The following is a 72,089-nucleotide window of genomic DNA, read 5'->3' as shown; positions in this document are numbered from 1 at the left end:
GTGCCTCTTCTGTACCTTTTCAAAAATTTTCTTTATATTTGCAGGTACTAGATTTTACTATTGCATCTTTACACGGCTCTGTACTGCATTTACAATGTGAGGTTTGGCAGGCTCTTTGCATGGCACATAGCACGAACTCCATGTATGCCATGGAAGTGTTCACCAGTAAGTCAGCAGCAGAAATTACAGGTAGACTGTGTATCTCTGGTAGAGTTAAGGAAGGGGGTCCTGGGTGTAGTAGGGGTTCAGAATGAGTCATTCCAAGATGTGCTTCTGTGGTATGAGGATTTTTTGGATGAAAGGCAACCAAGATGCTGCAGGCTCAAGAGAAAATTCTGCTCCCTCTTACCTACCTAGAAGAGTTTGAATTAGGGGCCTTGTGCATAATAAGAGATTATTAGTGATAACCTTTTTGACCTCTGTATAAAACAGGGCAAACTACTATTACTGAACATCTGCTCTTCTTTTTGTCCTTTAGTGCCCTTCCTCCCCTCTGGAGCCCTAAGGAACCTTACCTTGTTCTCAGCTCAGCGTGCAACGTATAACTCACTAACTCTCTGTCCCTGAACCTCTCGTGGATGTGGGGTCTCTGACTCTCTCATGTGTGTGGGATTCCCCTACCTGTGCAGGTATTGTAATTCAGCTTGGTTATTTTCTCTTGTTAACCTGTCTTATGTAGATTTAATTATTAGACCATCTGAAAGAATCTAGTTTTTTTCTCCTCAATCTGGGTCTGCTTTTAATACCTCAAGGTATATGTCTGGGTTCCAATCTGGGCTGGGCCTTTTGTCGGACAGTTGAACAAATTAGTCTCCCTGTGCCTCACTTTTCTCACCATGGAATAGAGAATTATTTCTCTATTTCTCTAGAGAATTATCTGCCTTTATAGGATCATTTGAGTTAAGACATGAATAAGTTAAATATGAGAGTTGATGGATGAAAAGCAGCGTGTGGCTGGCACACAGCACAATTTTAATAGACTTCAGCAACTATTATTATTCTTGTTGTCATTATTATTCTGTTTAATATAATTTATAAAATCCTTTGTTTTATTTTTTGTTCTTTAATTATGTAGTACATTCTGAAAGCAGTCATACTTAGCATGGTATGCTATGAGCCTCACATGTATCTGACACATAGTGGGTGCTTTCCTTCTTATTGCTGAATGAATGAATTGAATGAATGTTAAGTGTGAAGAAAGTACCCTGGGAAGAAAGTGGAGGATTCTCCTGGTCTATTTACGTTGCGGATATGTATTTTGCTGGTAACGTTTGGGTGTAGGAAACAGAGCTGTGTCCAGGGTGGGTAATAAACTGAGGCTACAGACCACATTTTAGAAAGAACTTTCAGCAATAACACTAAGGGCCTTTCTTATTCCTTGTCCCTGGGCCCTTAATTTGAAGTTTAATTGACCTTCATGCTCAAAATCTTAGAAACGAATTCAACTCGTCTTTGAACAGAAGGCGATAAAAGTAATATTGTACATCGGGAAAGCAGGGAACTCAATGAAGTAATTAACCTCAGTCAGCATGTTATGTGACCCTGGCCCAAAGAATAGATAACAAAACAAGCAAAAATTCCTGAACTGAGAAAAGGGTTTATGATCAATGGGGAAAGGGGAACATACTTAAAAGCCATGCTAAAAAGGCAGCAGCAGAAAAAGCTTTATAGGGACTCGTACTGAAGGATTATCCCCAAAGAGAGGATGGGGGTTGAAATTTGTTCTAATGACAATAAGGACATTGCAAAGGCAATTTGTTAAAGAAAAAAACAGCAGGTCTAATTTTATTTTATTTTTATTTTTTCTTCTTTCTGACTTTACTTATTCCTGCCTCAACATTTTATTTAGCTTCCATTATTGAAGCTTCTTGGAGTAATTCTTTCATGTGTGATTGCCCCTCCTCTGGCCCCCTGAGGAGAGGCTCTCTGGGGTTCAGGTAATTCAGAAACCATCCAGAGTCCCAGGTAGTTCATTTACAACCCACAGGACCACGATGACTCCATCAACAGCTGTGAAGACTGTACCCCAGTCCCCGTGTGCTCCTTCTGGTCAGACCCCTGCTCTTTCTCTGTGTTCAGTACTCTCTGCCTCACCTCCATTATCTTCTTTGAAAGTATCAGCACAGTCCTGATACTTTCTGCCCTGATACTTTGTGGTCCTGTTTGAACCACATGGGCAGAATCTTTGACCTGGAAGAACTTTCCTTTCTAACCCACCTTCCGCTATTAGACAGTATTGAAACTGGCAGAGTTCAATGAGTATTCTACTCATTCCTAGAAATACACAACAGTATAGATTGAGTGTCTCTGATCCATATGATGTTCACTGTGCAAAGTGCTGAGCAGATGAATGAGTTCTCTGTCCTCACGTGGCCCATAATGTGGTCAAGGGGGAAACTCATAAAAACAAATGAAAGCAATACAGTGACTTTCTGCTGAGTTAGAAGTCTCTTCAGGACATATTGGGGGCATAAAGGAGGGAGAAATACATGGTTCCAGGAACTGGAAAGTTACGAAAAGTTTCATAGTTAAGGTGACATCCTGAAAGGTACTTGCCAGGTAGATAAGACAGCACATTTGGTCAGTAGATGTCCAGCTGTAGGGCTAGAAAACTGCAAATGGTTCAAATAGTTCAGTACCACTGTCATTGTGGGAGTGTAGGGCCACTATCAGGGACCAGGGCTGTAAGAATGGGAAGGGGCCCGACCCTCAGAGCCTTTGTTTACTGACTCAGGAGTCCGGCAGTAGAGAAATATTAAAGTGTATTCATCAGGGTAGCAACATGTTTATCCACTTATCCATTCAGTGTTTCATAGGATAAGTGTGTTTTGAACATGTTAGATTCCAGTTACTCTTCTAGGCATTAGGAACATGTGAAAAAATATATATGATCAATTATTAAGTTATATAGTAGGTTGATAGGCCAGATGTGCTATGAAAAAATACAGCTCAGGCTCAGGGGGATGGATAAGTAGTACTGGGGTGTAGAAACAGCTGCAGTTTGAAATGGTGCATTCAAAGATTTGAAGTAACTAAAGGACTAAATGACACAGGTTGTAGGGGAGAAGGGAGAAAATGTCACAGGCAGAAGGAATCTTTGGTCCAAAGACCTAAATTAAGAGGAGGCCTGGCCTGTGAATAACCTTGAAGAAGCCTGAGGGGCTAGAGTCAAGGAAATTGGGGGTGGGTGGAAATGGTGATGAAATCAGGGAAGTCATAGAAAGGGGGTCATGAGCTGTTCAGGGCCTATGGGTTTGAATTTATATTTGTAGTGAGATGAGCAGCGAGAGAGAGAGAGAGAGAGAGAGAGAGAGAATGAGCAGAGGAACATCATGATCCAACTTAAAATTGGATCCTTAAAAAGGACCAGCTAAGCACAGACTGTAGGGTTAAGAGCAGAAGCAGAAATACCAATAAAGAAGCTATTGCAATCATCTAGGCAGGCAACGATGGTGGCTTGGACCAGAATGATGGTAATGGAAGAGATGGGAAATGGTGGATTCTGGATATACCCAAATTTTCACTGTAAAATGATCAGTTTTTGCAGTATGGAGGGTATAACTTTGCATGGGGTTAACATTTATTTGCTGGTTATTACTGAACCATGCCAGATACTAGTTTAAACACTTTATATATATATACTCATTTATTTCTCACAACATTCCAGAAAGAGGAGTCATTATTATTCTTCACTTTACATGTGAGGGTACCGAAGCAGAGAAATCATACTGGAGCCAGGAAAGTCAGTTAGAAGACTATCCAGGCACAACATGATAAGGGTCTGGATTAATGCAATAGCACTGGAAATGAAGCAGGAAATCAGACTGTGAAGTGGTGGGGGAAAAGATCATATTCTTCGTCCTTCGTTATTTTATTTCCTTCTTTCTGAGCAGGGCATTGCATAAGTGACCATTAAGATGGTGCAGGTGGCTTGAATCTCTTCTCTGACAGAAGTGCTTTCAGAAACATTTTCTCTCTAAAGCCATGAGAGATCCTTATATTGTTTGCAGAACTATTCTTTTGATTCATGGGGAGAGATATTTTCAATGATAATAAAAGAGACAGTTGAGCATAGCTGTAGTGTAAATAGACCCTTAAACTGATAAATAATAGAAATATAAGAATTGAGAGGGTTGAGGGAAGGATTTTTATAATAAATGTTCTAATTTCTTTACCATGCTATCTTCTGCTAAGTAAATTTATGAAGAAGGGGCATCATTTATTTTATTTCTGAGATGAAAGGCAATGACAATTTGCAAGTCTGGGTTGACTTGAAATGGGTTTTACTAATAAAATTGTCAGCACTAAGGTGGCAGAAAAATATAACGTGTTAGATGCCATGTTGGATTCAGTAGTAAAAGACCTTGATTCTAGTTCTAATGCCAGCACTTGCATTATGAAGCTTCTTTGTGACTTATTTGTGAGACAAAGACAGTGATGCTTCCAAAGCTTTTCTAGGATGAAGAAGATGCTACATAGACGAAAGATATGTAATGAAAAAGTAAAATCTCAAATTACGAACATTTGAAGGGAGAGAGTTAAAAAAGTTACTCACTCTAGGGGATTTTTCTGCTGAATTTATTACTTTGACAGTTTGCCCAGAGAAAGGGGTATGGCAGTTCAAGTTGTTTAGATTTACAGACATCATTTGTCATCGCGGCTGGAAGCCTCGTAACAGCTTTTCAGCCTAGACCACATTTCCAGTGTCACCCTTCATCCCCTTGGAGCATATGCTGTAGTTAAAAAGATCCTTTCCTGCTGATTCCCTTCATTGTGGGAGTATTTACTCTGCTCAAAGGTGATCTTATGTTGATACTACTGTGTTAATTCTCCCTAGTGTGCCCTCAGGCACCCATTAAAAATATATCCCAGATGCTTAAAGATGGTGATTTGGGCTGTGTCAGAATTTAACCTATGTGACTCACATGTAAATGATTTGGTAACTGACATTAGCTTGTACTTTTGGATAGGCTAAGAATGCAGAAATTGTTCAATTATATCACTTATGAGACCAATAGGCTTGGTATGTAATAAATACATTTTAGTATTTTTTTTCTTTTAATGAGAGCAGGTGAGCCTATAAATGTTATGGAGCATACACCAAATGTACTAGTTTTAAATTAAATTTTAAATTAATTTGCAGTTTGAAGCTGGCCTAGAATATAGGAAATTCTTATCCATTTGTATGTTAATTGGCCTTTTAAATTATTTTTTAAATGTCTAGTTTCATGGAATATTAAGCAGAAATGGTTTCTTAGTGACCATCTGATCATTTTAAAGCCATACTCAAGGAAGAAATCTTGACATTGTTGAATTCACATTTTATGGCTGGAAAAGGCTTTGTAAGGTCATCTCGTCTTGAAGTCTCAGAATATCCAGGGTAGGAGTAACACCGAATGAACTGAATTTCCTTTACAATACTCAGCAGGGGCGTTTCCAATACCAGGGAACTCACTGTTTTCCAGGGGAATTATTCTTTCATTAGAATTTCAAACTGATCTCTTTTATGTTGAATCTGAATTTATCTGCCTCTAACCCTTAGGTCCTTTTTGCAACCACTGAGCTGAGCAGTATGAATATAATTTATTTTCCATGTGACAACTTTTCAAATATCTGAAGAAATCTATCATGCAAGCCACCTTCCCTACCCGCTTCCTTGACACTGTCCTCTCTGCTTAAGGCTAAAACCATCCAGAAATAATTGTTGTGTATGAAATAGTGGCAAGAACTCTCACCAGTCTTGTCAAGTCTCACAACTTATCATTTAGGAGATACACATTCTTCCCTTTGGGGGTCACTATAAACATATTTCTTTATCTCCAGTCTTTTGGAAATTATTTCAAGTAGATTACTGACAGCTCCTTCCCCATCCCAATATCTTGAAATATAATTCATATAAATCAAACCTCTACAAATTCATCAAAGGATTTGAGAATTCTCTTAATATCTCTAAACTCATCTTGGGTTACTTCTATTTCCCTATTCCCCCCTAGTACCTTCCACCATGCTTCATAAAGTCTGCTTTCAGGACCTGAGGTTCCCACAGAGGAATAAATCTCTAGCTCCTTTTCTAACAAATCTGCTGCTTTCTGATGTTCTGTTCTAATGATTGCTGCCATTGCACCAAACCTTAGTATAACTCTGAAGCCATCTTGAGTACCATAATAGTTTATTTGACACTATGTGTCAACCATCATGCTACATGCCTTATATGAAATCTTCCATTTAAACTTCATAAGCACCCTATGAGTGAGTTCTTCTATAACATTCAATTTAGAGATGTAAAAATTTGGATTTGGAAAAGGCAATTTACTAGCCCAAAGTCACATAGCTGATAAGAGACAGTGTAAGATTTGAACCCAGGATGTGACCTTCCTTAAGAGTCAAATTTCAAGTCTGTTGTACATTGTCCTCCTTACTTGAACGTTTTAACTTACCTTTTTTACTTAAAACATTAGCATATATAAGACAGTATTGTCTAAAAACTCTTTCAAATTAGTTTTTCTCATGGAATTTATTGTAATTCTCATGGGTCAATGTTGGTCTCTTACATTAGTCTCTGAGGGCTGTTCTATGTGCCCCTCTGCACTTCTTCTCAAAGGAGGAATGTCGACAGGACTCAAGGACATAAGGCGTCCCCAGAGATTCACAACTGGGCCACTGAGCTAAGAGATGAAGCATTTAGGTGGAAGAGCAAGTGGTTGATGGTGCTGTTTTCTTCATGGGACTGCACACTCATTCGGTTCAAGGCGTTAAGGCATTGCAAGACCAGGATAAGGGACAAGGTCAAGGAGGTAGGGAGGCTAAACCAATTTTGTCCTCTTCATAGGCAAAATGGCTCTTTCGGTCCTAGGCTTGGCTTCCTTACTTCCTCTTGAAATCTCTTGAGTAAAACTCAAAAGACAGGATCAGAATGTGACCTAGATGAAAATGCACCAAGGGGTGGGTATATCATTGTTAGTGTCACTATGCTTGGCTTATTATGAATTCTCCAGGGAAAACTACTAATAGAATAGTCAAATGATGAACGAATTACTGTGGGATTCAGTTGAGGAAGAGTTTATTGATGCTTAATATTCTCTCTTTTGTTTCTACATTTGACATTTTAAAGTGCATTTGTTTTTCTTGAAAACAAATTAGAAGCTAAAAAGGCATAACAAACTATAGATTTTTCATAATATTTTTTCCAAAATTTTGCTTCTTAATGGCAGAAGAATTAGTTATCATGATTATTCCTGATAGGTGCTCCGGATTTTAGTTACCTGGATTTAGAACATCTCAAACCCACATTCATCCAGCTGTCCAGAGCCCTTCCTTTTTCGCCCCAGTTCATAAACTTGGTCTAAGATCCTAAGGAGTCCAAATACTTTCATACCCTGGTTGCAGGGGCAGGATGTCATGTTGCCTGGGGAGGCTGGCCACCTTTAGGCTCAGAGGAAGAAGGAAAGTTCATCAAGGGCCTGGAGGATTCCAATGTCAGGAAATACAGCCCCGCTCCCCAGAATGCATGTGCGTAATGACCTGTATCCTGTCTCCTACAATTTTATTTTATCTCCATAGCTTACAAACTCCAAAAAGAAGCCTTATCTTATGTTATAAAAGTCTAGAATTCTTAACCACAGGCTCTGAGGGCAAGACTTGGTTATACCACATGCTATTTATGTATCCTTAAGTAAATCATTTTACTTACTTTAGCTTTAGTTTTTTCATCATTAAGGTAGGCGGAAGGATAACCTTCATAAGCTTATGATGAAAATTAAATAAGAAAATACAGAAATTGATTCTTTATATATTATTTCCATACAGGGGGCTTTACAAAATTAAAAACAGATATCAACACCATTATAATGTTCCTTTTAATTAGATTTACCGATATTACTATGAGGCAGAGGAGAAAAGCCTACTATCCCCAGGTCCAGCTCTATGCCAGGTCCTCCGTCCAGTACTGGGTCACCTAGGTTTGCATTTCCAATGAAATTCTACAAATCTTTCTGCCACCATGCAGGAAAGGAAGAACATTTATCCTGCAGGTCAAAATGGACCATAAACAAAGGTTGGCTTTGCTTCCTCTCCTTTGTCCTTTTGCTGGGACCCTTCCCCCTGCTCCTATTCCTTTTCCATGGTGAGCTGGCCTACTTTTGAGCCTGACATCCCAGCCACTGGTGTTTAAGGATCAGATATTACTTGTCACATCTCGCCAGGTGACTGCCTAACTTTGTTCATCTATACTAAGAAGGTAAAGGATATTGATAGCTGAATATATTAGCTTGTGAGATAACAAGTTTTTGAGTTTTATATAAGCATCTCTAGGAACTTTATTCAATAAAGAAAAAAAACTTAGTGAATGAGAATCTTAGCAAACTGTAGAAAGGTACTTGTGTGTTTATGCTGGCAGGGATTCTAAAATAACACAGGTGAGGCATGAGACCACTCTGATGAAACGCCCCTGGTCCCATACTAGAGGGTATTGAGGAGTTTATAATTTTGAGTCCAAAATACTGTATTTTTATCTAACATAAAATGCCATTGGTAAGATGCACCACTATTTTATGACAACTGAGATTTTTCTTAATTAAAAAAAACTATGACCAATGTGTTCTTTTAACTTAGAATTTTAATTTTATTCTAGTTGATAGAAATATTTTAGATTATTATTATTTTGATTATTTATAAATTCCTATTGTACATTTTTATCTATTAAACAAAAACCTTCCAAACCAAAAATTGTCCTGAAAGGAAAGGTTTGTTGAGCCATGAGCTGTCCAGAGAAAGGTGGGCCCTGGGGAGCACAGTCTGAGCCACCAGTGGCTGGGCCGCATGAAGAGGACAGACCTGTCTGCTGTCCTAGAGCTGGTGAGGCTCTTTTATGCAATAAGTTTAAAGAAGAGTGATGTAATTGGTTGTGAAAAAATTTACATTGGGAGATATAAGGGGGGCAGGAGATGGTGAAGTGGGAAGTGCTCTGGGATACATAAATAGCCCACAAAGAAGTACTTTCTCCTTCTCGATTGACTGTGGGCGCCAGTTCAGAAAACTCATGCATAAGCAGGAGGTGGTGGCGTCTGGTAGTTGGCTATTCTTTCTAGATAATGGCTGAAATAGCTACCTGGAATTTGATTCAAAGTTTCCATATATACTCAGGAAAGTAAGCAGTGTTTTATTGGTTTGAGCCCACAGCTGCTAACTGATTAACTCCTCTGGTCTCTTCCTCCCACACTATGGTCTGCTGTAATTTAATTTAGAGAATTTTTCTCTTATCATTTGTCCTTTTTCATCAAGATCTTTTATAGAAAGCATCACTGATGAACATCTGCATCATTTTAATTATACCTAAATTGCCTTTTTATGTTCAGGGAATTGTCCCACATTACCAGGAATCCTATTCCTAGAAGGTCATGTCTACAGAGGAAGGAAGCCCAAGGGTTGTGTGAAATGATGAGATATTTTAGGCCAATCATGAGCAACAAGAGGGTGAGGAAGAGAAAGAGAGTGTCATCAGCTAGCCTCCAACAAAGATCTTTAGCTTTTTTTTGAAGAGTAATTTCTTCTGGAAAGGCTTAGGTGGCTAGTTCAATCTGTTGAACAAGCACAATGTCAGTTGGAGTTTGGTTCATGGATTTACATAACTGAGAGAAGCAACAGGGACAACGCTTAGTGTTATAACATTCAAAAAAAAGCAAAGTAGAATTATTAAACCAATTTAATAATATTTTTAAAATGATTGAACCTATCCTTGCAGACACCCCAAAGTATTGCTAAATACATTAAATCCTGGTTCTTTGGTAAAGATGAGTTGGAGCCAAGGCAAGTACTTTCTTTTCTAATGCTGTCTAAATAGGTTTATACTTCATGAGAGATGTTTATGCATGCTCAGCAAGATGAATTAATGACTAGTCACCAGCCTCATTGTTCTGTTGATACATATGCTAGAGCAATTCTGTTGTCTAATACAATTCATGCAAGGAAATGTGAAGATTTCTTGTTTCTTGGTTGGCTATTTCTTTGGCAGTAGTTTTCAGCAATTTCCCCTGAGATTTTTTTGATAAGTTTCTAATTATGTATTCATTAATTGCAATGCCTGCCCAAAGAAAAAGCATTCTTCTAAATCTGACATCTTTACTGGGGTTGACGCCACCCGGCACTGAACACCCTTGACTCTGTGTACAACTAGTTACATAATTTTTGACCTATGAAGTGGGTTTAGAGATGATAATGATACCTAATGCTGAGTTTCCTTTCAAGGCAGAAAGTAAATGGAATAAAAGAAAACAATAAATACTATAGTGAGTATTTGGCCTCAAATTATTTGTGAGATAGGAAGGAACTAAAATAAAGAAAATAGTAGATTATACAGGCCTAGTTCAGAATATTGAGATAGCTGTCCATAATAGATATCATGTTTCACTTCCCAATAATTTTTTCATTTCAAATCTCCTGCTGCACATGGATTGGTCAAGAGTACCTTATATGGTTCTTCCATCTTGATGGCAAAGAGTTTTTATGAATATATGTAATCTCCTGGTTAGAAATTTAGTGTTTTTATTTCTGGGTCCCATTTAATTAATTGGATATCAAAAGCAGAGAAAGCCAAATGCACAGGTCTGCCTGGTAAGGCTGGGAACCCTGTAAGCAAAATCAGGCTGGTTTTCCCATTGAGGCATTTGTTGGTCAGTCTTTGCTCCTTAATGCTGCCTGGTCATATCTAAGACTATGTTGGTCTTTCTCTAACATGATATTCCAGTCAAAGCCTTAGTAATATAAACAATGTTTCTAATTTCCTGTTTCAAGGGGAACAGATTCTTACTGAACCTGTGTAAATACTTATATGGAGTGTTTGAATTCTTACACACGTAAGTTCATGTTCAAGGGGTATAGAAGTAGATTCCACCTCTTAATGAGGGGAACTATTAAATATCAAGGCTATTTGTTTTAGTCTACTACAACACACTCTCTAGGTACAGTTATTTCTAATCCTCCCCATGCAAAATACTGGCCTCCCCCATGACTATTTCACAGTCTCATTCAGTATATCAGTCTCAAGATCTCATATCTTGTAACTTGTATCTTGTGCAGATGAGGATGGAATCCTGGAATGGATGAAATTCTGGGGTGTGGCATCTTGGGGGTAATGCCTCTTTATCTGGAGACCTCTAAATCTATGAGAAGATATCTGCTCTTTACACGTACCATGCAATGGAGAACCAGGAAAAACCACGATAGAGACTCTTAGTCAAAAAGAGAAGAAAGAGGACAACACAGCGGTCACTTTGCCACAGCAATTCTGACACCCAGCTGTGTGATATTACCAGAAACCCATCACAGATTTCTCCCCTTTGGGGAAAAGGAGTGATCCCCGATGAGAATGTGACTCTGCCCCCGGGGAGTGGTTCCCTCGTTCAGTGCTCCTTACAGCTCTTGGTTCCACTTCTACCGTCTGAAACATCCTTTATTTTCCATATGAAACTACATGTTTGTAACAAAGGAACTTTCTCAGCCTGCTTCCTTCCTGCTTCTAAACATTTGGAGACCAGAGACTTTTTTTAAACTTTCTGTGTTCATTTTGCCTAGTACACAGAGAGTTTTGGGGAAGACTACTAGAAGAAACAACGAATAGGATGAGACAGAGAATGATGAGAATTTAGTCATGCAAAGGAGTAGGTGAGAATTAGGAAAATATTATAAGCAAAAGGAATATTTTCTGCCCCTGACCTGTAGGACCTTGGGCAAGCTCCCTGGGGGTGGATTCGGACCCTGTGTCCTTCCCTACAGGGCAGCGTCAGTATCAACCTTCACCATAGAGTTCGTAGGAGGAACAAATTAGATTTGATTTATAAAGTGCTTCATGCAGAATCTAAAACACCAGTAAATGCTTAATAAGTGTTTTCTAGTGAGGGTAACAGCCTGGAGCCTGGCTTTTGGGTCCTGGATTCGCCACTTAACCAGCTGCTTGACCTCCAGGAAGACGTTCACCTCCTGCCCTTCAGCCTCCCCTGCGGGATGACACTAACCACCTGGGCAGAGGGAGCGGGGAGGATCGCGTGAGTTCCTCTGTGGGGCGTAAACATGACTTTTTGCACATAATGCGTGCAACATGAATGCTAGCTTGTATTGAAAATAAGGAAACCCCACAACAGTCCAATTAGGCTTTCATAAATTATTCTATGGCTTTCGAGCAAAATGACAATCAAAATGTGTCAGTAGCTGATCAAGTTGACTTAACAAATTCCATGATCTGAAATTCAAGCACACAATTTCTGATTCTAACCTCACTCCATGAGGCCTCCCTAAGGTCCAGCAAAAATCATCTTCTTGGAAACTCAAGGAATGTCTCTTGGCTATTGACGTAATATTACCATTGCTAATAATGCCTCTCGGTCCTCTCCAAATCGGTGAAGATGAATTTCCCGAGGAGTTTTGAGCTCTGGGGAAATAGGCAAAATTCTTGTCACTTTGGATTACTTTTGTCAGAATACTTCAGCCATAGCACTAAGTACATTATGTTTATTAACGGGAAATAAGTCTTTGATTTGAATATGAGTAATAAGAAATTTAGAGAAAAATTCACTGCTCCTTGAATCACACTTCACCTTTTCAAGACAAACTGAGAACTTTTTAACTTACAAAATAAATTGTCAAGATACACTTACATAATAGAGTCTCCCATGTCAAAATGCTGGTGAGAAAACACCACGCAGAGCTGAACTGCTCACCCAGCCCCGACTCCAAATCCCTGGTCCCGTCCTCCTCTTCCCAGTGCACACTGCCACCAGAGGGCGTGTGCAATTGCTCTTTTTTGAGCTTCTGGAAGAGAGAAGAAGAGTGAGAGGAGGGGCTGGTGTAAAAGCACTAAAATGCACAGACGCACAGGGTTAGGCCTGTCTTTGGGACTTGCCTGGTACATTTCTGAGAGGGCACCGTGGTCCATATTGTCATGGACCAAGAGAAAGGTGGGCACACTTGCAGGGAACCCATGTCTGCACACCATCACCACCATCTGGTGGTCAGCCCCACAGATCCGGAAACTCCACCTCCCACCTCAGGTGCCTCCAGATCTCTGCTGGAGTGCTTTCTCCCCATGGAGGGGGATTGCTCCGCTAGTGAGCAGGACATCTGAAAAGTGCAGGGGATGTAATATCACCCTCAGAGGTAGCACTCAAGCAACGAGGGGCTGGTGTCTGTGTGTACAATCTCTGTTTGACATAAGCCTTGGTGGAACACTTCTGAGGGGCACTCTACATGGTTCCTCAAATGGACCCCAGTGGGAACAAGCTGAGTTGTGCAGAGTCACAGTTCTGTCACTTGCCCACCTTTGTGGAGCTCCTCCCCTTCTCTGTGTCATTTTTCCTCCCCTTGGTACTTATGTACTTGGACCTAGTTTCCAGCTAAACACTTGTTCCCAAGTACTCATGTCAAAGTCTGCTTTTAAGGGTATGGAACCTAGGCCACTAAGGTATCTCCTTCTTAACACTGAAATATTTAGGTAATAATATTAATAATTATTAGCATCAGTAATTAAAGCAAAAAGAAGTTATATTTTTGAGGTTTGCTGCTGCCCCAATTCTCATTCTGGCATCTGCAAGGGTAATAGAGTCTCCCCTCATTTCCAGATAGAGTAGTTATACTGCATGTATTAGAAACTTGTATAACTGATTGAAGAGTAGGCAGGAGCATGTGATTCTCAGGAACACACCTGGAAACCACTGTCACCTGTGCAGACACTGGCTTACAACTATTGCTAGAGAAAACAGTTTCTGTTCTCTTCCACCTCCCAAATTCTCTGCAGATTCTCATTTAGAACTGTAAGCAGAAAAGGATTCTGTAAAGTAGGGTGAAGCTCAGGCCTGTGCCCTAAAATGCATGTAGGAATGTAGAAAAGGAGGTGGTTATGCTAAGGTTAGTTGTTTCAGACAGTTCAGTACATGCCGACACCTGCTCCTGCAATGCCCTGCAGAGGCCAGAGCTGACGGCAGGCTGTGCTGGACAAACACTAACGAACTCATGCTACCCAATTTCTTCTCCCTTCGTCTCCATGAGGACCAACTCATATTATACCTTTTGACATAATATGATTAAGCAGAGAGGTTGCAGTTAACCAGATAAATCAGAGATTTTTATAACAACAAGCCTATGCTAAATTTATTTACCAGTCACATTGGCTCCTCCGATGTCTCTACCAAGGGCTCTCAGCTAAGTATTCACAAAACAACTTAACATTTACAAAACATCTTCCAAATCTTAAATCATTTGCACCACCCTGTCACACTGTGGCCACCATCACCACTCACGCCTGCGTCCTGCTCCTTCTCCCGCTCTCTGTGTAAGTTAAACTGGCATATTAAGTATGCACTTGTGCACATTCCTTAAGTCATCTAATAAGAATTGACTCTACAAGCTTTACGGCAGGGGGCCCATCTGCAATGGGTGGGAAACTGCAACTTCCAATATTGTCTGGAGGAGATCATTGCTTCTGCCCTGTTGAAGCCTCTGATTCTCCTTAGTTCCACCCTGTGGCAGATGCCACCACAGGGCACTTCTCAGTTCATTTCCTTCCTCTTTTCCTGTGGTTTTTCTTCCAATGCACTTTCTTTGTTCCCCTCCCGTGTCTGGCCTTTCTTTCTGTCCTTGGCTGGCCCCTCTTTCTTCTCATTTGCTTTCTCGGTTCAAGGCCTTACCCAAACTTTCCCACCTTTATCTCTGCACAGGTTCTTAATTCATATGACCAAAAGAGATCACCTGAGAGTCTGATAAACCTGATGACCATCAGCTAAGGAACATGCACATGATATGCAGTGGAGGGGCTATTAGTTTTAAACTTTAATTTTCCTTTCTGGCTTACTGAGTGAGTATACCACCCTGCCCTAGTCTTCCCTGGCCATGGTAGCCACCTCGGATCAGGAAGCTTAGCTTTCTTGCTGCCTGGGTTTTTGTGGTCTGGATGCTGACTTGAAAACAAGACCCCCAGCCGAGGGCCAACACAGCAGAGTGAGATAACACCATGGAGGCTGTGAGAGACCACTGGTCAGCAGCCAGAGGGAGGCTGAGGGGTCAGAAGCCAATAAGATACGAGACGTCAAGTTGTCAAGGACAAGGTGGTCACTGCTCCCTGGGGTCACGCCTGGGACAGAAGACAGGACCCTGAGGACCTGCCTCAGAATGCAGCATCCAGGGCCAGCAGAACACCGACTGTGTGGGCCAGGAGTCCTAACCCTGACAGCGGTGGCTGCCTGCCAGAGCATCCCACGGACCCCCAGGAGGCCTTAGCCCCCTTCCTCATCCCTGCTCACCACCTGCGTGAGGGGGACAGGAGGGGGTGGGGGCTCTCGGGGAGCCTGGGTTTTGTATTCCTGGGAGCCAGGAATTTCAGGAAGGGACTCTCTGCATTAGTTTAAACCAGACTGAACATTTAATTAGTTTGTTTTTACACATCCTGGAATATAAATATTCAAGAGGGAAAAATGAATTATTAGTGGACCACATTAATTTATTACATTTTTTCTGCACAAGCATTTGGAGTGAGTTGCATTTTTTCCCCTGAAACCCACACATACAAATCTGCATTGCTTTACAAGGATTTTACAGCCTCTCTGAGGGCAAAGATTACTTCTCTATAATCATATCTTTGGAAACATAATTCACTTGTGGTTCTGCTTCTTTGAAAAATCTGTATTTTAAACCTGTGTACAGTGTATATATATTTCAGTAACTAGCAAGACATCTTAACTTAGAAGTCCCGTCAGCAGCCTGAAACTCAGCGCACGTGTGCTGGAACCTGCCTCGCCTCCCTAAAGTCAGGTCCCATCTCACCCTGCTCTTGCTGTCACGACCATGGCATTTCTGTGTTCTATTCTTTTTTGCTTACGGAATCAAAGGTACCTATGTCTCTTCCCTTCTTCATTTATTTCCACCAATACCAGCTAGTTTTTCTTTGAAGTGGATCTAGGTTTTACCCCTATCTCTCCATCCCCCCGTGTATGTTAGTTTTGCACACGAAGGCACTGCAAGTCAAGAGACAGCTTCTCCTCAAGACCTCAGGCTCTGGGCCCTTTAGTCCATCGCCCGTACTCAGTGATTCTTTTTGAAGGTGTGACTTCATGGTGTCTGTATCTGCTCAAGGCTCTTCTTTTCTTGACCTGGACTTACCTTGAACTCCAGGTGTACATTCCCCATTGCTTGCTGAATCCTCTATAAAAGGAGGCTGATGCTTGATTAGGAAAAAGGAACTGGATCCCAGAAAACAGGGAGGGCCAGGGTACTTGAAGGGAGAACAGTGCGAGAGAGGAAGAAGAGGGAAAAGACTTAGGGCCTCGGAGTCTCACTAAAGGCCCGAGATGATCCTGATTGGGTCCAAATTTCTCCTTACCTTTCTTAACTTGAACGGTTTGGGAACAACCCGGGAAACCTTTCCAGACGAAATGGGTACGCGGTGGGAGCGTCTGGTAAAGATTCACTTTTGGGAAAAGTAGGAGAGGCAGCATCTGAACCAGGAAGAAATTATTCTACACTTTTTCCTGGCCACAGGCTGACCCAATGGGCTACATCTTCAAGGTGGGCTACAGAGGTTACTAAAAGAATCTCCATAGAGACAGTGATTCAGTGGGAAAAAGGGTTAGTTTGATGTCAGCTTGAACCTTGGAATGTCTTGCAAGTACTTGCCTATCACATCCCTCTGATTCTTCCAGGCCTAGATCAATGCCACCTCTTCTTTTTATTATTTATTTATTTATTTTTATGGTTTCATTTTTCTTTTTTTAAAATTTTATTTAGTTATTTTTCAAGTACAGTTTTCTCTCTATTTCTCCCATCCCAGCCCACCCCGCCCCGTGCTCCCCACCTCCCTTCCATTTCCACCCCCCTTAGTTCTTGTCCCTGTGTCCTTCATACTTGTTCCTCCAAATCCCTCCCCTTTTTCCCCCCTTAAATTCCCTCTCCTCTCCCCTCTGGTCACTGTTCCCTTGTTCTCTATTTCAGTGTCTTTGTTTTTATCCTGTTTGCTTGCTTGTTTTGTTGTTTAGCTTCCTGTTAAAGGTGAGATGATATGGTATTTGTCTTTCAACACCTGGCCTATTTCACTCAGCACAATGCCACCTCTTCTGAGAAATCCTCTCCAATCCCTCCAATCCCTACTAGCAAGGCACTATTTGTACATGTAAATGCTTGTCTTCTTTGCTAAACAACAAATTTGGGGGGACATGGATTAAGTCTAATTTAGTCTGTAATCCTCAGTTCTTGGCACTATGCTATGCACATAGTAAAGACTGAATGTGCATTGTGTGAATGAATGAACTTATGATGCTTTTTATTACAACTATTGTTACAACTATATTTTGTTTTTCTTACTTGAAACGATTCACTGTCTTCTATTTTTCTCTTTGCCTCCTTGTACTTTAAACACTGTTGTGTGTTGCTCATTGTCAGATTTTGGAAATACTTAATCAGTTGAATTTGGAATCTGAAGGTAGTTTACAAAAATGATGAGTTTGATTTCAAACATGAAGCTGAAGTCACATGAGGTGATAAATCACAAAAAAGGTGCTGCTTCTGTAGTGTAATTTTCAGTGTATTCTCCCATGATTGTAAAAAATATATTATTTTTTAGTTTTGTGAAGGTAAACATGTGCCTAGCATTCCTGAATCATGACAAACTCTAGGTTGGTAAAATTTATGTTAACAAAATTCCCTTGAATTTAAGAGACTCAAGCAATATGTAGTTAATTTTGGTTATTAGAAAAATATTTTTAAATGATATCAATTTGTATAAAACTTTACTATTTGTAAAAGCTTCAGGAACAACCAAACTGTTACCTCTTCATATTCTTTGTGGTTGGAAAATTGTTTTCGTCTCGACAAATTAAATGATGTCCAGTGAAAGCATGGTATTAAGTTAGTGTGCATGTCATATTGCTCACTCAGTATGTTTTATTTAATGTCTTATTCTCTGATTTTCGGATATTTGAACTTAAGAAAAAAGTAGCTAAGTCTGTTAAATTAGGCTGAAAGATTGAATTATAAAAACAATCAAACAAACAGAACACTAGTCAGCCGGTTCCTATAAAATCCTGTTACTTTATTCCTGTTCTTTTTTTTAAAACTTTTTTAAGTGTTTCAAAGCTTTGGCAACCATATGGTCTTAGTAATCATTTATTTAGCCAATTGGCAGAGTTCAGAACAATACATTTCCATTTCTTTCAATTTAGAAAGTGGATAATTTCAGTGCCCTTTTATTTCAACGCCTGAAATACCAAAGTTAAGAGGCACATGACAATGATTTACTAGTAAATTAAAAACCTAAGCTTCCTGAGTTTAAGGGTTTTCATCGAGTAAATGGGTGTGAATATTCTTACTGCGCAAGCACACTGTGCATAACAAATATGAGAGGTTATTCCTAGTTTCTGGATGAAGCTATTTTTAACACAATCAATGATGTTGAGGCTACAAGTAGTGAAGTCAGACTCCACTTCCCCAAATAGCTAATTTATCTCAGCATAATTTAAAACTGACTAGGCCTTTGTTCATTCTTGATAGCAATGTAATAATTCTTTCTTAATTTTCTTATTGAATACTTCAAGGGGGCAACTTGGAAGGGAGAAAGAACAAATATAGGGAGAGAAATGAGGCAGTTTTATTGGGCCTGTCACTGTGTGGGAATTCATCACCTAACCTTGGCTGTTCAGGCAAGAGCAGGAAGACGTTCTTTCCACGGAGATCATGCATCTTTGAAAACACAGTGTTTTCACTGTATTAGTGCAGTGACTTAGTTAAGAATAGAATTCCTTGTTTTCAGTTAAGACTTATTAGTCTTATTAGCACTATCACCATCATCATCACTCTTATCATTGATCATACTAATAAAAACTAACACTAATTGAAACCTTATCCAGAGAGTGCTTCAAGTATTCCAGGTGGTGTAATTACCTCATCTAATCCACCCAGCCCACTATTTATTATTAATCTCCACCTCGTTAGTGAGAACAGGAGAGGGGTTCAGTAACTCGCCCAGGGCCTCACAGTAAATGACAGACCTGGGACTGAGCCCAGATCTGTCTGAGGAAGGATCCTGTGCCCATTTAGCTTGTGCATTGTAACAGCTCAGGGGCAAGTTCCTCCAATCCCTACGCCATTTACAGAATGATCAGGAGCACCGGTTTGGTTGAGGGTTCACATACTGCTGGGCATCTAAAGTCAGGAGGCCGTGGGGTGGTGGCAAGTACCCCAGACTAGATTAACAGTAAGAATAAAGCCAGCCAGCAAACAAAACACACTGTGTAAGTAATTTTTGGGGAATTGCTAGTTCCAGTTCATTGAGTAAACAAATGCTCCTAGGTTGTTAAAAATATGCTAGAAACGGTTTTATTAAAAGTTGACACATTGTAATATTTTTAAAAAGGTTTCACAGAGCAAGTCCAATAAAAACTCTCTCACTTCTTACTAAAAGTGAGCATCTGACAAAATGTTGTCTAGTTTGGATTGCAGAGTTTCAAAACATTTTATTATTCTGCGTACATCTGCTAAGAATAACTACATGTGTTACAAAAAGCAACCTTAAGAAGTTGTGTGTTTATGAAGAATTTTGTTTGACTTCTTTTATTTATTTTTATTTTTTATCTTCATCTGAAGATATGTTTATTGATTTGAGAGAAAGAGAGCATGAGAGAGAGAGAAATATCCATGTGAGAAAAATCGATTGGTTGCCCCCCATATGTGCCCTGCCTGGGGATGGAACCCGCAGCCGAGGGATGTGCCCTGATGGGCAATCAGACTCACCTTTTGGGGGGTACAGAACAGTACTGCAGCCCACTGAGCAGCCCAGCCAGGGCTATCTGACTTCTTTTAAATAAACTGAAGAAAAACAAAGAAAATACCTCTTGAAGAGAGGTACCTCTTGAAGTATCTGTGATGCACATTTAGTGTTATTTTTTTGTAACTTAAATGTGTAAGAATAAAAATACATGGAGGAAACAAATCTTTTAAAAACATATTTTATCAATACTTATTATACTCATGCCAACAGTAAGTATAAAATACATATACCCAGATATCTGTATTTTGAAATTTTCAATAGCAGAAATATTCCTAACAATTTATCTCTTTGACATAATTGCTGAACTTGCTTTGGGGGGTTTATAGTTTATTTAGTTGTTAATATAGAATTTCAGACTGCTTCAAACACCGATGGCTGACAGGTCCTGGGAAGAGTGAGCTCATAGACATGCCAACTGGATGGCACTATGAGACACACATTCCCAGGAACATTAGCAGACAGGCAAGAATAGCCTACTGCACGTTATGTTCTGGCATTAACTAACACTCAGCTGCCAAAGCTGATCGCATGGACCAGGTTCCTTTGCAGAAAAATGCTTTGAAGCTTGAAGGATTCGCTGAAGAAGAACAGATGCCCAAATGCAATACCCATTTGCAGCAAAAAGAAAAAAATGTATAAACCAAGATTTTTACCCCAAAGAAACATAGTTAGCCTTTCTTGCTCTTGAGAGTCGTTACTAAAATACCCGCATGTGAATTCCTTGGGGTCCAGGGAAACCTGCTGCTCCCACCACGTACTGAGCTCTCCTGTGAGTGCCCTTCTGGAGTCCCACTCTCCAAGACAGCAGGACGGGTCAGGGGTCTGGTGACAAAGTCCTCTGGGTAACATAACTTCTTGGACAAGCCCGGCTTAAATTCCATGCTACGAAAGATTGTATCCACTAGAACATGAGCCGCGTGAGGTGACAGATTTTTTTTGCCTTTTTCCCTTTTTCTCTCTCTCCTTTTTATTGTTGTTCAAGTACAGTTGTCTCCACTTTCCCCCCACCCCCAGCCATCCTCATCTCTCACCCTTGATCCTACTGCCCTTTGACTTTGTCCATGAGTCCTTTATATGTGTTCTTTGATGACCCTTCCCCCATTTCCTCTGTTATCACCTCCCACTTCCCTTCTGGTTACTGTCAGGTTATTATTTATTTCAGTGTCTCTGGTTATATTTTGCTTGCTTTTTTGTTTTTTTATTAGGTTCCACTTATAGGTGAGATCATATGGTATTTGTCTTTCACTGCCTGGCTTATTTCACTTAGAATAATGCTATCCAGATCCATCCATGCTGTTGTAAAGAGTAGGAACTCCTTCCTTCTTTCTGCTGCATAGAATTCCATTGTGTAAATGTGCCGCAGTTTTTTGATCCACTCATTTACTGATGGACACTTAGGTTGTTTCCAACACTTGACTATTGTAAATTGTGTTGCTGTGAACATTGGGGTGCATTAATTCTTTTGGATTGGCATTTCAGGATTCTTAGGGTATAATCCCAACAGTGGAATTGCCGGGTCAAAAGGCAGTTCCATTTTTAGTTTTGTGAGGAAATTCTATACTGTTTTCCACAGTGGCTGCACCAGTCTGCATTCCCACCAACAGTGTACTAGGGTTTCCTTTTCTCCACAGTCTTGCCAGCACTTTTTTTTGTTGCTTTGCTTATGATGGCCATTCTGACCAGTGTGAAGTAGTATCTGTGGCTTTAATTTGCATCTCTCTGATGGCTAGTGATGAAGAACATCCTTTCATATGTGTCTGGGCCCTCTGTATGTCCTCCTTGGAAAAGTGTCTGTTCAGGCCCTTTGCCCATTTTTAATTGGGTTGTTTGTCTTCCTGGAGTGGAATCATGTGAGTTCTTTATGTATTTTGGAGATCAAACCCTTGAGGTGACAGATTTTTTAACCATTTTGTTCACTGAAGTAACTTTGGCATGTAAGGTACTTGGCACTTAGTAGGTTCTTAATAAATAAATATTTTTGAATAAATTCATATCAAAGTATAAGCAGAATATACTCTAAAAAAGTTCTCTTTAATGTAATAGCTAGGTCTTAAAGCCATGGGCACTGAACTATGTCCTGGACTTCCTTCACAGACTGTCGCACAAACTGGGGCCTTATCGAAGTTATCCGACCCAGAACATTTTACTCCACTATCTATGTGACTTGCCTATATCATGAGCAGTGACATGAAGTGGAAACTGTGAAAGGCCCAATAATCCACTTCAACAAAGAAATAAATAGATCTCCCCCATCTCAGCCCATCACTTAAGATGTAACATCATTGGAACCAGGAACTACTCATGTCGTAGTTCACATGCCCATATCCATTACCTCGTCATGCCCAGGGTATTCTAGAACAACATGTGAGACCTTGATTTCTTCTGTTCTTTTATTTCCTTGTAACAACATTGCTGGTCCCTCCACTGGTAAAATTTAAGATGAATTCTGTAGAATTTGACGAGGATCCAAGAAATATCTGCCCTTTCCGTGGACTTGGAGCAGAGACCTTTACATCTCAGAGCCGGTCCAGTTCAGATGTACTTTCCTTCAGGAGCCTTCCCTGTTTCTTCCAAGCTCTCTTGGTGTAGTCATTCTCCTCTCTGATCCCATCATATCTCCGGCCTCTTTTAGAGCACCAAGTTGGATGGAAGTGATTAGTGAGTAGCTGCTCCTCCCACTAAAGTGCAAGCTTGCTAAGGGACCATGTCTTACTCCTCAGCATTTATTACTGGGGGAAGCACATTGCCTGGAATACAACAGTGCCTGCCGAGCTCCCTGCTCTGTCTCCCTGCCCTCTGCTGCAGCAGTCATCTTTGATGGCTGTATGTGAAGGCAGAATATAAGAACTGTTCCTCTAATACAGTTGAAGGCACTGTGTTAATTAGTGGACATTCTCTTTAATAGAGGATGTTATTTCTGCTTTAAGAAACAAACTGTTGTCCACAATCTCATGATGCACTGAAATTAGGATCTTTGTTCCAGGGTACAGAAACCCAAATAGAACTAGCTTAAGCCAAATGAGGAATTTATTATAAAGATAGCATGTCTCTGAGAGACCACAGACAGAACAGAATGAGGCTAAACTTGGAGAATACATGGACTACGGACTAGACTGTTGGGAAACTTGAGTCTCATCTCTGTTCTCTCTGGTCAGCTTTCTTTGCTTTTCTGATCCATGTAAAGAAAAACCTGCCTCCCCATAGCTTCAAAATGCAGTTTTATTGTACTCCAAGAACCCAAAAGAGACTAACTTCGGTTCGAGTTCCCAATCCTCCCAGGAATGACTCTAGTTGGCCTGTGTGCATTAAGTGCTCACCTTAGCCCAGCCCAATGCAACTGGAAGTAGGGCTTAGAATATGGCCAGCTTGTGGGGCAGACCATCCCACAGGTGTGTCCACCACACTTCCAAATTCTTTAGTTTCTAAGGAAAACGTATGGTCAGAATGGACTATTTCAAATATATTAATGGTGGTCTCTATAACATATGCAGTTTTTCAAAGCACTAATATTCAAATTTATTTCTCTTAATGCATGGTACCAGTAGAAAATTCACAAGTATATGTGTGTTCATTTTGTTTTAAAAATAAATTTATTTTATTATTTGATAATATTGACAGCTTATATATCCAGGGTCATTTAATATATTCAAAACAATTATAAATACATGTTGAAAAGATATGAAAGTCCTTTGAGTTCTTCGTTGACATCAGGCCTACCAACTTTCAAGAGATAACATTAACAGTTCAAAGTCAAAACAAAATTCTCCAGTCTGAACTGACTTGAGAGATTCCACTGGTCAACCAACATGTGTTCAGGAAAGAAGAAACATGTATACCTTATCATTTTTTAATGCTCAAACAAGCATTTGTGAGCATTCTTAGTGTCAAAGAAAGGGCATGAAATCAGTCCATATGGAGACTTAGAAATAAAACATTTACAACATGAAGTAGTTGTATATAATCCCGTTGTAAGGCTTGTTATTCAGTAAGGAGAAAAAATAGATATAGTACATTATCTGTTGTTTGAGTTAGCTCTCATTGTTATTGGAGCTATGTCTGTGTTACACAGAGGCACAGCCTCAGTCTCACGTAAAACGCAATGCAGGAGAGAAGGTGATACACAACTTCACCTTTTGTCTGAATTCTCCACTTCACTTTGTACATAAAGTCTACACTTACAGGAACATTTACAGAGATTCTGGAAGGGAAGCTGCTTGGCTGACAGGTGCAACAGCCAAGGTACAATAATTTGGGAACATCTTTCATCTGTTTTTGTAAAAGATCTACCCAGGCAATATAGAAAGTTCCATATTCTAAATGTAGATTTTGCTTTTTCAGTTTTTAAAAAGTCCTTATTAAGTGTACTAGGGAGTTAAAGGAGAATTTGGAAAGATGGTCTCAAGTAATAGATGTAGAGACCTGATTTCATTGCAGCAATGTTCACCTGAGAGTAAATACAGTTACTGCTTATTAGAAGAACAAAAATGAGGATGTGGTTATAACCAGTCTCTGCCTGGGCTCTGCTATGCTCTCATTGACCTTTATCCTGGTATCAACAGCATCTTCCGGTGATGCTGTTAATACTTTAGTGAGCATGAGCACTGGAGCTTAAAGACTGTCAGGCATTTCCTTTCCATACCTCTATTCATTACCTTAGGGGGCAAAAATCTGTTTGCTTTATTAACGTAAGAATTATTCATGCCTCTGGGCATTTATAAGGGAGCAAAGAAACATAATACAAGTCAGTGATTCAGTGATACAGAAAACACGGTGGTTAACAGTAATGTATGCTCAGGACTCTGTATTCTCAGTTTCTGCAGGAAAATGATGCCAGCATCTCAGTCACAGCAAAACACAGTTCAGTGGAAAAGTGTTTGGTTTATGTTAGTGAGTTAGGTTGCAGTAAGTCTAACGAATGAAAATGATGGTTCAGAGCACAAATGTTGAATTGGGTAAACTTGGTTTCAGGTTCAGCTCTACCAATTCCTAACTCTGCAAATCTGGATTAAATTACTTGACTTCTTTGGGTCTGTTTCCATAGATGGGAAGTGAGGATCATAATAGATATCTCAAAAGTTCTTGAAAGGATTAGAGGAAATAATATATTTCAAACTCTCAGCACATGGTGTTGTACGAATGGGAGATGTATTATTAACGCAATTTCTAAGATCTAAACTCCTTCCTACTGTTCCTTTTTGTTTAGTGATCCTGATGACAAAATTTAAGTGGAAGTTGATAAATATTTCTCATATTAACTGGGTGCTTTTTCCCCAATTACTAAACAATAATAAAATTTATTATTATTATAAGAACAATAGTAAACAGCACAATCTATTACAAACGTAAATACATGACTTAAAACTCATTTTGTTAGCTTGTTTCCTGAGATACATTCTGTACATTTTCAATTGAACAAGGCATTTTGTATCTTGCCACCAGCCTGAAGGCACCTTCATAGACTCTAGGAAAAAGAATGAAAGAGCAGGCTATTTAAAAGAAATGTACTATGTATCTCCCCCACCCCCCCGCCCCCAATCTGGAGCCAGTGATTCGGTTTCCAATTCATTAGTGTAGGAGAACATTGTAATTTCCTGTGAAGCATTTACTATGCCCCATTAATCATCTGGGAGTTTCTGGGACAGAAGATTCTTTGTAAAGCTGGGAGAGCAATGGAAAGTCACTGCCTCTCTCTGGCCAAATGTGAACGAGGAAGCATGTAGCCCAGATTACTATTGGCCTAACAGGAACTAGTCACGGTTGAAGCCACCTCTTCAGACAGTGAGCAGATAGAAAGAAATCATGTTTTCCTGTGTGGAGGCCTCTGAATTAACCAAACATGAAGACTACCTTCCCTTCGGATTGCCAGTTCATGTGCACCAAACACTTCTTTCATTTTAAATCAGTTTGGTTGTGTTTGATGCTATTACAGCCAACTTGACCGTGGCTGGTTGTGCTGGCCATGTTCACTTTGCTCCCTTGCAGCCCTTCTCTGTCCTACTGTGCCCTCCTGGGGATTTACTCTACAGACTGCATTACAAGGGCTCCCTTGCATTCCTGGTTCTTGTTGGGTTTAGCCAGTGGGAGGCACCTGCTGAAGACCTGAAGGGAGGAAGAGAGAAAGTTTGGGGTATTTTCTCCATTTCTTGCCTCCCTCTTTGTTCAGGCTCCAGCAGTAGTTATTTCCTTCCACAGCAACAGCTCATGTCTGGTGAGCCCTTTAGCAGCCCACCTCTCAATGTCAAGGGAACACAACCCCAGCCCTTGTGGGCATGGGAGGGATGGAGCCTCCTGCCATGGTTGGGCTCCAGGAGCCTCTATGTTCTTGTGGGTTTCCCCAACCCCACCCCTACTATCCCTATGCCCATCCCAGTCCCTTCATCGAAATCTGTTTGTTGGATTACCCCAGAGGATCTGTGATTCCTGCTGGGACACTAAATGATACAACATTTAATGACTGCAGGACGGTGTTTGGCATATGGTAACTGCTTGATAAATGAAACTACTAATCTAACATTACTATTGTTATTTCCTTTCAATGTGAGATGACTAAACTAAAATACCTGCTCTTCATGCCCCAAAATGAGGAAGAAAAATAGAAAATAACTATACAACCATGCAAATTTAGAAAACCGATTGATCTTGTACATTAGAGAAAGTATACAGAAGTCTTCTCTTCCACATGCATGCAATTCTGTGATAACATGCCAAAGAAATACATAGGAAAATTTTTATTTGAATGCAGAGTGTATGAAAAAAATCTATTTATTTTTAGATGTTTTTAATCATAAGCTCCAATCAATGATTTACTAAATGTAATTGAACCCCATTTCCCCAGAAATGGCACCTGAATAGTTTCCCATCTACCAACTTTATCATACTCACCATTAAGCAATACTAGTCTCTTGAATATCTTCATTTACAGGATTTATATCTTTACCAAGATTTGTTATATCTTCTTTCTTTTTCCTTCGAAGAGGACTTGGAAAATGGTGTTAGAAATTAGCATGGGCCTGTTAGTTCATGTGAAGACAAAATTAATCATCAAGAGAGCAGCCTATGACTTTATTTCTAGACTGTTCAGAGTGCATAGGTTCCTTTTTTCTTAAATATTTGAGATTTCCCATTAAACCATCTCTTTCCCTAGGCTGTTGATAGCTACAGTGAGCAATAGTGGAATAGAGCACAGCTATATAAATAGAAAGACTATGGTACCAGAGTGTTGATGGAGCTTGGTTAGTACACGAACATTTTTCAGAAAAAGTCATTTTACAAAAACTGATAGGGCATTATTTAATGTGTAAACATGATATAGTCACATTGGAAATAGACATAAGAAAACCAAGAGCACTTCTGGATATATTAGTTAAACTGCCAGACTCATTAAGAAAGTTGGACTGTAGTCCCGTTTTCTCAAATCAAATTCAACATCTCCATGTTCACTGCAGCATTATTTATAATAGCCAAGATTTGGAAGCAGCTCAAGTGCTCATCAGATGAGAGAATAAAACAACTATGGGACATTCACACAATGGAATTTTACTCAGCTGTAAAAAAGAAGAAAATTTTACCCTTTGCAACAGCATGGATGGACCTGGAGAACATTATGCTCAGTGAAATAAGCCAGTCAGAGAAAGGCAAATATGATTTCACTCATATGTGCAATCTAATGAACAAACTGAACCAACTTGGAAAACAGACACAGACTCATAGATGGAGCGCAGGCTGACGGCTCCAGGCAGGAAGTGAGGAGGTAGAGGAATCGAGCAAAAAAAAAAGGAACTCATGGACATGAACAACAGTGTGGTGATTGCGGAGGAGAGGGGGTGGGCCAAGGTGGAAGAGGGAATAAATACTAGTGGGAAAAATACAATAAAAATGAACTATTAAAAAATTTAAATTAATGTAATAAAATTTTTACATTAATGTAATGCATTTTTATACATTAAAAATAGGAAAAATAGGAAAAAATACAATAAAATGAGCTATTAAAATTTTAAAAATTAATGTAATAAAGTTTCCTGCTTCTGTCCAACAGCTGCCCTGCTCTAAACCTGGCATTATCGAAACTCCCTTTTGCCATTAAGAAGGTAAAATAAAAAAATAACTTTCAATTTTATCCTGCACATGATCTGGTTTAATCTTCTCCTTTTACAGAAATAAAACTAAAAGTTTAAGATGTTAAGAAATTTCTCCAAGGTCTCAAAGATACTCAATGGCGGGAACAGGAATCAATGCCTCCCAGGACCTCTGCTTGAATTTCCCCTTCCTGAAGGTTGGGAAGAAAGGAGCCATGAGAGGCCTTTTTGTCTGTGCCGTGGACCAGAAGAAACTGTAGCTGTTCCGAGGCACTAGCTTCTCTAGACAGGAGAATAGCTCCTGAAGACTTTTTAGCTTAGTACCAGGGAGTCTGACAAACAATTCGATGGGTTTCCAAAAGTACCTTAAGTTCTGTACCAAGCCGCTCTCTCTCAAACAAAAGCAAAATGTTTCTTGAGTCCCAAAATTGTGGTATATAGTGAAAAGTAACTGGGAATAACAAGGGTATAATTATAATTTGTAAATTCAATTCATTATTTTGATGTGGCCCAGAAAAAAAATTGTGTTTGTGTGTTCCCACCTTGCAAAGTCAGTTTATCATGGTACAGCTTGAGAAAACAGTCTTATTTAGCCTACTAACAAACTCCCATAAAATATGATTAACTTTAGGACTAAATGATTGTTTTTCTTAAATTAGGAGATTTATACAAATTTCATTTTTAATTAAAATAATTGTGCTCAGTAAAATGACAAATATCATATATCATGTGTTTTATCATAGATAAATCCTTTAATATAAATAATGGCAAACCTGGGAAAGTGAGTTAATATTTAAATACAAAAAAGAAAAAAGAAACGTTAGGAATAAGAGAGGAAAGGAAAGGAAGAGTCAGCAAGATACTGTTGTTCAGGTTTACTTAAAATTAAATGGCAAACACTCACTGACAGCATGTGCAGACGCCGACCACCAGGACGATCATGGTCACCATAGCTGCTGTCAGAGAAATCACCAAAATGTGTCCTGTGTCTCCTCGCAGGTAAAAAAAGTCAACTCTCTCACATCTCTCCCCAGTGTAGCCCTCATCACAGCTATAAAAATAAAAGAAGAACATGACACAGTGAAAAATACGACTTTTAGGAATCTCTACTTCTGTTTAGAATAAACTGTTTTCATCACTTGTAATTTATAAAGAATACAATTGCTTTAAAAATGTTAAATACCTGTATGTTATTGTGTTCATGAGTAATTCCTCTTTCTTTGGTGGAAATGTCATCGCTTAACACTATTAACAATATGTCTACTATAAATAAATAGGGATGTTGACAATTTTCTATATTAGTTTGAAATTTTAGATTCTGAGTGTTCAAAATCCCCAGAATTTCCCATGTCATCATAGAGCATATAAACAGTTTCAGTGCACCCAAGTTCTCTTAATATAATTTATTTAAAAATTATACTGTTTTATATGATCAAACGTGGTAATGTGCATGCAAGTCCATAGATATCTGCCTACATATAAAAGTTCCGTAAGTATCATTCAACACAATCCCTCTCTCTCCCTCTGTGACTTGCCTCCGTCAGTTCTAGTCCCACTGCTTACAGGTGTCACAAGCAGGTCATACTCTTCTGTTACTCTTGTAGTCACCACCTCCCCAACTACATCCCCCAGAACACTGGTTTCTAGTTCCTTTATCTGATCCTCTAAGGTCGCATTTTTGGATCTGGACACCATTCCCTCTACTCTTCTAAATGGTCTCCCTGTGTCCATGACCCAATAGACTGCAGTGACTAGAAGTCAACAAGTGTCCCCAAGAAGCTTTCACTTTCCTCCTTTTCTCAAGTCTCTGCCAATACAGTCTCAGAATTCACGTCAACGCAACTGATGCCCCAGGTCTGAGGTGACAGTTAAGGGTCTTTTTGACCAGCTAAGTCTTGTGTGAGCAATACTCAAGAAGCTCAAGGCTCAGCGACATGAGGACTATCCACACTATTCTCTGAAGAAGTGTGTCATGTGCTTACAAGGAATGTAAGAAGTTTGAGGACATTTGAAGCTGAAATTATATATTATAACATCAGTTAAAAGTATTGTTCTTTTTTTTCAGACTCATTAAAAACACAAAGATATTGGTCATATTATATACTGTATTTTGCTGTGCATTAACGTGCTTTTGTGTAATATGTGCCCATGGTTTTGGCCCAGGCTTTAGGAAAAAAACTTTCCTTTTTAATTTTAAATTCAATTATTTATTCATTTATATTTAGAAACAAGACTGGTTATCATGTTCCAGGGTATTCTTTTGCATACAGATATCATTATTGCTTTCTAGAGTTAAATAATTGACTTTTAATGCTTAAGCGTAAATAAAAGAATTTAAAACACTGATAGATATGGAATTAGCACTACCCATGTATAATGTGCGTCCTTATTTTTCCCTCATTTGGGCAAAAAAGTGCACATTATATAAGGCAAAATACGGTAAATCTGAAAAGGAGGAAATTAAGTTTCTATTTTTAAAAGTTATTTTTAACTTTTATTACATTAATACAAGTTTTACATTCAGATATCCCCGACTTCTTTAAAAAATAACTTCTGTGCAATCTTTGCTTTGTTGTTTTGTTTTACTTTTTGTTTTGTGAGAAAAGATCGACTGCCAGGCTGTTCCGCCCTGTATGTTTGACAAGGGCCAGAACAGTTAGTTCCCGCAAAGCCTGGATTCACAAATAAGGAGATCTCTTAATGCCAATATTGTAGCTGATACAATGCTACGAAAATAAACAAAATGAAACAAAAAACAAGCTCAGTCACAACCATGCTTGAAAGGTGAGGTTTGATGCAGGCGCTGCAACAAAGGCACCTAATGCCACCTACTGCCGAAGGGCCCTGGGATCTGTGATAGACAGCTGCTGCCTGCCAGGGAGCTAGGTGTCATCACTGCCAGGTTAAAATAAGGGGAAAAGACTGAGAAATATTTCAAAATATTGCACCTGGGCCTGGCACTGGGGGAAAATCACTTTTAATAGCATGTGTAGGATGAAGTTTTTTAAAGAGTCTTCTTTTTAAGTCCATAACTAAAATCTTATAAATATAGTGTTTTCCGATGAGCTTAAATGTTCCTCTAACAAGTTTACTAAATGTGGCATTTTTAAACAATAATTTTGCCCATTGAATACACAGCAATTACTTGATGCTCTTTTAGAATGTTTTTCTAAGTGTAAATTCTGGGTTCTGTGGCTTAACCACACTTTAATTGGATTTCTCAGTGAGCAGTACTTCCTGCAAGTTGTAACCCATGAGCCATGCCGGAGGGTGAAGTCTTACCAGTCAGAGGGGCTCTCATGTTACTTTATTCTCATCAGATCTGTAATAACCTATGTGCTGATGGTTATTTCAATGGGAGAGAATGAGGCAAGGGTACAAGTTCCTAGTAGATGTTTACTAAATGCTGAATAAATTAGTTATTATAGTAAAAATCAATCAAATAAAATCTAAAATAAATTTTAAAGATGCTCATTTCCCTTATGGACTCTGCAAAATCAGATTTGGGATCACTGTTCTGAAATAATCAACAGACACTTTTCCAGGAGATTTATAAGTATTAATTCAATTGATTCTTAAAACAACCTTTGAGGCAGGTCTAATTATTAATCCATTTTACAGATGCAGAAACTGAGCTATAGAGAAATTGAGCGAGTGGGGCTAGGACTCAAATGCAGGAAGTTAGCACCCAAGTTCATGCCTCAACCTACATCTATTACCGCTTAAGTAAAGTGTGCAGCATAAATAAATAAAAATCCTGTCTCTGGAATCAAATCACCCACATTCCATGAAAATACAGAATAGGCTGATAGAGGATTAAAGGTACTTGAAACACACTGTGGTATTTGTCTAAAAACAAGAATCCACAAACTCCTGTGATTCCAAGCAAAAGGAGATATTTCCGGTTTCCACAATAGCACAGTCACCACAAGCAGGACAGTTTTGCCTGAATCCATGCTACTCCAAGTCACCTAGAAAGTCAGGACTACTAGGTTCAATATCTCCCCTTCATCTCACAGTATGATTTACAGAACATTTACTCTGCGCTTAGTGCCATAATAAGCAATTTTGCATAATGTGTTTATTTTGTCTAATTTTCAATACTTCAGAGAAAGATGTTATCAGCCCATTTTATAGTAGATAAAACTGAGGCTCGGGTCCAGCCAAGATGAAGGTATATGTAGATACATTTTGCCTCCTCACACAACCAAAAGGACAACAACCAATTTAAAAACAAAAACAACCAGAACTGCCAGAAAATCAAACTGTATAGATGTCTGACAACCAAGGAGTTAAAGAAGAAACATTCATCCATACTGGTGCAACGGGAGGAGGCAGGCAGCCAGGGACAGAGAGGACTGAGGCAAGCTGGTGGCTGGCTGACTAGGTGGCCCCACATTTGTGTGAGGATAAGTCAGGAAGAATAATTGGGGACTGAGATACACCATGAATCCCAGGGTTCCAGTGCTGGGAAATAAGGCCTCAAAATCTCTGGCTCTAAAAACCTGTGGAGGTTGCAGTGGTAGGAGAAACTCTCAGTCTTGCATGAGGGTCCATTTGAAGGACCCACAGGGTCCTAGACTTTACACAAGCACACTCACCAGGGAATCAGCACTAGGAAGGTGCAATTTGTGTGTGGGTAGTGGGGGAAGTGGCTGAAAGTGGGGTGAGAGCTAGGCAAGCAGCATCTTTCTCTCTCTGACCCCTCCTCTACACACAGTGCCACAATGCAGAGAAGTAGGTTGCCTCGCCCTGGGGAATACCTAAGGCTCCACCTCTTACAACATATTAGGTGCACTGAGACAAAGAAATATAGTTCAAATGAAAGAACAGATCAAAACTCCAGAAAAACAACTGAGCAACGGGGAAATAGCCAACTTATCAGATTCAGAGTTCAAAACACTGGTAATCGAGGTGCTCACAGAAATGATTGAGTACAGAGGCAAAATAAAGGAAGAAATAAAAACTATATAAAGTGAAATAAAGGAAAATACACAGGGAACCAACAGTGAAGGGAAGAAAACTGGGACTCTCAAATCAATGATTTGGAACATAAGGAAGAAATAAACATTTGACTAGAACAAAATGAAGAAACAAGAATTTTAAAAAATGAGAAGAGGCTTAGGAACTTTTGGGACAACTTTGAACTTTGAACGTTCCAACATATGAATCATAGGGGTGCCAGAAGGAAAAGAGGAAGAACAAGAAATTCAAAACTTATTTGAAAAAATAATGAAGGAAAACATCCCCAACCTGGTGAAGGAAATAGACTTCCAGGCAGTCTGGGAAGCTCAGAGAGTCCCAAAGAAGTTGGACCCAAGGAGGAACATACCAAGACACATCGTAATTAAATTACCCAAGATTAAAGATAAGGAGAGACCTTAAAAGCAGCATGAGAAAAGGAGACAGTTACTTACAAAGGAGTACCTACTACCAACTGATTTCTCAAAAGAAACCTTGCAGGCAAGAAGGGGCTGGAAAAAAGTATTCCAAGTCATGAAATCCAAAGATCTACATCCAAGATTGCTCTATCCAGCAAAGCTTTCATTTAGAATGGAAGGGCAGATCAAGTGCTTCTCAGATAAGATCAAATTCAAGGAGTTCATCATCACCAAGCCTGTATTATATGAAATGTTAAAGGGACTTATCTAGGAAAAAAAAGATCAAAGCTGTGAACAGTAAAATGACAACAAACTCACAACTATCAACAACTGAACCTAAAATCAACAACAACAAAAAATTAAGCAAACAACTATAAGAGGAACAGAATCACAGAAATGGAGATCACATGGAGGATTATCAGGGGGGAGGGGGAAAGGGAAGAATGGGAGGAAAAGTGCAGGGATTTGAAGTGTAATGGGTAGGCATAAAATAGACAGGGGGAGGTTAAGAATAGTATTCCAAGTGGAAAAGCCAAAAGATTTATGTGTATGACCCATGGACATGAACTAAAGAAGGGATGGTGGATGGAAGGGGGATACAGTGTGGAGGGGGATAAAGGAGAAAAATGGGACATATGTAATAGCATAATCAATAAAATATACTTTTTTAAAAAGCTGAGGCTCAGGAAGGGTAACTGACTCATTGTTAGCATTGCCCACTGTTGGCGGAAACAAAAGCCTAACTTAGGTGTGACTCCAAAATCTGTGTACTGACCCCTATGCTTTTCCACTTCCCATTGATTCTGTGTTATTTCACCATTATGATGGTGTTCCTGGTTAAGGCCTTGGTTTTGACACTCAGCATAGTGTTAGGTGAACCATGGTAGAGAGAGAGTCATTTATGCACCAGTCATTTCCTGAGAACCCGTAAACTCTAGGCAGGGTGCTTGGCACTGGAGCACAGAAACACGTGAGCCATGAACCCTGTCCTCTAGACGCTCACCATCACAGAAGGGACTTTTAAAGAAACCAACATCTATGCTTCAGGAGGAAAGAGTTCGCATAGAAGCCGAACTGGATGACAGAGAAAGGACATCGTGCTCACACCTGAATGTGTGTCTGAGAAGAGGGAAGTTAACGTGGGTGTCCAGGAAAAGCTGATGTCTGAGTTGCCTGTAACACATCAGTCAGAATGCACTTTGCACACCATTAGCAGAGCTTGTGCCATATGCCATGCAGTGGAATGTAGAATTCAGAGAAACATTTGACTCTGTGATGGCGATGTGGTTAGAAAGTTAAGCCAGGAGCAGAGGAGGTTTGGAAACCAAGGAAATGAGTTTTCACCTCGGACGGAAGGGACAGGTGAGTATTGATCTTAAGGGGGTAGATCACACACTGTGGTGATCATTTCAGAGGGCAGCAACATTAGAGAACAATAAATGTGCAGATACAGAAGCCAGTCAGAGAAATGGGCTTGGGTTAGGCCATTTACATTTTTAAAACTCAATATATTCTCCCAGACCTGTGAGCAATTAAATGAAATATAAAAAAAACAAGTCAACTCTATCTTTCCCAATGCACAAAGGCAGAGTTTTCTTATTTCCTTACATTAGCAATTCTTATTTCCCTCTAAGTGTTATCCTTTATATTTATTTTTAAATTACATTTAAGTATAATTAAATTTTGAAGACTCCATGACTCAAACATTCCACTAAATTAGGGATTGGAAGTACTATTCTGAGATACTTATTTTTTAAAAAATGTGTGCTGGGAAAATGCAGAGAATATAAACATTCTATGAATTTTAGGTAAAAATTATACATAAAAATCATCTTGCTCTTCTATGAAGTAAGGTCTCAGAGCACTTGCGAGGGACATTTCTTTAGAAGAAAATTAATATTGAAATTATAAAAAAGCCTTAGTTTTGCCTGAGTAAAATTAAACTTGGACTCTTTTTTAAATGATTTTATTTATTTATTTTCAGAGAGTAGAAGGGAGGGATAAAGAAAGGGAGAGAAACATTAGTGTGTGGTTGCCTCTTGCACACTCCTCACTGGGCACCTGGCCTACAACCCAGGCATGTGCCTTGACTGGGAATGGAACCGGTGACCTCCTGGTTCACAGGCTGGCACTTGATCCACTAAGCCATACCTGCCAGGGCTAAACTTGGACTCTTAATCTACTAATATTTCAAAAGAAATATTTTCTTCCAATTTCATGCAAAACTGCACTTATAAACAAGGCTGGTGTCCTTGCACTTTATTGACACCTGCAAAAGCAATTTAATTTGGCATACATTCCTTCATATTTGTGTGAATTACAAACCACATCCCAAATGGCAGAAAAATTTGTTTCCATGCAAAACACAATTCAAAAAACAATTCACAACTTATTTGAAAAGATATTGAAGGAAAGCAACCCCAACCTGGTGAAGGAATTAGACTTCCGGGAAGTCCTGGAAGCTCAGAGAGTCCCCAAGAAGTTGGACCCAAGGAGGAACATACCAAGACACATCATAATTAAATTACCCAAGATTAAAGCTATTTATCATGAGGGATAAACAGCTTTTAGATGCATCCTTAAGTGTGGCCAGTGTGATAACCACTATACCACAGAAACAAGATGGACTTATATGATGTGGAAAGAAAGCACCTGTGTAAGGGTTGTATGCATGGACTGAGAGGCACCAGCAACTGGAGAGAATCACGTGGGAGGAGGCCACCAGAACAGAGTTAAATGCAGGGTTGTATGCATGGAGGCCTGCACTCAGATCCCTGAATGTGAAGTCCAGAGTGCTAGCCATTTCACCGTGGGGCCACAGAAACAACCCGGGTGCCCACCGATAGACGAGTGGATAAAATCGCTGGGGTACATTTACACAATAGAGTCTTAGTTACTGGGTCACAAAAGAAGAATGCAATCTTATTATTTTCAACAGCATGGATGGACCTAGAGGGTGTTATGCTAAATGAAATAAGTCAGTCAGAGAAAGACAAGTACCATATGGTTTTGCTTGTGTGTAGAATCTAAAGAACAATATAAATGAACCAACAGAACAGAAATAGACTCATAGAGACAGACAAAAGACTGATGGTTGCCAGAAGGGAAGAATTGAGGGACTGGGGGAAATAGATGAGGGATTAAGAATTACAAATCGGTAGTTACAAAATAGTCATGGGAATGTAAAGTACAGCATCAGAAATGTAGTCAATACTATTGTAGTAACCATGGATGGTGCAAGATGGTGACTTGATAGTGGAGGACCACTTTGTAAAGTATATGATTGTCTAACCACTATGCTGTACACCAAAAACTAATAAAAAAATAATACTAAATGTAAATGTAACTGAATAAAAAAATAATAAAACTCTATACAGAAAGAAAAAAATAAAAGCATTCTTAACACTGGACAGAAACAGTCAAGCGTGGCTAAGGCAGCATTTGAGGGCCCAGCTCTGCCTGCAAGTAAATCTGGACACTTTGATGTGCGTCAGTTTCTTCATAACCAGCTGGCTAAGGTGCCCTGAAACAAGTCACAAGTCGCCGGGGCAGGACCAGGGGAACAGTGTCCTGACAGGTGACTTGATTGGCACCCACTTTCCAGTCCTGCGGAGCCCAGGCCAGCACCATGCTGCTCCCCTTTGCCCACAGGCTCAGGGCCTCCACTTACAGGCAGGAGGGTCTTTGCAGGGCCCCCACGAAGCGGCATCTCCCATGGAGGCAGTAATGATCGTATTTCTCGGGACATGGAGAGAAGTGGTCATTCCACTTTGATTGTGTGGTGGTAGCTGAAAAGGAATAAAAAGCTCAATAAATCAACCCATTTTAAACGCACATTTGTAAGTAGTATTACATTCTTATCTTTATTGCCTGGCTTTTTGTAGAATGTACTACAGTCTCTCATTTCTCCTTCTCTCTGCACTAAGATAAAAATCACACTTTTGTGGCCCCAAAATAGCTCTAGGGATTGGGTAGTAGAGATTATCATGGGAACATCTCATGTTTTAATTAGATTTATGTACCACCTACAGCTCAGAAATGTTGGTGTTGTTTAAAAGGTAGAGCATAGTTGTGATGAGGGAGAAGGTTTTTCTTTCCGTGAAGATAATTAGAGCCACAGAGCTGATGGCATTGAAGAGAAAAGTACAGTTTTCCCTTTCCTTTCATTCTCTTTTAAAAATTGTTTTAACTTAAGCACTTACATAGCACTTACTGAGTGCCAGGTGCTGCTCTGTAAACGTTATACATATTAACTCATTTAATGCTCAGAACAGCCTTATGACACATCACTGCCATTCTAACATCTTATTTACAGAAGAGCAAAGCAGAACCCATCGAGGCTAAGGAACCTTCCAGAACCACACAGCTAGTGTGGGGCAGGCACGGGAATTGCACCTGGGCCCTTCTGCCCCAGAGTCCATGCTCTTGGCCCCTCCACACTGGCACTCTGTCACCCAGCTGGCCAGCACATAGTTGTCACCTTCCCTCAGCCTGAGTCTGAGGCACGCTTCCTGAATGGCAGACTTTCCCTCGCATTTGGCCCTTGGAAGGTCTCTCATTCCCTGAGAGAGAAAAATTCTGAAAGCTTTATATCTAGGATTTCAATCCTGCAGTGCTCTGACTCTCTTTCTAACCTTTCAGGGTAGCGGCCACCTCATTTTTAGCTGGGGACAATAACATGTAACAATTTCCTTGACATAGAAACTGTTAATAAATAAGGATTGTCCAGAGGAACAGTGCAGAAACTCTAAGCAGCTGTTCCCTGCATTGGTTCCCAACAGACAAGGGGAGCAGCCCACGCCCAGGGGAAACAGCTAAGCAGCAGCACCAGGCCGAGGCGGACTTGCCCCATTCATGTCACCACCAGCAGCTCTCAGGACACACACACCTGTGCAGCCAGAAAGACCACAGTGTGCAGTCTTTCAAGAGGGCATTCCACACTAGGTGTGGTGTGGCACCTGGCACCCCATGACATCAAGCAATCCTTTGATTGATGGCAATACCACTAAACGCCTTCCCTCATGTTATGTAATGAGTACACATAATTGCTCGGGGCCACCAGAGGAGGAATCGCAAAGAGCTCGGCACGATCTGCACACAGCACGTGCCCGTGATGCCAGCTCGCAGCCTTCGGGGTGGCAGAATGTTGCTGAGCAACTGGCTGACCCGGTTTTGCTTGGTGACTTAATCACCAGCCGTGCTCACTGCTGGTCCGTGCCAGATATTTCTGCATGCATGCCAGTCAATGGGACTCCTGTTGAAAATGCTGCCAGAAATAACCACAAATTACCTCAAAGGCAAGATCAGTGTGTTTTGGCAAATAAATTGATGAGTCGACTTTCATTCGTCAAGACTTTCTATCTCCAGAGCCCTGTGGTGGGCATTGGAAAACATCAAAGAAATAAAAGATATCTGATCTCTCTAAATCAGCAAAATAGAATAAATTCAAGAAAATAATGACCAAGTAACCAGTAAAAACAACCATAGTAATTGCATGAACACTTGTGGTCCCCTGGAAACAGTGGAAAGAACACTGGATTAGGAGGAAAGACGTGAGTGTTTCATCTTCAGCCCTTTCATTAGCCAAATGGGTCTGGCAATGTGAATGAAGCTGCCTGAGCCTCTGGTTCCTCATCTGGAAACTGAAGATGCTAACATGGACCTAAAAGGGCTGTTACTGAGGATGCTAACGTGGATCTGAAAGGGCTGTTACTGAAGGTGCTAACATGGACCTAAAAGGGCTATTACTGAAGGTGCTAACATGGACCTAAAAGGGCTGTTGGAAGGCTCATAAAAGGGAAAAAAATGCATGTGGAAATTCCCAGTGCTGTGCCTGGACAATAAAGTTCTCCATAAATGAGTTAAGTTGATTCTAGAATCTTGAAAATCTTGGCAATTCTAAGAAAGTTCTTATATTAGTAGAAATGTGCTTATTTAGTTAGAAAACTTTCTGGAAAATAAAGTTATTTTATTTATTTATTTATTTATTTATTTATTTATTTATTTATTTATTTTTTGTGGAGGTGGGCAAGCAGTTAAGGGATGGGGAATCTCAGCTCAGTCTCAGGAAGATGCAAGGGGCAGATTTAATGGCAACGGTGGAAGAGACATGAAGGGGAGCAGCCAAGGAGGTTCTGAACGGGAGTTAGAGACCTCAATTTGTCAGTGGGCTGAAGAGTTTACACTGAAATTTAAGGCAGGAGACTGCTGAAGAAGGTTTTTATGGATTAAATTTAATGGTACATGGAAAAGCTGAACTGGGCAGCATTTTATGAATGTATTATCTAGGACAGAGCAGACTGGATCAGAGAAGGAAGATGCCGGGTCAAGGAGAAAACCAAGCCCTCCCCTCCCTCCTGCTGAGCCATGCAGACACAGGTGATGTGTGCCTGGTGGTGGGGGGCAAGGAGAAGTGTTGAAGAAGAAGCAGGACTTGATGAGAGATCCACTGTGCGCCTGAAAGGTTCTTTCTACTTTGCAAAACACATCCAGCTTTAAGTAGAAGCTGTGTGTCTCTGCATCCTGACCTTGACCAATACCTTTGGTTGCCATGTTCTCTTAAATATAGTCAGTGTTCTCATAAATGCCAAATGGACCATGATCCCCCAAACCACCTAAAAGCAGCTGCTGGCTGCAGTGATTGTTCAGTCTCGGTTGGTCCAGCAGCACACACCTGTGCCAGGAAAATGGCTGCCAGGGGCTGTTTGGATAATTCGCAGACCTCTTTGTCAAATAAGCATGATCTTAGGTAGTGGCAGCAGTATTTTGATTTTAAAACACTTGTATACCACCAAGCAGAAAAAATCCAGTGATTTTTCTATGGAACTTTAAAACCTGAAAGAAAAATAAGTCAAATATACCGCCCCCACAAAAGCCGGAGAGATCCTCTCTCCTGGAAATTAAAGGCCTGTCAGTATTGCCTTTAATACTGACAGGTGCGAAATGCATCTAAAATTCCAGTTGCTTTCATCTAAAGTTCATGAAGGTCACATTGTTTGGAAGTTGAACAGTTGTGAAATCTAACGTCTTCTGCCTTTCATGAGATTTGATGACGCCAGGGGGGGCTGGGAAGACGGCAACATTGTACTATTCTGTTCCAGGAAGGTGTCCCAAGAAGAAGGAAAACTCAATCCTGTGATAAAATAAGATTAGGTCCATGTATTGGGATATCTGTTGAGAATTGCATGGTGAAGTTTTGAAAATGTCAAAGGCCTAAACTAAAAGACTCCCCTGATTCTGGGGGTGGTGGAATTAACTGCTATTTTGTCCTCCCGCCTTCCTCTTTTCCAGCCCACGTGACCCAAACCGAAACATTCCTTTGGGAGTGAGCCTCTCCCACAAAACTGTGCTGGAAAACTACATCCGCTGGCAGGCCAGGCCGCCACAGCCTCAGAAGTGGATGGGCACCACGGGTAATGTGTCTCAACCTCCTCCTGATGCACTGTATTCCAAAGATTCTAAAGACAATTAAGTGAGAAACCACAGGGGTGGCTACAGGTCCATGTATGTCGAAATCTGATTCTAAGAGTGAGCAAGAGGGATCAGAAGTGAGAACAGCTCTGGTTGATCATAGGGGCAGATGGACAAGAAGTGGATCTTCTTTAGGTGATGTGGACGGTTAGGTGAGAGGGGATGGATCCTCCCCTTGAGCCAGTCAGTTGGGGGACTGCAGCAGACACCACATCACCTCGTCTGAGTGTGGATTTCCCTCAGCCTGATAGATGCTGTGATTAAGCAGCATTGCTCCCTGGTCTCACTGTACGTGATTCTTATTCTCAAGACAAACCAGGCTTTGTGATGTCTTGGTGGTGAGAACTCTTTAGATTTGAAACATTGGGTCTATTTTTCATAAAACCCTAACTTAATTATTCCAAAAGTGCTTAGTACAAATGTATGTAATAATTTTGTTATGATGCTAATATCAGTAGCTCTTCTGAAAGTAAGTCTAAAGGTACTGTACAATTATTATTACAATGCTTTTTTGGGGGTAAATTTCAGTACACTGTATAAACCTCATGGTACATTTGACCTCTAGTTAAATCTCTATGTGAGAGACTCAAAAGTGTGGGTTTAGTGTTGAGATAGATGCCCCACGAGTGTTAACAAGGAGAGAGAGGAAGGGAAGCAAACACCCCTAAGTTCCTCTTCCCCTGCAGACACCTCCCTGGCAAAGGATGCCCCTGGTGCACAGGGGGGTCGAAGTGGCCCCAGCAGACTTTGGAGAGAAGTTTCTCCCGTGTCTGCACAGCAGAGCCCAAGGCTTCAGTCTTCTGCCCTTGGCTTCCAGACATCTCCCCAACAGGGTTTCCTCATTTTACAGCCCTTTTAAGCCAAGAGGTGAAGAACAAAGTTGGGAATTTCTAAAGTTACTTTTCCTTCTATTCTTGCAATCTATCTCCCTGAGACAAGAGAATGTAAATTCATGGTGCCCTTGAAGAAGTGCAGATTTGACATTTATTGTAACTGAGGGCTCCCATTCATCTCACATCCGATGACATTTCCTATAGAAATGTGAAAGGGTTGGTTACTCCAGGATAAGAAAAATAGATCTCACTGAGGTCCTTGTTGCCCCTCCTGGCTTCCAGAATGTGCTCCTACAGGGGACTAATCAGACCCCATCTGCTTGTCTTTTAACCTGAGGGCTGTGCCAACCATTTCTGAACTGATTAGCGTGGCTGTCACTTAGAGCTGCCCTCTTTCATTCTGTATTTTTCAAGGAAAAGGGAATCCAGTGTTGAAATGTGAGTGTATTTGCATATATTTAAAATTATTCATAGTTGTGAGGCAAATGAAAATAAGAGTGGGCCGGAGGAAAACCTGTATTTCTTTCTGTTTTTGGAGAGTGCACACTGTGGAATTGTTCTGCCTGTGATGCCCTCTTTGCTTGTTCTCCTCTGCTGGTTCTTTCTCAGCTTCCCCAACCTCTAAATCTTGCAGTGCACTGGGGCTCAATGCTGTGTTATCTTTTCTCCTCCCTCTACTCCCTCCCTCAGAATTTCTTGGCTTGAAACACCTTTAGGGTAATAATTCCCAAATTCAGGATTTCATTACAGATCACTTTTCTTAGTGCCAACTGTCAAACCAATAAATCCACTCGATGTCTAACTGGCATTTCAACTTAACACATCCAAAATGGAACACCTCATTTCCCTCCTCAAATCATGTGTTTGTTCATCTCAGTAGGTATTTACATTTTCTTTATAATTCAGGACAAAAATGTTGGAATTATCTTGACTTTGTTCTCTTTTACTGTACATCCAGTTCATCAGAAAATTCTTCTAGTTGTATTCAAAGTATGTAGAATTGTCCCTCCATTTTCACTACCCTGGTGTAAGCCCAACAGCCCCTCTAGGCTTGGGGTAGTGTCCATGAAAATAACCTCTAAGTAGTCTCCCTGCTTTTGCCCCTTTAACCGTCTAGTCTAAATACACAGAAACCAGGTGGATGCCGTTAAAACTTACTGAGAGTCAAAGCTGAAGGCTCTAACCTCCTCACCAAGGCTCTGGGTTATACTACGCATTATTTCTCTTTCCCATATCCTCTCCAGTGTCATATTTGACCATTGTGTTCATTGCTGCATTCTTGGTCCCTGTAACAGAGCCTGCTGCAGAACAGGTGCTTGTAAGTATTGGTGGAATGTATATATTTCTCACTCAAAATAGAAAGTGACAAACCAAAAATGGAATGCTTAAACTCTGGGGCTATTTGAAGATAAAATTATAAAATTATTTAAAAACAGGAAAAATTCCTAAAGATTATCTGACTCATGTCTTCATTTTATAGGTTAAAAACTGAGTCTTTGAAAGCTTAAGTTACTTATCCAAGGTCACATTGTCAGACAATAGAGAAAATCTGATCTCGTTCCATATTAATTTCTTTCTCAAGAAGCTTTGGTCCTTATCTGGACTTTACTTTCAAGCAATTGTTTTTGAAAATTTCCCACATCATTCTGGCACTTAGCATGGTGACTAAGAACACACATTTCCAAAGCCAGTCTCTCCGAATTCATGTTTCCTGAGGGGGATTAAAGGTTTGTTTCCTCCCAAATACTCCTTTTGGGATATTGATTTTAAGCTGGTAATTACGGGAAAAAAGACTCAAAGCAAACTTTTGACCCTCCCCCTTTATTGCCTAAAAGGAATTTCAATAGAGGACATGCTCCAAGAAGAGAGATATAAATTATTACAGATAATCAGAGTTTTACGTGAACTAGTGTATGATAGAGGGAGGAACCTGACAAGGCCTGTTTGATCAAAGTTCTCTGTGTGTCTCACTGGGAAAGGTGGCCCAGCAAGCATTTGTTTACCAAATATTTGCCTTTCTACACCCATGTGAATTTCCTTCCTGCCCTTTGAAATCCCAAACCTGAACATTTTCCTTCTCCTTAGCTCCAGAACTGCCCAATTGCGGGATATGTCGCTGAGTCTTGCATTCTTACGGCACTCATGCATGTACATAAGTAGGAAGTCTGGCTATTTTCTCATGTTAATCTTTCTCATGTAAATTTGATTATTAGCCCAGACAGAAGAATTTAGAAAGGTGGGAGGGAAATTAATTTTTTGACCCCTACACAGTCTACTCTGCTTCCTGTGTGCCTTTCAGCTAAAAATCTGCACAGTAAAGAAAGAACTGACAAACTAGAAAAGGCAACTTATAGCTGCTGTGGAAAATAGTATGCAGTTTCTTCAGAAAATTAAGAACACATCAAACATATGATTCAGCAATCCCAGTTGTGGATATTAATCTGAAAGAATTAAAATCAGTATCTCAAAGTGATATCTACACTCCAGTATTTATTGCAGAATTATTTACAAAGGCCAAGATACAAAAACAACTTAAATACCCATCAATGGATGAATAGGTAAAGAAAATACCTTATATCAGTACAATGGGATATTATTCAGTACTTTAAAAAGAAGGCAATCCTTCAATACGCAACAACATGAGCAGACCCGGAGAATAGTACACTTAGTGAAATAAGCCTGTCAGAGAAGGACAAATATTACATGATTTTACTTATTTAGTCTCTAAATAACCAAATCTGTGGAAGCAGAGTAGAACCATGGTTGCCAGGGGACTGAGGGAAGGGAAAATGTGAAATTTTTGTTCAGTGGGTATAAAATTTTAGTTACACAAGATAAATAGTCTAGTTAATAATAGTGTATTGTACATTTAACAATTCGTTAAGGGGTAGGTCTCCTGTTAAGTGTTTTTATAGCAATGAAAAATTAGAAATCAAGCCCTGGCTGGCATAGCTCAGTGAATTGAGCACTGGCTGCAAACCACGGGGTCACCAATTTGATTCCCAGTCAGGGCATGTGCCTGGATTGTGGGCCAGGTGCCCGGGGGGGGGGCACGTGAGAGGCAACCACACATGGATGTTTCTCTCCCTCTCTTTCTTCCTCCCTTCCCATATCTCTAAAAATAAGTAACATCTTTCAAAAAATTAGAAAACACATTTAGGATATGATGTGGCAGATTGTTTACTACTTTCAGTGTTCAAATTATGGAATCGTCTCCCAAAGGAAATGTAAGAATGCCATCCTTTAAACCATTTGAAACCTGACTGCAGGAAAGCACAGAAATACATGAAGTTGGCCTTGTTCTTCTCCCTACATGGATGACAAGACCACACAAGCATGACCTAAGACACGGGTGGATTCCACAGCACATAGATACTCTCCAGACCGCCCACTAATAAGAGGGAAGGGGACGATCAGGCTGGAATTGATGACTCACATCAGGACGACTTGCTCAGAATGTTCCTGGCCCAGTTACAACTTTGCCAGGGTGTTAGGGAAGGCACAGCTGCCACCAAGTCACCACACTCCCAGCCTGGCAAAGTTTCCAGGGAATATAGGAGGGTCTTCTCCACTCCACCCTGTATTTGGAATTGGCCTGTGTTTTCTCTTAAATCAGAAACAACTCGTGTAGAAGACCAGACCTGACAATCTATAAAGGATAGACAGAATCTTAGACCAGAGGTCAGCAAACTATGGCCCAATGGCCAAATCTCGCCCACAGCCTGTTTCGCTAAAGAAAGCTTTATTGAAACACATCCAAGGCCACTTGTTTGCCTAGTGTCTATGGCTGCTCTGACAGTGAAACAGCAGAATTGATTAGCTGCAGCAAAACTCACGGTCCACAAAGCCTAAGATAATTATTATCTGGCTTTTTACAGGCTAAACCCTTCTTTAGACTAATAATTTTGAGAATAGTAATTCAAGCATCTTCAAGGCAAAATATGTAAAAATTATTGCCTTCTTCCCTTTTTTGAAGTTATGGAAGAGGGAAAAATTAATTTTAATAGAACACGGCCACTTTGTACTAATCTAGCCTGCACTAGCACATGCTTGAGCCTGGAGCATGCGTGTGACACTAACGTAGTGTCATGGTTAGGGATGAGAGCACTAGAATCAGAAAGAGCCGAGTGTGAATCCTGGATTTGTTCTTTCCCAGCTGTGTCATCTTTGGCATGTTACTTAATCTTTCTAGGCTGCACCTTGAAATAAAGTAAAAAATAATTGTCCAGCTCATTGAGAGGAAACAAATGAATTACCGCATGTAAAACACTTAGCACAGTAGCTGCTACATTTGTATGTGCTCCCAAAAACTACTTAGTTTTATGATTACTATATCATAAAAAAATTAAACTTAGGGAAACAGCTTTCCAAGACCGAAGAGAAAGCTGATGAAACAGAAACATGTCACGTGTTCAGCGTTACCTGCACAGTTTTCTCCAGCACCTCCACAGAGAAGGCCATCGTTTTCAGGACTTCTGGATGAATTCCCATCTGCCAGAACACCGTGGAGGATCACTAGACCTTCAAGTTCAAAACAGAACCAAAACGAACATGAAAACTTGAAAATCTCCTCAATGTGAAATACTGTATTGAAGTTCTGACCCATTTATAGAAATCTCAAGGCTATGTCTTCCATTTCCAGTTCATCCCCCCACAGTGAGGGAGGTGTGCACAGGCCAGCCTGTCTCGTTCTTTAAGTTCAGTGCTGAAGTCCGAATTTTCAAGCCATCATAACTATGCACCTTAAGTGAGGAAACTTGACCATAACTTGTGAGGGAAGCTTATCATATAAACAGAAAGTGGAGTTCTCAGCGTCTGGATGGATACATTAAAATTTCCAGGGAAAATGGGTGATGAACCCATAGAGCAACACACTTTCTCCATTCCACACAGACCCAATATTTCTCCAATATTAACTATTTAGTGTCCTTCCTCCTGTAAAGTGACCTATGTATTCAATTCATAGGAATTATTTTAAAACTTCAAGTTCCTCTGTGACTTATCTCTGTCTCTGAGAAAGACAGGCCTCACAGAAAGGTATGGGGGACAAAGAAACCCTGTACATGATTGAATCAGCTTAAAACACAATGTGTATTTTTTATATGGACCTGATCCAAACAAACTGTAAACAATCACTTATTAGTTAATCAGTGAAATTTGACATTGACTGAATATTAGATATATTAAGAAATTGTTATAGTTTAAAGTGTGACAATGATATTGTAGTTTAGGTTAAAAAAGAGTCCATATCTCTTAGACACTTATATTTAAATATTTATTAATAAAATTAGTGTGTCTGAGATTTGCTTTAAAATAATTCCCAAAGGAAAGGGGGTACAAGGCAATGAGGCAACATTATACTTAACACAAGATTGGCCACAAGTTGATAACTGTTGAAGCTGGGTGGTGGGTATATCAAGATTCACTATGCCGTTCTCTCTACTTTTATATATATGGGTAAATGTCTGTAAGAAGAAGTTGTGGGTCAACTTCTGGTCAAGATGACGTGTAGGTAAATGCAGTACTTGCATTGGCCCACGACCGCATCAAAAATACAACTGAACTAGAGGATAATCATCATTCAATAAGTACCATGTAAAATCTAGCTGAACAGATGTCCTGCAGCTAAGGATATAAAGAAGCCACATTGAGACTGGAAGGAGGGGCAGAGACACAAAACAAGCTGGTCTCACATGCATGTGTGGTGTATACAAATCGGGAGTGATATCTCAGCTATGGAGGTCTCCCTAGAGGAGTGAGGGGTCCCAACCCTACACCATATACCCCAGCCTGAGGTTCCAGTACTGGGAAGAGTAGTCTTTATAACTCTTGGCTGTAAAAACCAGTGGAGATTGAGTCTGATCCAATGCACGGTCTTACTCAGACTCACTGACTCAGAGTTCCAGTGTTGGGGCAGCAACTTAAAAGGTACCAGGGACATAGGGGGAGGAACTGACGTATTTAGCATCAGGCCAAAAATTAGAGGGATAGTTTTATCCCAGACAGGAGTGCTGCCAGAAGCCATTGCTCCTTTTGTGAGCCATTTCCTCACAGAGAGCTGTTAGGTGTTGTATCTGAGTCTCCCTTGACCTGACTATCACGGTTTTCCCTGTCCTAGTGATTCCCTGAGACCCAACCCCAACAAGCTATTTCCAGTTGCTTTTCCATACAAATGGCCTATCCTGGCTCATGCTTCAGACTTCTCTAAAACCTCTCAAACAAGCAGCATCTGGCCTCAGTATGCCCTGTACCACTTGAAAAGTGGCCCAAGGTCTGGCACTGTAGCAGCTAGATTTGGCATCTCCTGGGCAGCAGTTTGGCATCTCCTGGGCAGCTCCAAGCCCAGCAAAAATAGTAGCCATCTGCAGATCACTTGTAGCTCATGCTGGGTGAACTCAGGCAGAGCATAGGCAGTGGCTGACCTTGGCCTGTACCTCTTGGGAGACCTCAGAGCTAGCATGCTCAGTAGACAGGTTCAGACCAAGTTGGAACACCACTCAACCACCTCCACAAGCAACACACTCAAGGGGCAGACTCAGTGGGCACCAGAGTCCCACTGAAGTAAGTCCTGCTGCCTGGGATAAGCCCCTGTATAGCTGATCCTCCATGATGGTCACAGCCAGTCTTTGCAGCTGATTGGCCTGGGGGTAAATCTCTCCCATTGATGTACCAACATTAATTAAGGCCCAACTACAATAGGAGTGTGTATACAGCCCACATGGTGGGGGAGGTGGGCACACCTGGAGTGCTCAGCTTGAGTGAACAGGGAGGCTGTGCCACTGGACCCCACCTATTACATGAGGTACTCTACTAAGCCTGGGAGATGTAGCAGCTCTTTATAATACATAGAAACAGACCCACAGAGGCTGCCAAAATGAGGACACAAGAAAACATGGCTCAAAATTAAAACATAGAACAAAGCTCCAGAAAAAGAACAAGACAAAGTAGAGACAAGCAATCTACTAGATTCAGAGTTTGAAACACTGGTTATAAGGATGTCAATGAATTTAGGAGAAAAGTAGATGGACTCAAAGAGGCTCACACTAAGACATACCATAATTAAAACGCCAAAGGTTAAAGACAAAGAGAGAATCTTAAAAGCAGCAAGGGAGAAACTGTTAGTCACCTACGAAGGAGCTGTTATAGACTGTCAGTTGATTTCTCAACAGAAAATTTGCAGGCCAGAGGGATTAGCAAGAACTGTTCAAAGTGATGAAAAGCAAGAACCTACAACTAAGATTACTCTACCCAGCAAAGCTATCATTTAGAATCAAAGGACAGATAAAGAGCTTCCCAGACAAGAAAAAGCTGAAGAAGTGGATCACCACCAAACCAGTATTACATGAAATGTTAAAAAGTCTTCTTTAAGAAGAAGAAGAAGAAGAAGAAGAAGAAGAAGAAGAAGAAGAAGAAGAAGAAGAAGAAGAAGAAAAGGAAAAAAGAAGATAAAAAATATGAACAATAAAATGGCAAATATATGTCTACCTACAATTAAACCTGAAAAACAAAACAAACAAGCAGAGCACAAACAGACTCATAGATACAATACAGAGAACACTTTGTGGGGTTGGATGAAAAAAGTGAAGGGATTAAGAAGCACAAGTTATTACTAATAGAACAGTCATGAGGTTGTAAAGTAGAACATAGGGAATATAGTCAATAATGTTCTAATAAGTATGTGTGATGTCAGATGGGTATAAGATTATCAGGGCAATCACTCTGTAAGTTATATAATGTCTAATCATTGGAGTGTACACCTGAAACTAATATAGTAGTGTATGTCCACTGTAATTTTAAAAATGATTTAAATAAAAGAGGTTGGACAAGATGGGAGCCTGGGAGGGTGGAGATAAAGTGGCTTGGCAGTCGGTCCTGAGGTCATGAGCTGTTTTTGCCACGTTGCAGCCATGTGCATTGGTAGGCTTCATGACTTCTCAGTTTTGTCATTGGGAAATTGAAGATAATTATTTTCTCTACTTTAGGGCATTGTTGCGAGGATTCAACCAGGTAAGCATACCAAGCACTTAACAGTGCTTGGCATGTAATCAATTCTCACTTAAATTGCTCATTAGTATGTAACTGGCAGTCATAGAACAACTTGCTTACTTGTCAGGCTGATGTTTATACATCTAGCCAATGGTTTAACTGCATGTGTCCTCTGATTCAGTTCAGTTCAACAAGCATCCATGAGCATCCAGAAACACACGGGTCATTAGGACATGCTCTGCCATCAAACTGCTCCAAAGCTACTAAGGCAGGTAATTAGCCAACCAATTAGCCATAATACAAGTGATAGTATTGCACCAGAGAACAATAGTATCTAGTCAGTTCAAAGACCACTAGAGTTTCCAAAAGAAGTGTTTCAAAAGAGAGATTCTTTTTCATTTATCAAGTTAGAAACAGTCCTTTATTTTTTTTGAAAGGTGGTAACTAGCATTGGAAACAGTAAAGAGAAATGGAGACTGAAATCCACTGGTGGTGAGTAAATTCACACTTCCTCTTAGAAGAGAACTTAGCATTCTGTGCACTAAAAGCAAAAAAAAAAAAGCAAAAAAACATATAAGTGCTTACTCTAGTAATTTTTCCTAAGAAAATAATTAAAAATACATAAAAAGATTTAGCTACAAAAAGTCTCTACATGAAATGGGTTTTAAAAAATAGGAATTACCTAAATATCTGACCACAGAGAATTGATTATACATACAAAACTATTATTTTCATGCAGTAAAATGCTATTCAGCCATAAAAATAATTTCCAAACATTACTTGAACATTTCAGTATATTCCTAAGTAAGAGAAGCAGCTGCTAGAACAGAAATGTGCTGTGGTCTGTGTGTTTGTCTGTGTGTGTGAGTGATAAGGGTCAAAAGACCCATAGAGATAGTCCAAATTTTCCCTATTTGCACTTTCTAATTTTGCTAGTAGCATGTTTTCTGTGTTGCAACAAGAAAGAAGGGAGTGAATCTCTTTTCTTTAAAGCACAGTTTGGCCACCAAATTTCTGAATCTTTCATATTGTTTATCCCAACACCTAGCCACCTCTTTTCACACTTGGAGCAAACCAGAAACAATCATGTCAGGCTTCTCAAGCACAGGAATTATATGATACTCATCTTTGTAATTTCGGTGTCTAACATAGAACCAATGTTGAAAGAACGGATAAATTAATCTATAAATAAACAAAGCCTTCACATTGAAAAATTCCCATATTATTTCTAGTAAAAAATTTTAACCAATTTCTTTGCTATTATAAAACAGGTTTAATTCATTTAAAAAATCTCACACGTGGGCTTTCTTCATGGGCAGAATCAGGTGGCCTTAATTCTGCAGTTAATTTGTTCTGATGGTGGGATTAAAAACAAACAAACCCTAAATCTCATAAAGATTCAACACCTGCAAACTGGGGATGACAATACCTCCTCAAGGTTATTGCAAATGTTGAAATAACATAAGAAAAGGCACGTGATTTGGCACACAGTATACAATTTTTAGTTTATTCATCCTCTTTCCCACTATTGTTTATAATCCATCATTCTCCGCTTCTACATAACAGAGGGTGTTCTGATTCTATTGAAATACTTCCCTGGGCCTCTGAACCTTCTGGTAGGCTGAAACTTGTGCCCTTGCTCTGTTCTGCTAAAGTTCACCCCACGGGCGAGCATTAGCTGACAAATGTACGTCCCTGGGGAGAACCCCTGGAAGGGACCCATGGGGAAGAGATTTTCAAGGGCAAGCCAGACCCCAAGCACTATCCCTCCTATGCCCACCCAACTACACTCATGGCATAACCTGGTGGCCATGAACCAAATCCAGCCTAAAGAACCATTTTCTTGGTCTGCAGTTTTTAAAAAATTGAATAAAAGCAATTCATGTTATACACGGATTTTTCTGCTTCCATTGAAAAAACCAGAAGGTCTGGTAACATAGGTCTGAAATACCTTCATGATAAAACGGGATGGAACTAACTAGTGGGTGACACCGTTTGGGCCACAGATCCCCTCAGGCTCGCCACCCTCATTCTTTTTAACTGCCCAGACCCTAACAGGCATTTCCACTTGTAATCTGTGTGAAACGACTCAGAAATCAGAGGCGTGCTCACAAAGCCATCTAATCAACACTGAAGGCTGCTTCAGAGAGAAAGGATACTCTTGTTCCATCTATAATTCAATAAATATATTAAGCACTATGTGTTTGGCACTGGAGCAAGACACCAAAGGTTTAAGGATAACAGATGTTACCACTGACCTCAAGAAATTCACATGCTGGCACAGAAGAGAGACACACAAATCTTTAAAGTATCGAGTAACAAGCACAGCAGCGGAGGAAACACAGCAGTAACTCAAGGTGGAGAGTGAACTCTGCCTAGCAGCAAAGACTTCATGGAGAAGGTGAGGGAGTTTTTAATGGGGAATAAATAATTATTTCAAACACTGATTAATCACTTCTAGAAAATAAAAACTGTGTAAGCAAGATAACATAATCATAGTACATTAGTTTCGACAGTAGACAATCTTTACATGGTAATAACAGTGTGAATACTGACAATTCAACAAAAAACTGTCACACAATCAGGGCCAGTAACTTGCCCCCACACACCATGTGGGGAAACTAGTTGTGATTAATCAGAGTCTGTGCTGTACCAGTTCCTTACTGCTTTGATTATCACCCCTATAGTAATTGGACTTGAGTTATGAGAGGACAGAAACCTAATAGGTAAAGTTGAAACTCGACAAGTCAAGAAATAGTATTACAAGTAAATTATCTAGTAAGGCAGAGGTGAATACAGAATAGACATCTAAAAGCTGAAAACGTGGCTCCTGCTGGGGGTGTAAAGAGGCAGGAAAGTGCGGTGCAACGCTATGCTATCTGCTGTTATAAACTTTTTAGTACTGTATGATTTTTAAAAATCTATGTATGTTTATTACACTATTAAAAAAGTTAATTTTTAAGAAAGGGATCCAGTTGTAATTACCAGGACACTCCACACAAAAGGGGCGGCTTGTGGAAAGACAGGGCAGAAATAGCAGAATGTGTCCCGCTGGTCTGGGGGTGGTGGCACTGTGGTGGAAGGGGGGCTGGGAAGCAGGAGGAAACAACGGCCCAAGAGCCAAATTAAATTTTTCGGATTCTGTTATGCTGCTAAAATGGGTCATGGAAAAGTTTTAAGTGAGAAACAACATAATCATCTAACCACTTTTTTTTTTTTTTTTAGTTGGAAAAGGTTTCTTTACTACCAAACAGGTGACTCGGACACATCGAACTCAAGGTGGTGGCACTGAGTATGGAGAAGAAGAAATGAGTGTGAGAGATCAGCACAGAGTGAAGTATACAAGATGTGGTAAGATGGGTGGGAAGTGAACGAAAGGGGACACAGGTTGACTCCGGAGTCTGCGGCTTCAGTGACTGGCTGGACTGTGGAACCACTCACAGATATAAGGTATGCGAAAAGACAAACAGGTTGGGGGTTGCTATAGACTATTATTTTTGTTGAAACTTGAATCTCAGTGTGATGGTGTTAGGAGATGGGGCCTTTGGGGGTGATTAGGGCATGGGGGTGGAGCCTTCATGAATGGGATCAATGGCCTTGTAGTACAGACCCCGAGAAATCCTTTGTCTCTTCTGCCGTGTGAGCAGAGAGAAGGTATTTGTCTATAAATCAAGAAGCAGGTCCTTTCCAGACACCGAATCTGCCAGTGCCTTCATTTGGAAATTCGTAGCCTCCAGAACTGTGACAAATAAATGTTTGTTGTTTGCCCAGTCTATATAGCAGCCAAAAGTGGCTAAGACAGGAATAGAGAAGAAAATTCAGCTTTGGACACTCTGAGACTTGAAATGACTGTGACTTATCTAGGATATATTATCAAGGGTGTCCAGCCTGCAGCCCTCGGGCAACATGCAGCCCAGGATGGCTATGAATGTAGCCCAACACAAAATCATAGATTTACTTAACACCTTTTTTCATTCATCAGTTTTTGTTAGTGTTTCTGTATTTAATGTGTGGCTCAAGACAACTCTTCTTCCAGTCCAGCCCACAGACGCCAGAAGGTTGGACACCCAGAACTCTAGAGGGAAGTCAAAACTATAGGTTCTACATTTGGGAGTCACAGGAAATAAACTGGAATTTCGTGCCATGGTCTCTCAGGTGGAACCATTTGAAAAAGAGAAAGAAGATTAAGGACAGAATCTTGAAGAACACCAATACGATAGAGGGGCAGAAAGAGAAATGTCCTCAAGGGACTGAGGAGGAGTAGCCACAGAGTTTTTTTTACAAGAATTTGATCAATAGTGTAAAAAAATTGAAGGGGAATTAAAGATAAGAACTGAAACACATTCTTTGGACTTGTGACCAAAAAACACTAGTAATATGTTGCTAGAAAAGTATTAGTGGCAGGAAGAGGATGCCAATAATTGCAGGTTATGCCTCAGAGGTGTGAAATTTTAAAAAGGAATGATAGATTAGTCAATATGCATAGGAAAAAGAAAGTTGTTTTGTTTTTATTTCAAATGTGAGAGAAAATTGACAAAAAGAAGCCAAAGGTATAGAAGAGAGGCAAAGAATGAATTACCAGTAGATGCAGAAAACCTGGGGAAGTTAGCAGAGTCAGGGCCTCCTCTCCAGTTATAGTAGCCCTCACCCCCTTGTCCACGGAGAAATATTCCAAGACCCGTGGGTGCCCAAAACCTCAGATAGTACCAAAACCTTTTTTCCCATATATGAAGTTTAATTTATAAATTAGACATGGTAAGATATTAATGACAACGATGACAAAATAGAACAGTTATAATGATATACTGTGATAAAAGTTACACTGGCATTATTAAGTTAGCACTGCGATACATCTATAGTTGAGTTAATAACTGAGACAGCTACTAAGTGACTAATGGGTGGGGTGTGTCCACAGTGTGGACTGGCTGGACGAAGGGATGGCTCGCTTCCCCCAGCAGGACAAAACTGGAAGGCACAAGATGTCATCATGCTATTCCCAGTGACAAGCAATTTAAAATTTATAAATTATCTATTTCTAGAATTTTCAATTCCATATTTTTTGACTGCGGTTGACCGCAGGTAACTAAAAGCACAGAAAACCAAACTTTGGATAAGGGGGTTCACTGTAAAGTCCTCTGCAGTCAAAGTTAGCAATTCTGTCAAATATGAATTTATTTTGAGTGAATGAAAAGTCTTTAGAGAATAAGAGCTTAAATTTACTTTATATTCTGTACATCTCACCTCATCATTCAAGGAAATCCAAGTTCTGGCTGAAAATGAATGGGAAACATCCAATGGGTTTCTCAGTTTTCACACTGCTGGTATTTTGGGCTAATTCTTTGTTGCAGGAGGCTGTGCATTAGAGGGTGATTGGTAGTATCCCTGACTTGTACCCTCTAGATGCTAGTAGCATCCCTCCACCACCCCTCCCTTTACTCTTAAGTTGTTGCCACCCAGAATGTCTCCAGACATTTCCAAGTGCCCTTGGGAGAAAAATTTTTGTGATTGGGAGCCCTTGTAATTCTCTCCAAACTGCTTCAGCATTTTTAATTCGCTGTATAGCTTTCACTTTGATTCTACTGCTTTAAGTCAATTGTACATTTCCAAAGTCTCAAATTTTGACACCTTAAAAAATTTATTAGGGGAAGTATCATTATATTGTGAAAAGATCATCAGACTCATTTTTAATTCACTAAGTGATTTGAGTTAATTAATGAACTATCCTGACCTTTTCCTAAAAAAGAAAAAAGTAGAATAATAAGTTTTCTGCCAATCCCACAATCTAATGAATGAAAATCAAAATTAAAAATATAGTAAAATTATTTGTAAAGGAACATACATTATTACAATAATAATTATCTTCATCAGAGAAAGTATGGATTGTATTTTAGAGAAAATATAGTATTTAGATGTGGAAAACACAAGATTTTCATTCAGGAGAGCCACTCATTTTCTATTTCAGAATTAGTAAGGACATTAGGGGCATTAAGGTCTGTTACCCACAAAATCTCAATTCCCCTAAAATCATCTCTTGGGAGAACTAATCAATCCCATCTTTAAAATTTCAGTCCAGAGATTTCACTCTCTTCTAAGACATCTAATTTCAGTGAGACCATTCATTTATTCTTTCAATCACAGCCATTTTTGTACATTCAAGAATTTATTAAGCACCTATTTCTTAAGCTCTACAAATGCATCTTGATGTTGAGCTGGTTTTGCCTTTCTGTAATTTTACTCTGCCCATTACAATCACCTAGAATAAGTTTAATACCTTGTTTCGCATGAGAGATTCTCACATATTTGAAGCCCACTATCAACTTTTCCTGGAAGAATTTCTCTTCTTTAGGATAATGTCTTGGGCTCCTTCAACTGTATTTTACCTGACATCCTCAAGACCCTTGTAAGCCTTGTCACTGTTCCCTAAATGCAAGGTGAGAATTAGTGCCAAGGTGAGACACGGTCTGTCAGAGACAGAATAAAGTGGGGCCCTTAGTCCTCCCGTTTTGGGCACCACAACTCTGATAATGCAGCCCCAGAGAATCTGCTTTCGTTAGTTGTCTCTAAATACTGGGGGTTTATTTAGCTTATATTAAAATGAAGTTACTATTTTTTTGTATTGCTGTAAAGCAGTATATTGATAGTGTATTTGTTCTGTTTTGTTTCATTTTTATTTTTTACCTAAAAAAAAGATTTTGCACTTGGCTCTTTGAAAAGTTATTGTGTTAGACTTCACTTGTCATTCAAATTATTTCACAAGTTTTTGTTTTCTTATTCTTTCATTCAATCATACCTCTCTGCTTCATACGACCTGAAGAACTTCTCAGATGCATTAAAGAAAAAAAGCCAAAATAATGTTATATGAGCTTATTTACTAAGTGACTGAAAATTGAGTCACTATTTCTAGAACTGTTTATTTTCCTTTAATTTTTAACTTTCATAGGTAACTTTGGTGTACTTTTTCCATGACTATTTATCTCCCCATACTCTCTTCTTTTCTCATCCACCCTCCTCTGCCCTTGCCACCCACACTGTTGTCCGTGTCCACGAGTTCTTTGCTTTTTTGCTCAATCCCAGATCCGTCAGCTTGTTCATTATCTATGAGTCTGTCTTTATTTTGCTTATTAGCTTTTAAATATCAACTCTCCTCATAAAATTACAAACAGAAAGAAAAAAAAATTTCTCCTTCAGTGAGTCAAAGCTCCATTTACTTCATGTCCTTTGAGATTCTCAAGTTAAAAATGACAGAATCTATTAAAAGTGCTGTCCCCATCAGCCAGCATGGGGAATGAAGTCACTGGGAACAATACAAGCATTGAAAGAGACACAGTATGACAAGGATCATGATCCACTGTCTCAAAGTCATTGCTAATGCTGAGGTAAAGTTGTACACCAGCTGGGTCAACTATTTAAAAAGATCAAATGTGACCAACCTAAACAGTCTTGTACGTTGTGTTTGCCTCATCTCTGAGCCAAATTTTCCATTTTTTAGAGCCAAGTGTATTTTATGTAGGGTGGGACAAAAGTAGGTTTACAGTTCATAAGGAAAATAATATAATAATAAAAAATGATGATACAAGAATAAGCTGTGTTTTATGTACTCACAATTGTAAGCCTACTTTTGTCCAACCCTGTATTAAAAAAATAAATACATCATTATCATAAAGTGTCCATTAATCCATATTCTGATGATTTAGGGCATCTTTTTAGATATCCCGATGTCTACTTGTGTCTAACAGGCCCAGCGACTTCCTGTTACATCATATAAATTTTATTTTAGGCTTTGAACCTCACTCCATCCCCCATCAGAAAATCAAACTGTAAATCCAAGACGAATTTGTCTATCTTTGAATATAAGCAGAAGTTGGAAGAGTATTTTATAGTTAAATGAACTTTATCTTAGAGGGAAGATGTATAGGTTAGTGGTACAAAGATAGGTTTGGAGGCAAATGAAATGAATTTGAATCCTGGATGTGGCTTTTAGTCACTAGTTTTGTGATTATGATTAAGTTATTCAACAACAAGCAGCAGAGGTCCCACCTGTAAACCGAGGCTCACAATATATAACTTACATGGTAAAGATTTAGCTGTGTGCTTAAAGAAATGAAAAAATAAATTATGAATTATCAACCTTGGTGATGTTCGGCACAAGGTAGTCACTCAACAAAATAGCAGCTATAAGAGACCTGAAGTAAAAAAAAATGAATTCTAATTACTCCAGTAAAACAGATTTCCACTCTCATAAATGACTACTGACAAATTTCTACATTAACAGTGTGATTTGACTTGTGTCTAAAACATGTTTATGAAATAAACTACAAAAGATAAATACACATACGTATGTAATCTAGAGTAGGCGTGTTTCTATGTATGTTTAGTGAGGCAAAACTGCTTGTACCAGCTTAGGTACAAGCAGTTTTGCCTCACTAAACATACATAGAAACATGTACATACATACATACATACATACATATAGTTTTGCCTCTATAGCATGTTTCTACGTATGTACTTAGTGAGGTAAAACTGCTTGTACCTAAACTGGTCTTTCCACATGCTGTTTCTTTCCAGTGTTTTTTTTAAAGAGGTTTGAAGTGAATGAGCCTCAGCTGATTAATAGTGACATGGTGTCTTCTACATGTATGGTTCTTTGTATTCTCAGTACGGTTCTGCCGGTGACTCAGCATACCGTTTATGTCAGATGAGATTACTGATTCAATTAGTTGGTTAAGTGATTCAGTGATACAAATATAGCAGATAAAGTCAGATCTTAGATGGAACTATTGAAAAACCAAGTAGGTTATAAATCATATACTCTGATTTTGGAAAAACAAAGCTTTTAAACTTTAAATCAACATTTAGAATAAAACCAATAAGCATCTGGGGAAATTTCCCAGTACATCTTTATTGTCAAGAATAAAAACAGACCCCTGAGTATGCAGACTATCCACAGAGCATTTTCCAAGTCCAAAAAGATCACATCTAACATGCAGCTGACAAAATACCAGGGGGTAGAAATGATGTTTAGCGCTGGCCTTGCCATTGGCTGAGACAGTAAGTGTGGAATAGGTGAGATTTGACATTGGTGTTCTTCTCCATTTTTTTCTGTTATCTCTTGTTGTTGTTGTTTTTACACTCCTCTACTTTAACATTCCCCCCAAATAGAGCATTATTATTTAATATATTTCCCTTTCTAATTGTATTTGACTTTAAAGCAGACCTGCAAAGGGAAGGAATTACTTACCTGAAAAGAAATACACTAAAATCAAGTGCCACAACCTGGGTCTTCTGGAAAGCAGAGCCCAAGATACAGATTAAGGGGTTATTGCTTATTTTGTAGTTACAAGCTCTGGGCTGTAAGAATGAAGGAAGAGGAAATGAAGTAAAAAGGAGACAGCGCAATGCAATGGGAGTACCTGCCATGCTATGTACAGCTCCAAAGTGAACCACAGAAACAGAAATGTGCTTAGATGACATGTTCACTCATACAGGGGCTCTGTAACGCATTCAAAAAGGAACTGTGCCTTGAGTGAGTCCACGGGAAAGGAATGAAGGTGGAATTTGTCTGTTGCAATCACTTTCATTGTCCATTTCTTACTGGACAAAATGTCCCTTGTTGGGTGCTCATTCTGGTTGCTCAGTGAGTGAGAAGTCATAATTCATGCCCTGGGACATGATGTTGTATCCAAGTCCAAAAAGGAGTGACTTGGTATTGGCAGGGGATTGAGCAGGAGACAATGGAGGTAGTTGAAAAGGTCTTAAGAGGTGCACAACATTCATGTTTCAACATAGTGAGGATTTGGGACATTGGGACATCTCATGGAGAGCCATGTTCCAGGTCAAGGAGGGATTTTGGGGAAAAGTCACAGGCCCTAGAGAACGGCCTATTTAGTAAAACTGAGAGACAGGCCTCTGGATTTTCAGGGTCAGAAAGGGAAGTAGAGACAAGGGCAGAGAAACAAAAAGATGATTTTCAGAAATAGTTCTGAAATATATTTTGAATAGTTCATGTCCATTCAAAATTATAAAAGTAGAATATGAGCTACTTTCTCCTCTGATGTAAAATTCGATTTCAAATAGTAGAATCAATACTTGCTGCTTAAGAAAGGCTAAGAATGATGGATAACACTTTTTCTTAAGTCACAAAAGTACTCCATGATCATATCTTTAAAGCCCAGAGAGGGAAATAATTTAACAGCCTATCAGATATAAACTAACTCATATGTCTGAAAACTGTTAGCACCACAATAACGCATCTGCCAGTAAGTCAACCTCTTGTTTTCACCATGATTGTTACTAAATCTGTGACAACAATGACTATATTGAATGGGACCTCATAATAACCTAGAGCCAGTTTCTTAGAAATCATCAGGTATCAAAATTTGACTTTTTGATTCCTATTCCTTTATGATAAGACCAGATCAGACAGTCAGACACTGTGATAGCTTAAATGAAAAGCTTGAGGGCTCAGTGAATTTCCACAGTAGTTCAAATGGAAGAGGCAAAAATAACTAAGGAAAAGGAGTAGTTTGCTTGGGAGGATTCTCCAAGTGCAAAGTGAGGAGGAATAGTGGAGTTGGCCTTTGGATCTAGCAATAACAGAGCCTGTGACCCACAGGGAATAGTCATCAGACTTTATTAATGGTAAAGAAAAGACCATAGGGTTTGGAGTAGCTGCCTAACTAACCTTAAAAAATAAAAAAAACCAAACAAAACAAAAAACAGATTTTAGGTCCATAAACTGAGTTAGGATAGGCCAACCCAACTTTATGTTAATCCATTATTATCTTTGTTGACAAAACCATCTGTAGAGACCAGATCTAAGCAAACAAATAGATGAACAAATAACTATTAGGTAGTATATCTTACGTGCTAGGAATACAAAAAAAGTGAATTCTATAGGAATTCCAAAAAGAGGCAATGTGTTAAATGAAATCATAGGGGAAAGTTTCACAGAAGCTGGTAACTACACCAGAACAAAGGTAATGACATAGAAATGAGCTTGGTATGTTTGGGAGACAATGAATAAAGCTGTCCCACTGAAGTTAAAAATTGTACAAAGGAGAATTAAGAAACAAGGGCCTTCTTGACAGTGAGGATGTACAGTGAGGATGTACAGTGAGGACGTGAAATAATTCAATTGAGTTCCTTGTGTGACCTATGAAAGTAAGACTCACTAAGAAATGGTCACACCACATTTTTCCAGTTGAAGCTTTGCAATGTCTGTTCACCACATCCTGAAAGACAGATTCCCAGTTAAGGATGTGACTAGTCTAGAAAACCATTCATTAAGTATTTAATTGTGGCGAATGCTGTTGAATAAAAGTTAGTAACAAAGAATGGGGTATATTTTCTTAGTTATGCTTTTGCAAAGGCAAATGAGAAGTATAGCTTATTATTCTTGTGTGTAGTTTTATCTCAAATCTAACCACACTTCCAGTCACTCTTTTCACCCTCCACTAAAAGTTGTTTAAGAAAAATTAGAGTATTTTCTCACAGATGTTTTCTATCAATAGATGGCAATGTTAGAAATGTGTCTTCTGAAATATTTGAAATTTTGTTAATATAATTTATTAATTATAGTTATGCTAGGGATTTTTTCCCTTCGCAATTGGATCCCAATTGATAATTATTATCCTAATATTTAGTAAGATGTAGAGATTGCTGAGATTTTAAGGCAAAAACTGAGCCTGGAGTATAGGATTGGTACTATACCCCAAGATGAGAGGATCGTGAGAAGCCATGGTCACTGAATCTAGTTTTAAGGGGGAAATCTTAAGTAATTTTTAAAAGATCCTTCACCTTTGATTCCTGGGCCTCCAAGAGCCCTAGCTTTCTATTTCTTCCCAGAGAAATCTGCTGATAATTTCTTAGTTTGAAATTCTACCTGCCAACCTCTAGAGCATTCCTGAAGTGCAGAAACATCATCCTGATTTCTAAGAGACATGAGAACCCTTGGTGAAGTCATTTAGTTCACCTCCTATCTCACCGAGGAATCTCCTCTGTACAACTTCCTGTAAGTGCCATCCAGACCACACATGTGCCAGACACTGGAAGCTCAGCACATCCCAAATCAGTGGATTTTACTTTTTTTTAAGGCTCTACTTGGAAGGAAATTCCTCCTACATTAATGTGAAGTCTGCCTTCCTGGAATTAATTAATCCATGTTGTGCCCCCAGAATTAAATAGGGAATAACTTTGTTGAGACAACTTTTCAACTATTTGAAGTTGGGTCTCATAAACCCAAACTTTCCCTTTTCTGCCCTCCACTCCAGCTTCTATCCTCTCAGCCCTGTGTGTGTGTGTGTGTGTCTGTGTGTTTGTCCTCTTCAGGCACCACCAGTCACTTGTCTCTCATCTTTTAAGAGCCCCGATAATTTCCTCAGATCTCACTCATCAGTGGCTTTTCTTGAGCCTCAGCCTCCTCCATCTCCGCAGTATTTGATATAGTTGACCTTCCCAGCTCTTACATTTACAATCCACCTCCCCTCTTGGATTCCCGAATTGTCCTTCCCTTTCTTTTCACTCAACTCTGCCGGCTCTTTTTATGACTTCCATACCGTACGTATGGGTTCCACCAGCACTCTACTCTCAGTCCTTTTTTCATTTTCTTGTTGTGTTAAAATAAATATAACATAAAATTTACTGTCTTAACCATTTTTAAATGCATGCTTCAGTAGTATCATTCATACTGTTGTTTAACTATCACTATCATCCGTCTCCAGAACCCTCTTCATCTTGCAGAACTGAATCTCTAGACTCACTAAACAATAACTCCCAAACCTCTCTTCTCCTGGCCCCTGGCAACCAACTTTCTACTTTCTGTCTCTATGATTTTAATTTTGTCTCCTTTTTATATAATGCTATTCAATCTCACAAAATACCTATGAACTCAGTATCTGAACAAATATTTACTGAGGATTTATTTTATGGTAGGCATTGTGTTAGATCCTGAAATTATAATGAGCTAAATTATTCATTTATATTTTCAGCCCTATTTTCTAACTAGGTGATTGTCCAAACAGGCTTGTCATTAGAATCTTCTATAGAGGCTTTAAAAAATAATAAATAAGCTTTATTTTGAAAGACAGGTTCCCCTACTATCTAAAAGTAGAACATTTTTATGAAAACTTTTGTTAAGCTGAAATGGCATAAAGTGAAGAAGCAATGGCCTCAGAACACATCTTACTCATGGATGCACAGAATAAATCGAGACGAAGCACACATGCTCACAGACACAGTAAAGAGCTACGGGGGCCTGAAGCTAAGATGTTACATGTAGTTCCCGGGTGAGAAGGTTGGTGGCCCTCTTATGGCTCCTGTCACTGAAAGGGCCGGCTGCAAAATACTAAACTCTATTTTCGCTTTTCACCTTTTTCACAAAAGGAAAAAAAACTTTGAATTTCTCTCACTTACCCAAAACATGTACTAATGTATATCTTTGGTAAACATGAGGTAGTATAAAGTGAACTTTTGAAAAATGAAGGGTACCTGTCATCGTAGATTTACAGGAAGGTGCTAAGTGCCGAGCACTCCTGTACACCCTAACGCACGTTTGCTTCCTCTGATGCATCATCTCGAATCATCAATGTACATTTCTCAAAACTAAGAATCAACATGGATGCATTACTGGTGACTAAACTCAAGGCTGTATTCTGTTTTCACCAACTTTCCATGGATGCCATTTTTCTGTGTCAAGATTCGTAGTGTTCTCTGGTCTGTGACAGGTGCTCAGTCTTTCCTTACTTTTTATGACTTTATAAACCATTTTAATGAGTGCTGGTCAGATATGTTGTAGAATAGCTGTCAATTTTGGGTGTGTCTGATGTTTTTGTAAATATTGGACCAGGGTTTTGGGTTTTTAGGGTGAATCCTACAAAGAAGTGTACCTCTCATCACATCATATGAGGGATATGTGATAACTACATGCTATCATTGGTGATGTTAAATTAACCCTGACCACTTGGTTAAGGTACTGCTTGCCAGATTTTTGCACTTTAAAGTTATTATTTTTCCCTTTTTTATGCTCTATTCTTTGGAAGCAAGTAACTTAGTCCAGCCTACTTTCAAAGAGGGCGAGGAATTAAGCTCCACATTCTGAAGAGGAAGTTTCTACATGTATGATTTGCAATTATTCTGTAAGGAAATTTTTTCTTCTCCTGGAAAGTCTTTATACAGTTGTATTTATAGGAATATATTTACCAGACTTTTGTAGGCCTGGGGAGAGAGGCCTGATGACGTGCTTCTTATATTCTTTGGGAGAACAGTCAGATTTGGGTGCCACCTCTGCTGTATTTGAAGTCAGCTTCTATACGTACTTCCAAATGTTCGTACACATTTGAATGTTTCCCAAATAGTTCACATCCCCACAGGGGGAAAACAATTTACATATGTATCAGAAATTCTTTGTTTCTCTCAGGTTAGCAGTCTCAGGGACAGCTTTACTTCTTCCTTCCCCTTTCTTACCTACACAGCACTTGTCATTACATCCTATTGAAGTTATTTCTTTCTCTTCATTGCCTGGTCCAGACTTGCTGGGCTAGTTAACAGCAGCTTTCTCTTTACGTGCCTCTTATTATATTAATCTCTCTTTTTCTTATCTACTCTGCACACTAAAGCTAATATTTAAACTACTACATGCTCTGTATTATTACCCTATTGAAAAATACCACAATAGCTACCCATTATCCATTGCATGGCCAAGAAAGAAGCCCTCTGACATGACATCATTAAGTTAAGTACGGCTAAATGAATAAATAAACCCATGATTTTCCAAAAAGGAAAATACCATTCTAGTAACTCAGCCTGTTATACAATCGAATCAGGCACCAAAATAAGGCTGAACACAAACATTGTTCAACCTTTTGTCACTATTTTAGAGTCAAAGCTCCTAATCTATAGATCAGGTAAATAATATACTACGTATCCTCAAAAAATGTAAAGAATGAATGGAAGTACTTCATGGCCGTTTGACTTAGCCTTGCTGATAAACAAAGTAGGTGGTTACCTATTTGATGTGAATTTAGATTAAATACCCTGTCTCTCTTCAACCATCTAAAAAATTATTTCCTTATTTCTTTGGATTCTAGTAATTAGAATTCATTTGAGCTACAAGATTTCTTTTTCAAGATACAATACACCTGGGAAAGCTCGAAGTCATTAGTAGTATGTACCCATTTCAGAAAGACTGCTTCCCTCTAAAATTGTAGCTGGGAGTATTCCCAACTACACTGACCAACTGGACTGCAGATTCTTTGTGGATCCAGGGGTCTGTCGGAGCAATTTTGGAAGTGCATCATGACTGTGGCTTAAACCTAAATTGCATTCAGCCTGGATTCTGGCTTGTCTGGACCCTCCTGGGAAGTCACTGATCCTAATGGAGATGTTTACAAGCATGGTTCTTGGCTCAGAGAGGGGTGACCTGTGGTACAGCTTGGTTCCTGTTTCTCTGACTGTCCTCTGGCCCAACTTCCTCATGACATTCATGTCTATGTCCTGACATGAGCTGACTACAATGAAAGGGGGAGAAAGAAAACAAGATGAGGTTTTCCCACGAGACGGTCTGCAGACTCAAGGAGCACAGGAGCCCTGGGGAGAGTGGTCTCCACAGAGAAGAGGCATGTCAGAGGTCCGAGCAGCTGGGATGGACATAAGGACTGTAGTCCTTGGCACTTTCAGTTTTGGCACAGTTGCTGGCAGGTCAAACACCAGCGGGGTACCACAAAGTATGCCTGCAGTATTGGGGTCTTCCAGAAATTTTGGGGCATCTCCACATAGCAAGATAGAATAGAGAAATGGCAAAGACTGGTTTGCAACAATTGTCAATATGCAAGTATGGCCTGTGAAACCTGAGGTTTTAGAAGTGGGGTGGGGGGGGCAGCCAAAAAAACTCCCAACATTCTTTTAAGTACTTAATACAGCTGAAGAGGCAAATCCTAAAATCTTCCAGTGTTTGGGGCTTCAGTTGCTTTGTTTGAATGATGGGAATTTTACCTGCTGCCACCTCCTGCTTTATAACTCGAGAGCTAGATACTAGATCACGGAAACATTTGTGCTTTCTGTAGAACTCAAAACCGACATGCACATTTCAGTGTTTTAGATTTCAATAAGGAGAATATATTTTTTGACCTTAAAAATCACTCATTTTTTGAAAAGAAACACTTTTCCCTTTTCACTTGTTATAATTTTAGTATTATTGTTGTATAGCAAGTAGATGAGAAGGAGAAAGTATAAACAGAATTACAGAGGATGATCCAATTTCTTTAAGATGAAAAACTCACTCTAAAGGAATTCATTGCCCCCGCCAGGACCAAGCCCCCTGATTCTCTGCCTGATGGTCATGTTCACGTGGAACAAAGATCCCACTGCAAAGCAGATGGATGTGAAATACTATGGCAAATAGATTTTCTTTTAAATTTCCCAGTGGAAATTTAAAGATCAGTTAAATGTGAAGTTGCTAAGAACCGCAGTCTCATCTGAAGCAATCCCTTCATTTTACAAATGAGAAAAAGTGCAGAAACCCCTCACTTGCAGACATCTCAGAGTCGGGGAATGAACGGCAGGGTTGGGACCAGGTCTTACGTCCACTCGGTGCGGGTTCTCCAGGTACTTTTCACCCTCGCCCACCCACGCACGCACGCCAGTGCATCGCAGAGAGCATCACTCACATTCCTTTGAAAAAGGAAAATAAGGTGTGACTTCAAGTAGAAATGAGACTTAAAAGTAAAGTGTACGTGAAAGCCAGAGGACCGCTTTATGGAAACACGGATACCAACAAATTATATCCTTTGTCACTTTGCAAACAGTGGAGCTTTGGGGGATTCTAAAGACGGAATTCAATTCCCCGAGTCTAACATTCTGCAGCACAGCTGTGCATTTAGGTAGCCCCAAGTATAAACAGCGCTAGATTAGAGTTTTTTGTTTTTCATCTCTGCTTTTTGACAGGTTCTGAGGAGAAACACAGCGCTGTGTGGCAGTAAAGGTGGAAGGATACCCATTTGCCTGCAATAATCATTCCTACGGTAACATTTCTGCTGGCACAGCTCCCTAAGTTAGGCCCGAATTAGCTCAGGCCTGGATTGCAGCCGGGAGACCACCAGGTCTCCCCACTCCCACACTGCTCCCCAGGGACTCACTGGTCTCCTTAAATCTTTGCTTGCCTCGTATCACTCCCATACCCAAGATGTATGATGGTGTGTGTTTAACTGTTTATTGGTTCCTGTCCAAATATTTTAATGGAGCTTTTTTTGGCTCTTCATAACCTGTCTGCCTCTCATAAATTCCACTTTCTGGCTGACTGTCTGATTTCCATCACCGGCCCTTCACTAAATGCTGTCTCCTCGTCTATCGTTAGCCTCTTTTCCCTACTTTTCCCCATCCTACCCAAGCTTCAAGGCACCCGCTTGCCCCTCCAAGCAGCAGGTCCGCACCACCCCATTTTCACTGTTGAAGCTTTGGTAGGAGGCAGCTCTCCCTCCCCTGGTTTCATGAATTTTTGCCTTGATGTGTCATATCTGTTGGTCTTGTATTTCCAATTTCAGCGTAACTTCTTTTAGGGAAGAAATCACATCTTAGAAATTATGTCTTAGGAATTTCTTGAGCCCTCATCCCACTCCCATTCCCATACGGTCTAGCATCTTGTTGACTGCAGCAGAGTCTCAGTAAATACTTTGAGTGAAGGACAGTCCGGATGAGGTGTAAGGAGAAAGTGCCCCCTTCGTCCAGTGCCGATAAAGCGTCAGTCCTGGTGCTGAGACTGACTCGCAGGCCCATTGCTCTTCTAGAGGCTCCACATCCATCGTGTCACCACTGAATGTTCCTGACTTCCTCCTCCTCTGCAGGATTTGTTAAATCAGCCCTTTCTCTCCAACCTTGGCCGGAAGTCTGATCGACTTCCAACCAAGGTCACGACACCTTTTTAGCCACCTCTCTTTCACCAAGAACACAGCCAAATGAAAGTTTCCATTTACTTTTCACTTCCTTTCTCCCCATAAGAGAAGTCCCGGGCCTTCTTAGGCTCGAAGCTGCAGACACTTCAGTTGTGAATACTCTCCTCCTCTCACATAATGCCCCAAGCCGGGTGTCTCTACACCTCACCCCAGCTAAGCTGCAAAATGCTGCTAGTTCTCCTTCCCTCCACCCCCTCAAAATGACCAGGATGTTGATGGGATGCCTTGAGGTGGTAGGATTTTCCTGCTGCCTTACCACACCGGGGAGGGAAGCGGCCCTGGCTTCCAGCTGCAGAAACCTCCCGCAGCCCTGGAAGCTCCAGCGCTCCCTCTGCCAGCACTGACTCCCAGCCTCTAGCGGGTTCCAGGCACCCTGCAACTTCTCCTCCCACCTGCCACTCTCCCCTCTACACCAGCGACCACTCCCAGTGGTCCTTAATAACCCAGATGAGACCTCGAAGTTAAGAAAAGTTTTGCCTCCTGTAATTTCTCCTGTAATAAAGAATATCAAGGGGGGAACCCCCCCCAAACCCAGAATCATCTTCTGGAAGACAGGCCTCTTGTAAGTACAGGCTTCCCCCACTAGGTGAGTGTTCCAGAAACCCATCTGTATCAGTATGCCAGCCAGCATTGTTGTGAGAGGCCGTGATTTGGCTTCAGTGAATTTTTTTTGTAGATTCTGTGAATGAGTTTTCCCATTTCACGATGTGCACCTGCCCGCACCATACTGAGCGTTCAGCAGTTTTTGATCAAAATGGTGCGGCCCCATGCCCCAGCCTCCCTATTCACCTGATCTCCCACCATGCAAGTTTTTTCGTTTGTTTCTCTGGATGAAAAAAGTCCTTGAAGGGAAAAGTTTTGCCAGTGTGGAAGAGATGAAACAAAATAACGGCAGAAGCACTAAAAGGCATCAGAATCAACAATTTCAAAAATTGTTTTGAGCAGTGGTAAAAAAAAATCTTGACTGGTATATTGCATCAAATGGAGAGTACTTTGAAGGTGACTGAAATTCAAACATGTAAGAATAAACACACAATTTTTAGAAATAAATTCTAGTTTTTGGGACCCCCCCTCCTTGTACAGTCACATGCCACCTAAGGAGTTTCAGTCAATAGACTACATGTAGGACAATGCCCCGTAACTATAATGGAACCGAAAAATTCCTGTCACCCAGTGTCTTTGTAGCCATCATAATGTCATAGAGTAACACATCACTCATGTGTTTGTGGTGATGCTGGTATAAACAAACCTATTGCCCTGACAGTCCTGTAATAATATAGCACATACAGAACACTTGATAATGATAATGATAATGATAATGATGAGTGACTGTTACTAGTTTATGTATTACCTATACTACATTTAAAAAAAGATTTTATTGATTTTTTTTTTTTTTTAGAGAGAGGAAAGGAGGGGAGAAAGAGAGGGAGAGAAACATCAACGTGTGGTTGTCTCTCACACGCCCCCTACTGGGGGCCTGGCCCACAACCCAGGCCTGTGCTCTGGTAAGCGAACTGGTGACTCTGGTTTACAGGCCAGTGCTCAATCTACTGAGCCACACCAGCCAGGGCCTATATTGCACTTTTTATTGTTATTTTTGAGTCTGCTCTTTCTATTCATTAAAAAAGTTTACTGTAAAACAGTATGCTTTGTTGCACTGGCAGAAACCTCACACATCTTATGTTCATCAAGTGTCTCGATTGCATGATTTCCCCTTGTGCTTGCTTTATTTGTCATTGTGGACATAACATGTCGTACAGGCTTTGCGCCGAGGTATACCATATAGCCCAAGTATGTAGCAAGCTATACTCTCTAGGTTTGGGTCAGTGCACTCTGTGATATTCACATGATGACCGAATCCACCAACAACTATTTCCCAGAATTCACACCCCAATCTAAGCAGCACTTGACTGTATTCCAAGTAAAGATCTATGTGTTTCATGGGTAATGACCTAGTGAAGCACGTCATTTCTTTTTCCTTTGCTTCCTTATCAGCAACAGGAGGTTCAGGTCTCAGGCGTTGTCTTTTCTCCTCTTGCTCCTCCCAATTGCCCCAGCAAGAAATAGGTGTAATAATTCATTCCCAAGCCATGGCCAGTTCTACTTTCTGCAGAAGTCCTCCCTCTCCTACCTCTGGCACACACACCAAGCAAAGGGCCCTCCACCTAGCCCTCACTCCCAACCCGCACGGTAAGCCAAGGAATTCCTTTTCCAACTCTGCCCGGGATATCTTTCTCGTCCAGTCTCCGGTGCTCCTTCTTCGATAGCTTTCCCTCCCACCAGTTCTCACTCACAGCATGGCGACCCCACTGAGCCTCAAGGCTTTAGGGACCCCGGTCCTCCTCTGTGCGCCTACAGTCTGTGGCACCAGCAGCTGCGCCCAGGATCGCTTCCGCCCTTGGACCGCCCCGCGCGCCCAGGGACAGCCCTGACAGGTGCCCAACTGCCGGACCCTTAACTTCGCCCTTTCCCAGCGGTCCGAGTTCTCTGACCTGCCCCTGTCAGCTCCAGCGCTGGACTTGCCCTCGGGTCCAGATGCCAGCACGGATCAGAGTTCCCTCTGCCTGTCACTCCACCCCAGACTTTCCTCCTGGGTCTCCAGCGCCCAGCGCGGCCACTTACCCAGTGCCAGGAGCCGTGGCAGGGAGTTGGCGCCGCTGCCCCGGGCGGTGCGGTCCATCAAACCCGCGCTGCGGGGCCGGGCAGGCCCTAGACCAGCCTCCCTCCTCCTCCTGTGCCGCGTTCCCAGGCCACGGGCGTCCAAGGGGGGGGGGGGGCTGGAAACGAATCCTGGAGCCAGAAGGAAACGAAACTACTCTTCAGGCTGGAACCCTGGCTACAGGGCAGGCAAACACCCAGGGTGGCGGCCACAGCTCCCTGAGTGTCGCCGGGAGGAGGGAGTCTCCTATTTATTCTGCTTGCTTTGCACACACCCCACCAGCGAGGCGCAGGACGTCTTGATGGTAGTCTCCAGGTAGTTCCCACCCAAATTAACCCACACCCACACTCAAGTTCATATTGGGGCTGCCCTCGGGCCAGCTCAGTCACTCCACCTGCTGGGTCACACCTGACTGTTCCAGTCCCTCCGCCTTGGGGAGTAAACAGGGAGGCAGCAGGAAAGCATTCACTGAAGGGAGGCAGGTGTGCCCTACCGGGCCCGCAGGCAGCCCGGTGACAAGCTTGCCCTGAACTCCAGGAACCCGCCCCGGCAGAATCAGAGACCCAAAAGTGCTCAGGAATGCTAACTTCCTTTCTTTCAGCCAATTACCGGTCTCCTAGAGGGATCAGATCCAAGAAGCCCTGTGGTTAACCGCAGGCATTTGACAATTTGCAAGCCTTTCGTTTACATATCATTTGTTGGGTAACTGGGAGTTTGGACGCACCAAGAGCTACTTCTTAGAAATTTAATTTTAATTTATCCATTTACTCATTTATTTGTTGTATTTTCAGTGATTTATTCATTTGTTGGATCTGTAAAAATAAGGAGAGCGCTTTTTGCCTGTGTCTATTTCACCACACCTCCTCCTTTATACAGAAGCGGAACCCGGTTCAAGAATTTTCTGGAACAGAAAGGCATCCTCAGAGCTTTAAAAGACAGAAATCAGCATCCAGCGTCATCTTGGGGTTCAGAAAACCCAAGGTTGTGGGATAGACCGTTACTGCACCCAGACAAAAAGAGGAGCAGCCCAGGAAGCCCAGGATTTGGTACCATCTCCCTCCCTCTTCCTCTCTGATACTCTCTCCTCCCCTGAGGATCAGGGCCCTGTGTTAAGGCATCTTTCACTCTGAGATGCCACCCTAACCAGCAACTGTCCTGCTGTCCTCCCAACAGAACGTTACTATTTTATTTTTCCCATTGATGCTAGTAAAAAATAAAGCACACCTAAGCAAAATATACTAAATCTTTGTTCAGTATTGGGAAGTGCCACGACTTGGTGTAAGTATTCACCATTCATGCCATTCAAATGGTACATTAACTTTTTCAGGCCCCTAGATTATGAAATAGTATAATTTAACATACTAAATAGGCCAGATAAATTAACAACCTTCCCTAGGGGCTTTATTTACTATCTGAAATAAAATAAGGACCCTGGAGAATATGCCTTCCAAAGTTCCTGACACCAGAGTTCAATCTCATTAAGATCCAGCCACTTCCTTGTCCCCCTTCTTCCCTCCCTCCCTCTCCTCCTTCTCTTCTTCCTCTCCCTCCTTCTTTTCTCCCCCCAACCTCTCTCTCTTCATTTACTCATGGGGGAAAGTAAATCTGGTGTCCAACCATAAGCTTTGGAAGAGAAGAAGGTAAGAACTGATCTTTCCGGGGCCTCATTCTTGTGACAAAGTGTGTCTCAATGCTTTACATTGTAAATTGAGCTGTTGCTAGGAGAGGAATGGGTCGGAGCTGCACTGGAGTCACAAGGTAGAACTTGTGTCCCCAACCTAGGGATGGCTCGAATGGTGTCTCGCCCGTTCCAGCTTTAGGCAGGTAAAACCAGCCCTGCCAAATTTGGTACACAGCTTAAGTGAATTCCTTTGGCGGGCCTGTGAGCACCAATTTTTCCTCCTCCCACGGAGAGCAGACTTGAGCAGGAACACTCCCCTTCCCA

The 72,089-nt window shown here is 40.4% G+C and overlaps 1 protein-coding gene across 2 annotated transcripts; it reads right to left on the bottom strand.

Annotated features, from left to right (window-relative positions):
- Positions 1 to 23,416: 23,416 nt before the first annotated feature.
- Positions 23,417 to 70,660, bottom strand: BTC (betacellulin). 2 transcript variants are annotated; one of them, XM_037163506.2, is made up of 6 exons: positions 70,108 to 70,657; positions 45,980 to 46,078; positions 36,925 to 37,042; positions 28,778 to 28,924; positions 26,681 to 26,776; positions 23,417 to 25,259 (listed from the first exon to the last, which is right to left on the bottom strand). In XM_037163506.2, exons 1-5 carry the CDS (start codon positions 70,163 to 70,165, stop codon positions 26,683 to 26,685), a joined length of 516 nt encoding a protein of 171 aa, XP_037019401.2. In that variant the 5' UTR covers positions 70,166 to 70,657; the 3' UTR covers positions 23,417 to 25,259; positions 26,681 to 26,682. The 2 variants fall into 2 exon arrangements, with proteins under 2 accessions (XP_037019401.2, XP_037019402.2); XM_037163507.2 differs by lacking the exon at positions 45,980 to 46,078 and having other exon boundaries at positions 70,108 to 70,660.
- Positions 70,661 to 72,089: the final 1,429 nt, after the last annotated feature.

Source organism: Artibeus jamaicensis, unplaced genomic scaffold (genome assembly GCF_021234435.1).
Source record: "Artibeus jamaicensis isolate MK-2021 breed Jamaican fruit bat unplaced genomic scaffold, CSHL_Jam_final scaffold_1031, whole genome shotgun sequence".
In the NCBI taxonomy this organism is placed as follows: Eukaryota; Metazoa; Chordata; class Mammalia; order Chiroptera; family Phyllostomidae; genus Artibeus; species Artibeus jamaicensis.
The sequence above is the reverse complement of the archived record's forward strand: the minus strand, read 5'-3'. Positions and strand labels throughout refer to the sequence as shown.

Excerpts from the sequence above, each read along its gene's own strand:
- BTC (XM_037163506.2), bottom strand. The coding sequence starts at position 70,165 with ATGGACCGCACCGCCCGGGGCAGCGGCGCCAACTCCCTGCCACGGCTC. Across the intron at positions 46,079-70,107 it reads GCCACGGCTCCTGGCACTGG|GTCTAGTGATCCTCCACGGT; the intron begins GTAAGTGGCCGC and ends TTGAACTTGAAG. Across the intron at positions 37,043-45,979 it reads TGCTGGAGAAAACTGTGCAG|CTACCACCACACAATCAAAG; the intron begins GTAACGCTGAAC and ends ATTCCTTTTCAG.